Consider the following 63010-nt stretch of genomic DNA (forward strand, 5'->3'; position numbering starts at 1 on the left):
AGATCTAGAAATTGACAGAACACCCTATTTATTAGGTCCATGAAAGCTACAAGGGCATTAGTCAATCCGAAGGACATGACTAAGAATTCATAATGGCCATATCGGGTTTGAAAAACTGTTTTGGAAATGTCAGCCTCCCTAACCTTCAGCTGATGATAACCCAAATAAAGGTCTATCTTTGAAAAACACCTAACACCCTGAAGTTGGTCAAAGAGATCATAAATTCTAGAAAGAGGGTACTTATTTTTTACAGTGACCTTATTTAACTGACGATAGTCTATACACATATAGAGGGAACCGTCTTTGTTATGCACAAAGAGCACAGGTGCACCCCAGGTAGAAACACAAGGATGGATAAAGCCTTTATCAAGAAGATCTCCTAGTTGTTCTTTCAATTTTTTTAATTCAGCAGGAGCCATTCTATAAGAAGGAATAGAAATCAGAGGGGTGTCCGACAATAAATCAATACCAAAATCTATCTCCCTATCAGATGGTATCCCAGAGAGATCATCGCTAAAGACTTATAGGAATTCATTAACCACAGGGATGAACTGAAGAAAAGGACTTTCAATATTAGAATCTTTTACCCAAATAAGATGAAATAAAAAACCCTTAGATATAAGTTTGCGGGCTCTGAGGTAAGATATTAATTTCCCTCTAGGTGCTAAAGAATGTCCCTTCCATTCTATTACTGGTTCATTCGGAAAAGAGAAAGTAACCCTTCGGGTTCTACAATCTAGAGTGGCATAACACGAATGGAGTCAGTCCATTCCTAGAATAGCATCAAAATCAACCATATCGAGCTCTATGAGGTCTACTATGGTATCACAGCTACAAATAGACATAAAAAAAATTTTATATACTCTCCTAGCCACAACAGAATTACCTACAGGAGTGGAAACAACGATAGGTTCTACAATAACTTCGGGCTCAAACCCAAAATCGACTGCCATATATGGAGTCACATAAGATAAGGTAGATCCAAGATCAAGTAACACATATACATCATGAGAAAAGATTTGTAACATACCCATGACTACATCTGGTTAGGCCTCTACCTCTTGGTTATTTAACAAGGCATACAACCGATTTTGTCTGTTCCGAAAGCTAAAGTAGCATCTTTTGGAGGTGGTAATGGAGAGGAGGAATTAGTTTGGGATCTAGTACCTCCCATATTATCTCTAGCAGTGAGGCAGTCTTTCTTGAAATATCTTAATTTATCGTAATTATAACATACACACTCATCATAGATACACTTTCCCGGATGGTTCCTTCCGTAGTGTCTGCAACGAGGATATGACCTATATGACTGAGCCACACTCCCTTGCGATTGAGTGCCCTGCACTCTCGGTCCATGGCTAGGCTGGAAATTCTAAAACCTTTAGTCAGCTGGAGGTTTGGGAGCTAGGGCGCTGTCTGCAGGCTGAGCATCACTCCGGAACTTTTTCTTCTGCTACCTGTTACCCAAATTACCACTCTGCGATTGACTATGGTTTTGGTCTGCCGGTATGGCCCTCTTGGCCTGTCTGTCCTTCTTCCTTGATTCCAAAACCTTCTTCTTCTGCTCCTCTACCTATTGCACGAGAATAGACAGTCTGGAGAAGTCTATATCCTTGTTCAATATTTCCCCCTTTCACTCTAACACCAAGTTATCCGAAAGATCGAATGCAAACTTCCTCATACGGGCCCTCATGTTTCCTTTCAACCCAGGAGCATAACGGACTAGTTTATTAAATTTCATAGTATACTCCTTGATGCACATCTTCCCTTGCTTTAAGTTCTTGAACACTTCAGCCTTGGACTCCCTCAACTCCTGAAGAAAGAATCGATCCAGGAAGACTTCCACAAATTCGCCTCACACCGAAGGCTCTGCATTCTCACCCTTCAAATCTTCCCACTCATTGTACCACTGATTCTCTACCACCTTAAGTTGGTAAGATGCTAGTTCAACCCTTTATACTTCATCCACATGCATCACCCTACAAATCTTCTCCATCTCGTCCACAAACTCTTGTAGATCCTCCTCTACCTTTGTACCTATAAACTTAGGTGGGTTCAACCTCATAAAATGACTTACCCTAGTAGTCTCAAATGCACTAGATGCAGACCCCACATCCTTTGACCATTGAGTCTGTATAGCCACCAACTGTGCAAGCATATACATCGACTGTCTGAACTCAGCATTTCATAGCTCTCTCGAGAGTTTGGGTGTGGTTAGTCCCATAACGGGGAGCCTTAGGTACATGGGTGGGCTGGTCTGAACAGGAGGGACTCCCGGGAGCAGCAACAAATTCGAGAGTGAGAGCCCTATTATATGTCCTCATCCCATGGGTGGGACGGACCTTATCAGTTTGGGCGTTCTGATCATTAGAGCGATGAGGAAGCATGATGATTTTCTGAAATACAAGAGACCATTGATTAGGGGACATTTAGACTCTACAACACGAACTAAATCTTAAAGAACAAAGACATTCCTAAATGCCTAATAGCCTCCTATTTATAAGTATAGCGCGCTACACACCCATAAACAAAACTCTACTCGATGCGATTTCGCAGACACCCTGAGACCATGAACCGTGCTCTGATACCAAGTTTGCTACGATCCGAAATAAGCCCTGGCCGTGAAGAGCATTCCGAATAATGAAGGCCCGGATGCCCTTCTATATTTAGTGATCATACACTATACTCACATAATAAAGAAGATATATGTGGAATTATAATAAACGAAATCATGGTCATATTCAGAATTCTGTTTAACAATACATAAAGAAATTTATCAACATCTAGACCACATCTATTTTAGTCAGCGAAATCTCTACTATAAATAAAATAAATATACTGTCTGAAACTGGGACAAGGCCCCCAGTGGACCAAACCCAAATAAATAACAAGTATCTGGTAGAAATAAGTCTTTCAGAATAAAGAAGGCTCACCAACTGCACACTTCACTTCTGTCGGGATAATTCTACGGCTTAGTAGGACCACTAGACTAAGCCTTATACGCTGAAATATAGGGACTCAATACATTTGTACTGGTATGTGAAACAACTCAAAATAACATGTTTTATACAAAATAGATGAGAGCATTTCATAAAGACAATGATCATAATACGTAGGTAAAATACATAGGAATATTTTAGTAACTCCAAAACACTTCTTTGAAACCATGAAACACTCTTTATCTTAATCCTGAGATAGATGGTTCACCCTATATTTCTACGATCCCACGGGCTATATGGAATACGCCCTTAACTTGCCGGCCAAGCCTCCAATCCAAGTATTCCGCAAGGATTGGAGTCCTAATTTCTATTCTAGTATACCAGTTTCTCAAGGACAAGTATACATTGGCTTTAGCCAATTATATCACCTAAATCGGTAAATTCAGTTATTCCAGTGATGAGCCCTTACACTCAAACGCCTTCTTCGGGTAGCCATCTACCTCTCTTTAAACCCAATTTTAGTTCTTTAAAATCATTCATCATGCATTCAAAACATTCATCATTTATTTTGTTAAGGGCATACTATTACCGGGTATCATCATACCCTGGCTTGCAAGTCCATATCATATAAAATTCACAGTCCATCATATTCAAAGCATGCACATGACCACCCAAAATTTCATAACGTCACAATAGGGCCATCACTTTGAAATCTGAAGAAAATTTATGCATTTATCATCTCTTTGCAAGATTCAAAACATGTGAGGGTCATGTTAATTTAATCAATCACATGCAATTCTTTTATTTTTTACAACAAGAATGTAGTTATAGCAAGAAACTCCCTCTCATCATATATAAGTCGTGTCAAACACCATGATATTAAGAAAATCACTTTAAAAATCTTAAATACATGCATTCCAAATTATTCACAATGAAACCATAACTTTGGTTCGGAACAAGTGAGAGATTTCATACTCATACTCTCAGTCAAATCTAATAAAATATACGAAATTCATATATATATATATATATATATATATATATATATATATAGTTACAATTGAAATTTTAAGCAACCTAGTTCAAGACAACATGTATTTCAGTCAAAACAGTTCCATGATGCATAATCTTCGAAAATCATATCGTATACTTCATTATAAACCAAAACTTGGGGACCTTTAATCTTGATAAAATATTTAAACTTATGCCCAAGGTTATTAGAGTAGTGTCACATACCTTAGATTACTTAGGAGGAAGAGAGGAATCCGAATCACACTTAGTTCTTGGAATTCTTGGCTTGGAATGATGAACTCTTGATCTTAGAAGAAGGAACTAGGGTTTTGCCTTTGAGATAATAGAAGTATTTTCTGAAGAAATCAAGCCTCATGTTCTTAGATTATCATTTAATCTCATGTTTGGATGGATTAGGGTGAGGAAAAAGACTCAATTGCCCTTTAAAATGTGAATAAAATAATGTAGAGCTGGGCCCCCTTTTTGTCGCGACCCCCAGAAATGGGGAATGAGGCTTGCGTCGTGACGCTCAGAAATGGGGAATAGGCTCGTGTCGCGACTGCCAGAAATAGGGAATAGGTCTTGCGTCGCGGGCCTATTGCGAGACTTCACTGTTTTAGACCTCCAAACTCACCCTTACGCTAGTCCAAAAATTCTGAAACTTACCCGGGATATACCCTTGACACCCCCAATCATGAATCAACTTACAAATTAACTTTCCGAGGTCAGGAAGGTCGAAATTAAAATCCTCAAAGATTAGGAGCTCAAAAAGTTACTAAGTCCTTCCTACACTTAGGAAATTTTCAAGTTGCTAGCCTCTCATACATGCTTCTAGGTGATATTAAGTCGAGAAAGCTTACGTGGCATTACAGATAGTCACATAAATATTAAAGTATTTTAAACCACAAGTTACAAAAGTCTTCTTTTTTTTAAATACTGTATCAAATTAAAGAATGCAAATTTAATTGAGTCATCCCTACGTATTCCAAAAATACAAGTAGCAAGGTAAGAAAAGAGTGTCAATTACCATATTGGACGAGAAATTTGTAACAATAGCCTAGAGAAATTTGTCACCCTAGAATGCATTATGTTCTGTCAACACAACTATTGCAAGAAACAACACAATTGCAACTTTCATTGCCACTGAGAGACCATGAAAAAGGAGTTATATTATATTATCTTATTTTAGTTTATGTGAAAATAAGGTCCTCAAAGTCCACTATATATAGGAAACATTATAAAATAAAAAATTTTAGTTTGTATCAAGCTAAGATTTAGATAAGTTGTGTGAATTTGTTTCATGATAGAGAGTTCCTGTTCAATGAGTGAGATAGTCATCCTTGTCTAAGGAGTGTCATTTGAAATTGATTGAGTATGCTATTGGTGTTGCGTTAGTAAAATCTGAGACAATTAACTTGATTATGTATTTCCTTTTTGTAAAGATTATTCCAAAAATATGTGTTGTATTCGGAAGCCAGTTCAAATCGTTGTCAAAAGCATGATCTAATACAATACAATCAAGAAATCCACATTTTGTGCAGTCATAGATATTATCGGAAATAACTTCTTTAGTGCTTTAGTAGGAAGCACTAGAGTTTTATTTAATACAACACAATTACACACATAACATAGAAAATTACAACCACAAAAGCATTTAGTAGCTTTAGTACATAACATAGTGTCATAGACACATACTTAGTGGCCATAATTCGACTTATTTATATTGGAACTTGTTCTTAAGCTGCAGCTTTCTCTAGAGCATTGTCAAAGCAATACTTCTCACTGCAGTTTGTCATGCAACTTTCAAACTTCTCATTATCTGCAGAATTAAACAGAAAAATTACTAAACAACTTGTATAAGTAGAGAGATACTTATATAAATTGTCCAAATATCTATAAATTATTTGAAGTAAAGATTTCACCTTATAGCAATACAACAATATTGCACCTTAAGCATATGTGCTTGTGAAGCATTTTATTTTACTCAACGTCAAAAAACTAATTTTGTAACGAAAACCAACTCATGAACTATGCCTACACATGTTTAAGGTGTCTTATGTTAACGTTTATCTTCAAGCCACCAATTTTATTGAGTTTCATCTGACTATTGCAAAAAACACGAGTAGCGAGACAAGAGGAGTGTTAGTTACCATATTGGACGAGAAACTTGGAGCAATGACCAAAGGAACATCCAATATTACAAACATGGTTACGAGTTGCAACCTCAGTATCAACTGATTCATCTGTGTTCGTAATTAAAACGCAACCGGCAACGCACTTAGCTAGGCACCAGGCTTTTTTTCCGCACTTTAATACACACTTTGCCATGCATATTGGGTCAAGTGTTTCTTGGGCCATAGCATTATGCTCTGTCAACACAAGCATTGCAAGGAACAACACCATTACAACCTTCAATGCCATTGAAAGAGAGAGGAATAGTGAGTTAGATTATTCGGTATTCTTATTTTGGTTGATGTGAAAATAAGATCCTCAAAGTGCACTATTTATAGAGCAAACATATAGTGTAAAAGCAAAGTTTTTTAGATTGTACTTAGATCTAGATAAGATGTGATAATGCGTGTGATCGAGGATTTTTGTTCGACCAATGATAGAGTCATTCTTGTCCTTGAGGTGTCATTTAACACCCCTTCGTTAGAAAATTACACCATATAGATAGGTAAAACAATTACATTAATGTATATATGGAGGAGTGATGAGAATAAAAATTGAATGTAAAATCCCATCCTTCTGTAGTAACTCATTAAATGTTGTTTACTTCTTTTTTTTTTTTCCTAAACTCTCAACTCCAGACAAGTCAAAATCAAACAAAATATTTTTTCCTTAATATCCTTTTTGCTCTACTATTGTTTGCCTTCAAACTCAGAATGGCTTTTTGAAAATTTTAAACAAATATTATCTAACATCTTAATTTGTTTCTGGTACATTATTCCTATTATATAAACTCCAATATGTGGTAAATGAGATTAAAACAAACAAAAGTTTAGTGATCCATTCTTAATAAGTCAAAACAAATCAATATGAACGAATAATCTAGTATAATTCAATCATAAAATTCAATTTTTATTTATCACTTTCAATTTTAGTGGTCAATAGAATACATTTTTTAAATTTTAATTAAATATTATCTAACGCCTTAATTCGTGTATGATACATAAAAATAATATATCTCTAATATGTAGTAAATAAGATTAAAAATAAAATTTTAACAGTACACTCTCAACAAGTGATGACAAATCCTATATGAACAAATAATTTAATATAATTCAACCATAAAAATTCAAATTTCATATTTATCACTTTCAAGTTTACTGCCCCATTCTATGGGAAATATGTTAAACATGTTAATATTATTGAACAAGAATCGATAAAACTATAGCTTCTCAACTAGTTTTTTGTTGGCTTGATACTTAATATATTCTATTTTTTCTTATGTCTATTTTTAACAGTGTCATAGCCTTCCTTGTCTGAGGTTTCATTTGAGATCCTTTCGTTTAAAAACTACACCGTTAGATAGGTAAAACAATTACTTTTATGTATATATAGTGTTATATACTGAACTTTCTTGACTTTATCGTGTGTTTACTTGTTGATATTTTAACTTTGCCGTTGAAAATTCTGACGCGAATAAATAGGAAAGGTTCAACGAAAAGAATGATGAATCCAATGAAAACAAAATTTACATGAATCAGTATGGTCCACATTCTCAACAAGTAAAATAAAAACTCAAACATGTAGAAGAGTACATCAACTAGTGAAAAAAACATACTATCAAACATGTAGAAGAGTTCCACCTCAACAATAGAATTTCTAAATTTCTTTTACTTTGTTTTATTTTTGGTGGTCTAATATATTCTATCAAACGTGTGTTAAGTATGTGCAACAATCGAAGATGAATTTCATCTTTTATGTGTTTTGACCATCTTATTCTTCCTCATACGTAGTTGTTAGTACATGTTATTTGTGAGTTGTGGGGTTGGTCGACGCAGTACTCGATGCATTCGAGAGTATTTTCGGTGAGGTTGAAACTTTTAGAGGCTTTTAAAATCATGAGTTTGATTGCAGTCAATATTTCATATTTCGGGTGTCAGATGGTGACTTGGACAATTTATTAGATTCAAAATATCGATTTTGGATTAGTAACATAGTTAGTTTGGGTCCCGAGTCTTCATTTTGTATTTTGACCCTTTTGATAAAAACTAATTTATATAAGCCTAAAGGGGTCATGGGGCTGAACTATTGTAAACGGCCTCTTTTTATAAACCTGTTGGTCTATTGAGCCTGAAACATCAAAAATAGCGTAGTATCATATCTTTTTTATTTCTGTGGGGTCCCGAATAATTTTTAAGGGATCAATCGGGACAATTCTCAAAAACCATCAAACTGTTGGTGCATTTTTTCTAGTGTATCAGTCCCTACATAGCGGTCGTGGGCCTTAATTGTCTTCATCGCGATCGGGTGGTGGTGGTGCCACAATGAGCAAACAGTGGACTGGGTCGAGTTTGACCATCACGAGTGCCTCCTTTCGTGATCGCGATGAACAACTTAAATGCCTGTCAATGTTGATCCTCGTGATCGCATGGTGGGGATCGCGATCGCGAGATATTGTTCACCGAAAAGTAAAAAATATCAATATAGTTCAACCATAAAAAAAAAAATTCAAATTTTAGTTTATTAGTTTCAATTTTAGTGGTGCATAAAATAACATTTATTTTATTTTATTCAAATATTGTTTAACATCTCAATCGTGTATGATACATAATTTCTAATATATATCTCCAACATATGGCAGATAAAATTTTGGTGATCCACTCTAAACGGATAAATCAAATTCTACTTGAACAAATAATTCCAGTAGAATTCTACCAAAAATAAGTTAAATTTTGTCTTATTACTTCAATTTTAGTGGTCCATAGAATAATAATTATTTTAAAAATTCAATCAAATATTATCTAACACCCTAATTGATGTATGACACATAATTCCTAATATATATCTCCAATATTTAATAAAGAATTAATATATAAAAATATCATAAACTTGACATCAAATTATAACTTTGACCTTAAACTTTGATAGTGCACAAATAGGACCTTTAACTATTCAAAACCTGAACAAATATGACCTTCGATTTTGCAACCTCATGCGTGACTAGTCTCACTCGCGCCTAGTGGAAAGGTAATCCAGTCACACGGTGCCACACCGTTAAAAGGGCTGACTTGGAGAGAGGTCATATTTGTGCAGTTTTGAATAGTTAAAGGTCATATTTGTGCAGTTTTGAATAGTTAAAGGTCATAGTTAAAACTATAATTTTATTATTAGTATAGTTTCATCTTTAATTTAATATTTAAATAAATGATAATTAGATATATTATATAACTTAAATTCGTCCCCTGCTTTATAATATATATACATACCCGCTCAATTTTTTCATATGAGGCTGACCCGCCTAACTAATAAATCTTCAATATTTCTCTTTTTCCGTAATGACAAAAGAAATTAGATGTCATTTTCATCTTTGAGCCGAAAATAATGAAAAAATAATAGTGAAGAGTCATTTAAAGGTCATATTTGTGAAGTTTTGAATAGTTAAAGGTCATATTTATGTATTATGCCCTTGGATTTTAAGATGGACGCGCCCAGTTTTGCTTGTTGAACACGCGTTTTGCCATGTAGGATTGGAGGTCATATTTGTGCAGTTTTAAATAGTTAAAGGTTATATTTGTGCACTGTCAAAGTTTAAGGTCAAAGTTATAATTTAGTGTCAAGTTTAGGGTCATTTTTATGTATTAACTCTTTAACAAATAAGACTAAAAAATTAAATATTTAGTTGTCCACAAGTGAAAACAACCCCTATATGAACAAATAATTCAATATAATTCAATTATAAAAATTCAAATTTTATTTTTTCTGAATTTTTATCAATTATTATTTAACACCTTCATTCGTATGTGGTACATGATTCCAAATGTATATCTTCAATATATGTGGTAAATAAGATTAAAAAACAAAAGTTTAGTGGTCCACTCTCAAACACGTGAACACAAATCCTACATGCGTAAATAATCTAATATAATTCATTGAAAGAAATTCAAATTTCATTTATCATTTTTGATTTTAGTGGTCCATTCTATAAAAAATATGTTAAATGTGTCAATCTTATTAAAAAAATGTTGTGCACTTCATTTTTCTTACTCTCTCCGTCTCAAAAAAAATTACTTTGTTTGACTAGGCACGTAGTTTAAGAAAATAAAGAAAAATTTGAATCTTGTGGTCCTAAATTAAAGCTATATCAAATGTATCAAAATGTACTTTAATCTTGTGGTCTTAAACATGACATGTAAAAAGATGAATTAAAAGTATTGCCAAAAAATAAAAGCAAAGGATCATTTTTTTTTAAACAGACTAAAAAGAAAAGGAAAGTGGATCATTTTTTTTAATATACAAATCCTTATTGCTTTAATATTCTCTTTGATAATGGGAAGAAATTCTCCTACACAAGGTTTAAGCAAAGTTACATGTCACAAATTTTTGGATTTCTATACATGGTAAAATGACCAAGGTTGAAGGTCTTCATAGCTGGGTGAGTTATGGTTTCTTTGCTGTTTCCTTTCAGCTTCCAACATGATGGCAGTTGGTACCAGATTTGATCCTCGCAGAGACAAGAAAACTAGGTGATTTCTTCTGATCTGTCCTTGCCTTGGTGGACAGAGTTACCTGGTACTGTTGCTGGTGAGCGGTAGGAGGTGGAAGATATCTTGTGGAATGAGTCAAGTAGCACAAAATCTGGTTAGCATCCAGCCTATTATATTTGCAAAGCAATCACCTGCTCATGTGGCGCCACCCTTGTGCTTCAAACCAGAAATTACAGTAATTTTTTTTTGACAAGAACTGCAATATAGAAACTATTCCAGGTTGTTTGCTGGTAGAGGTGACTATTCAATTCTATCAAAAAAGATAGCCACTGTGATGTCACAAGTAGGGTCTGAAGAGGGTGAGGTGTATGCATACCTTACCCCTACTCTTCTATGTGGTAGAGAAGTTGTTTCCGATAAATATTCTATCAGGAAACACTGAACATGATTAAAGTGGCATCAGTCTGTAAGAATGATATTTCATTCAATTTCGGATGTTTTTTCTCGTTATATGTTACATATTATAGTGTCAAGATTGTTATCCGATAATGAAATTATGCTTTAGTATATATTGATTTTAATGCTTCATGGTTTACAATTCAGACGCCGAAACTCATTGCCCATGGATAAATAAAAATCGTTTCAACATCAAAAACAACAATACGCACCTGTAATGAGGTCATGAGTTCAAGCGTTGGAAACATCCTCTGACAGTAATGTAAGGAAAGACTGCGTACAATACGCACCTGTGGTAGCGCTCTTTCCCGAATGCTGCGCATAGCAAGAGTTTTAATACACCGAGATGCCCTTTTATCTACAAAATATTTAACCAAATATTATCTAACACCTTAATTGTTTTATGGTTCATAATTCCTAATATATATCTCCAATATATAGTAAATAAGACTAAAAAAATTAAACTTTCAGTTATCCACAAGTGAAAACAAACCCTATATGAACAAATAATCCAATATAATTCAATTATAAAAATTCGTATTTCATTTTTTTTAAATTTTAATCAAATATTATCTAATAGCTTCATTTGTATGCGGTACATGATTTCTAATATATATCTTCAATATATGTGGTAAATAAGATTAAAAAATAAAAGTTTAGTGGTCCACTCTCAACACGTGAACACAAATCCTATATATGCACAAATAATCTAATCTAATTCAACCATAAAAAATTAAATTTTATTTATCATTTTCAATTTTAGTGGTTCATTCAATGGAAAATATGTTAAACATGTCAGTATTATTGAACAATAATCCGTAGAAAATAATATCTATTTCACTTAAAGATACCCTATCTCAATTTATTGTTTTAAATAATTGTCACTACCTGAACCGAGGCCCTGATCGCGATGGACATCCCAAACCGTGAAGGCCAGAGAGCCCTTCTCTAACTGGCAATCATGAAAACAATTCATATACTGGTCATTCTTTTGCTTCAACTGAACAATACAAAAATGGGTTCATGAAACATTCAAAAACACCTGACACTAGTGTGTGAAATCTCGAAATAAAAGTTCAAATTCTTCTTATTTACTTGAGTCTTATGATTTATGGCATGAACGTTAAGGCCATGTTAATTACAAAACATTACGAAAACTGATTAATTTAGAAGTTTTGCCAAACTTTGAGTGCAATAAATCAAAGTGTCAAACGTGTGTGGAATCGAAGTAGTCAAAGCATCCTTATAAGTTTGTTGAAAGGAATTCCAATCCCTTAGTCTTAATATACACTGACATTTGTGATATGAGGTCAACACCATCACATGGTGGGAAAAAGTATTTCATAACTTTTATTGACGATTGTACTAGATATTGTTATGTCTACTTGATAAATAGTAAGGATGAAGCAATAGATGCGTTTAGGCAATATAAAACTGAAGTTGAAAATCAGTTAGACAAAAAGATCAAAATGATAAGAAGTGATAGGGGCAGAGAATATGAATCTCCGTTTGCGTAAATATGTGTAGAGAATGGAATCATCCATCAAACTAAGGCCCTATATTCACATCAATCTAATGGAATTGCGGAAAGAAAAAAACAAACTTTGAAGGAAATGATGAATGTCTTACTTATAAGTTCTGGTTTACCGCAAAACTTGTGGGGGGAGGCTATCCTTACGGCCAATCGTATACTCAATAGAGTTCTCCATAGTAAGACACAATCAATTCCTTATGAAAAGTGGAAAGGAAGAAAACCCAACTTGAAAATATTTCAAAGTGTGGGGGTGTCTAGCGAAGGTTCAAGTTCCTATACCTAAAAGGGTTAAGATAGGACCTAAAACGGTGGACTGTGTGTTCATAGGATATGCTAAAAGTAGTAAAGCATGTTGATTTTTGGTTCATAAATCCGAACATTAGGATATTAATGAAAATACGGTAATTGAATCAGACAATGCTGAATTCTTTGAAAACATTTACCCGTATAAAATTAGACATGAACAGTCTAGTGAAGGATCTAAACGACCTCGAGATGAACCAAGTGAGAATGTACATAATGAATAAAATCCAAGACGTATTACACGTCAAAGAACGTCAACTTCGTTTGGATCGGATTTTGTAACATTTCTCTTAGAAAATAAGCCTCAAATATTTAAAGAAGCGATATCATCATCAGACTTATCCTTTTAGAAAAAGGCAGTCAATAGTGATATTGATTCAATCTTAAGCAACCATATATGGGAATTGGTTGATCTTCCTCTCGAAAATAAACCTTTAGGTTCTAAATGGATCTTCAAACGAAAGATGAAAGCGGATGGTACTATTGACAAATACAAGGCATGACTTGTAGTAAAAGGCTTCAAACAAAAAGAAGGCCTTGATTACTTCGATACATACTCGCCAATAACAAGGATAACATCGATTCGAATGTTAATTGCCTTAGCTGCGGTATATGATCTTGAAATCCATCAAATGGATGTGAAAACCGCTTTCCTAAATAGAGAATTGGAGGAAGAAATTTACATGGAACAACCTGAGGGTTTTGTAGTTCCAGGGAAGGAGAATAAGGTGTGTAGACTTATTAAGTCATTGTATGGACTAAAGCAAGCACATAAGCAATGGCATTCAAAGTTTGATCAAACCATGTTGACAAGCGGATTCAAGATAAATGAATGTGACAAATGTGTATATATTAAAGACACACCAAATCACCAAGTAATTATTTGTTTATATGTGGATGATATGTTGATCATCTTTAGAGACATTTCTGACATAAATGCAACAAAACGAATGCTCGAGAGAAAGTTTGATATGAAAGACCTTGGAGTTACAGATGTAATCTTAGGTATAAGAATCCATCAAACTTCATAAGGGTTAGCATTGTTACAGTCTCATTATATCAAAAAAGTACTTGATAAGTTCAAGGATATGGAATTCGGTATTGCCAAGACTCCATTGGATGTGAACTTTGCACTTTAAAAGAATGAAGGTGAAAGTGACTCACAATTGGAGTACGCAAGAGTATTGGGATGTTTAATGTATATAATGAACTGTACACAGCCATACATAGCATGTACAATTAGTAAATTAAGTCGGTACACGAGTAATCCCAACAAAACTCATTGGATGGCAATAAAAAGAGTTTTGGGGTATCTTAAATACACTCAAAACTATGCTTTGCATTATAATAAATATCCTGCGGTACTTGAAGGATATAGTGATGAAAATTGGATCACCGGATTGAACGAATTAAAATCCACAAGTGGATATGTATTTACTATGGGTGGAGGAGCAGTTTCTTGGAAATCATCCCAACAGACTTGTATCGCTCGCTCTATAATGGAATCTGAATTTTTTGCATTAGATAAAGCCGGTGAAGAAGCAGAATGGATCCAGAATTTCTTGGAAGATATTCCGTATTGGCCCAAGCCATTGGCACCAGTATGTATACACTGTGATAGCCAAGCGGCAATAGGTAGGGCAGGGAGCATGATGTACAACGGTAAATCTCGTCACATACGACGAAGACACAATACCCTTAGGGAGCTTCTCTCTGGTGGAATTATCACTGTAGACTATGTAAATTCAAAGGATAATGTATCGGATCCACTTATAAAAGGCCTATCTAGAGAAGGAGTAGAAGGGACATCCAAGGGAATGGGTTTAAGGCCTAAGACAAGTCAGCATGGCGGTAACTCTACCTAGTAGACTGGAGATCCCAAGAACTAGGTTCAAGGAGATCAAATAAAGTTGTATCTGATAGGTTCAACATTGTCAAATACCCAACCCATTTTCATGATGTAGACAATGTTTAGTAAACAAGGATAAGACTTCAGGTGAAAAGTCTTTTAATGATTATCTAAATTTGGAAGATTTGACCAAATAGTTTAATCTACAGGATTGAATGTTTAGAAATCACCTAAATGAGGTTGAAGTGGAAGCCGCTTCAAGGAGAATGTTAATAAAGTCCTATTCTCTAAACTCTCATGAAAACCAGGACGTTGTCATGGCTGAAAAGAACAAAACAGTAAGAACCATAAACGTTAAAAGGTTGGTTGTGTGACATGTTTTATATAGGTGTACATTAAAGCTCGAAGGTTCAAAGATATCAAATCTACCGATTGACCGAGTGCATCCGATGCATGTTCACTACGGAAAGATCAAAGGAAAACCCACTTATCCAGATGCAATCAGTCTTTGCTTGATGATCACATACTTGTCTATAAAAGTTTTACGAAAAAATATTCATTCCCCATTCATGTGGGGGATTGTTGGGTTCATAGAAGTGTGAATAGAAAATGGAGAAAAAATGGTGGAGAAGAGGAGACACCAATTTGGAAAGTGTACTCCCAAAATTGAAAAGTTCACTAATTCTCCCACATTGGTGGGAGAAAGGAACTTTGTAGTATTTATAATGATGAATACTTAATCCACATGATAAGTGAGGCAAGAAATAAGAGATGCCTCGCGCCGTTGTCGTCGTCATCGTCGTCGCTCGCTCGGCTTCGGCTTCGGATTTGGATTTGGATTTGGAAAATGATCGATCAATGAGATCTATCTTTTTGGACAAACCTTATTGGACGAAATTTGATCAATACCTCATTTATATGCATGCAGTAATAGTAACAGATGCAATTTTTCAACAGAACTGATGCACTGTTTTGACTGAACTGATGCACTATTTCTGAACTGATGTACTATTTTTTTTCGACTGAACTGATGCATGCACTGAACTGATATACTATTTCTATTTCGAATGAACAGATGTGATTCTTCAATGAAGGCCATTTTATCCTCATAGGGTACAGTGAAGGGATTATTCCTTAAGGAAAGTCCGTGAATTCGGACGACTTGGCCTTATTCATTTCTGTTTCATCTATTTCTTAAAAATGAAATACACCTCTTGGAAAGGTCATTTTGATCTTGTGTTGAGATTATTTGATATACTTCATTATGTTCTTGTTTATATACTTTAACTTTAGTTGAAGTTGTTGTTTCTACTATACAAATTCTGCGTACCCGTAGAAGGAAGATAACAATTATTAACTCCGAATCTTGTGCCTTTGTGTTCATATTGTTCTTCACATATTGTTTCTATTTTGGTGTATAAATAAACCATTATATCTTGTATTTTTGTGTTGTTGTTGTTGGCCGAAACTAGTTCCAAAAGGGCTCATGGATTTCTTCTAATTTGTGGACTATTTTTGGATTGATTTTGGTGTTCCGTTGTTTGTCTGGTATCATTTGCTATAAGATTGAAGGATGTGTGTGTTCTCACACTACCAATCTTGAGCTCTCTTAGTTGAAAAAAAAACTGAAATTTCCAGAAAACAGTAATCTGTCCATTTGTGTGTTCTTGGCCAAAAATTGTGTCTTGTTGTGTCTTGGCCGATATTTGTGTCTTTTAAACTTAGATCTAAGAGTCCTTTTTGTGTGTTATATTTTTAGTAGTGTTATTTTCTTCATCCCTAACATAAAGGAGTCTAAATCTAAGTTTGAGCTTTAAAAGTTGATGTTGTTGTTGTGAATCCAAAGTGTGGCTGATTGTTGTTGGGATTGTTGTTGTTGGTTCAAGTTTTGAACGTGTATTGTGAGAATTGTGTTGTGGATTTTAAGCTTGAAAAGGTGGTGTTTGAACTTTAGAACTTCAAGACTTAAAGTTATTGTTCTTGGTGTTCTTCAACATATCTATATGTTGTTGAAGAAAAGGTGGTTGTTGATCTTATAAGTTGAAGGAAAAAGGTAAAGAATTGTTAGTCTTGAAAGACCCCCAACCACCAAAGACTTTATCAACCCTTTTCCAACAACTTTCCATGATACAAGGGTCCATGTTTTAAGGAGGAGCACAAGAAAGTCAAAGTCTTGAAACTTGAATTGAAAAAGAGCTCCAAAGACTTTTATTTCCCTCCTTAACCAATTCCAAATTACAATGGGACCAAGACTCAAAATTGAAATATAAAATTGAGAAACCGCAACCAATATGCGACTGCCAAATCATCATTTTTACTATTCATGTAACACTTTTGGCTCAAATTTTAGATTTCTTAGTTTTATTTTATTGTTTCTTTAGTTTCATTTATTGATTCCATTACTAACTTACAAGCTAGTACTAGATTGTAAGTTAGTTTTGAAACCGTTCTTCGTGTATACGTTCCTTTGTATTTCTTATTCTTTTGACTCGTTGTGATACTTGGTCCACCTCTTAATGCCTCACGGAGTACAAGTGATGTTACGACACATGTGAGATCAAAGTGTAAAAAATCTGAGAGATAAAACAATAGAGAGGGAGTGTGAGGATCATTCTTGTACAACTAACTTCTTTGTTGTTTTGTAGGTAACTTTTGGCCCTAATGGAGACCATTTTATACCTCCTTGATGCCTTGTCCCGAGACCTTGCTAGGTCAAATGTGGGTCTTGAAAACATTCACTCGGATGTGGTAACTATAAGTGAGAGGTTTGATCAAATGGAGAGACGAAGGAACTCTCATGCTTTTACTCCTGAAACTTTACCTACAAAAGCCAATCCTCTAAGTTCACCACAAAATGCCATAAGCCAAGCTACAAATTACCCACAAAACCAAGAACAAGGTAGACCCCTTCCCCCGCAAGTTGATCAAGTCCAACAAGAAGGACTTGTAAGCCAATTTCCTCCTATACAAGCTCCACAACCGAAGCTCCATATTACCAAAATAGTCCACTTTACCAAATCAATCCTCTCAATCAAAACTCCGTTTTACCAAAGCCTACACATCCAAGAAGAGGAACATGGTAGAGAAGGTCATGAAGGATATGGAGTCTACGATAATGCTTATATAATGGAGGTAGACTTGAGTCGGATAATATTGAAGCCAAAACTTAAGATGGAGAGGAAGCCGAGGTTCAAAATGAAGATGTTAGCCTCGAATTATGTTTGTGTTGCTCTCGGATCCATCTTGTTGGTGGACTATTTTTGGAGTCATTTTTGATACGTGCCAAGTTTTATTGAACTCTATGGTTCTTCATATTTTGCAGACTATTTTGAGTGATTGCTTATGAAGTGTCCAATTAAACGAGGTGAAACCGTGAATTTATGGGAAAATTTCTCTCAAAATGGAGAGGATGATATGAGTGTGATCACGTAGATAGACTCATGTGGGTGTGTATTGAAGTTTTTCAAGTGTGTGTGCAAGAGAAGTGTAATTAAGGGCACAAATACACACCAAAATAGTCCGCTACATACAATATAGGGGAGGCCCATTCTTGAAGGGCCATTTTGGTCATGTTAACTTCTAATTCTATTGTAATAGATAAGAAACATTTCTAGGGTTTCATTGGCAGATTTCGTATGTTGTAAGTCTTGTAAGACACAAGGAACATCAAGTCCTCTCTCCTTTGAGGCACCCAAACCCAAAATTGTACCTAGGTACATCAAAAGGGTGGATTCTCCTTTGTTGTTTGCTTTGCTTGGAAACATTGATGCTTGGGAGGTGGAATCCAAACTTTTATCATTGCAAGAGATCGGTTTATTATTGTGTGTAGTGTTAAGGGTCCAAGATTGTCCATTCTTGGGTTCTTAAGATTATACCTTCATGTGGTCTATCTATTTATCCTTTTACTTTTTTTGTAATTGTGTTTGGTGTTTGTGTTGTAACCTTGTGTTCTTGTTGTTATTGTTAACTCCGAATCTTGTGCCTTTATGTTTATCTTGTTCTTCACATATTCTTTCTATTTTGGTGTATAAATACACCATTATATCTTGTATTTTTGTGTTTTTGTTGTTGGCCAAAACTAGTTCCAAAAGGGCTCATGGATTTCTTCTAATTTGTGGACTATTTTTGGACTGATTTTGGTGTTTTGTTATTTGTCTGGTATCAAATACGATTGTCAACTAAGTTTGTGATTGTTAATCGACCCTTTGGTCAAAGATTCCCAAACTTTACTTTTTATTTGTTGTTGTTTTTTTGTGTAGGTTGAGTGTCTTATATGCCAAGTACGCGGAAATTAGGTCAACCATTATTACCTATTCATCCAGAATCGCAGCTCATTGGCAGAATGGACAAAATCCATAGAAAGCAAAACAATTCCATAAAGTAACAATTTTGTTGTCCGTCCCGATTCATTCTATTTTTTAGTCTGATTATGGCATGTGTCACACTCAGGACCCGAAAAGAATAGCTGCTCAGCAGGAGCAGGCTAGATTAGTAGCCTTGGCAGCCACGCAAGTAAACCAGTAGAATGCAGACAATGATGGTCGGGAAGTAAACCCAGATGATGAGGACCTGAAAGCTGATGATTTATTAAACCCAAGGCATAAAGATGATGTAGCCGCACCAGTGAACAAGAATATCAACATAAATCGCCAGGCTAGGATGAGACCTAAATGCCGAGCTGTCCAGTTTGATCTAGATAATGATGATGATGACTTGGATGGGGCTGGTGCTACAGGGGCTATTATTCCTCTGCCCTTAACACCCAGAGCCAAGTTTAATATCATGAGTACCATGATTCAGTTATTGCATCTTAAGGGACTTTTCGGTGGACTTTCAAGTGATGACCCGAATATGCATTTGATTAACTTTATCTCCATATGCAAATAGTTCGACAATCCATAAGTAGGACAATTTGGCTGCGACTATTCCGTTGTCTCTGTCTGGAGAAGCAACTTTATGGTTGAATAGGCTAACCCCCGATTCTATTACAAATTGGAGGATATTGAAAGATGCTTTCTTAGAAAGGTTTTTTCCGCCATCCAAGAGGGCACAGTTAAGAAATAAAATCAATAATTTTAGGCAGTTTCCAACTGAAGCTCTCCATGATACTTGAGAGACGTTAAAAAAGAAGCTCACACAGTGCCCGAATCATCAGATGACCAACATCCACCTAAAAGAGATATTATATAGGGCCTTGAATTCGGTGACTAAGCCAGTGGTGGATAATGCTGTGGGTGGGTCATTCATAGAACTCACTTTTCCTGAGGCGTCTGAGATGCTGGATCGTATGACAAAATAGAGTAGAGCTTGGCATACCAGGGATTCTGAGGTAGCAAACTCCACTGTATCTATTGGCATGACTGTAGAACAGAGAAAAAAAAAAGAGGAACGTGACCAACACATGGCTCACATGAAGACGCAAATGGACCTTCTTACTAAGTATTTATTATCATGAAAGACAGAGAAGGTTAAAGTTGTTGCATCACAGGGAAGAACTGACTTTGATTCGGAGGAGGATGCCAATTATTTGAACAATCAAGGGGATTTTCAAGGCAGTGGCCAAGGAATAAAGGTCGGAACTACTATGATAAATCTGCATACAAGGACCGAGACCAAGGAAATTGGAAAAACAAGAATGATAGAAGTGGGTTGTATGTGCCTCCTAGAAATCGTGAGGCTACTACAACTAGCTCTGGGAAGATATCCATGGAAGACATGATGGCTAAATTATTGAAGGATGTGGAAGCAACCAATACTGGAGTAGAAAAGATGCGATGAATCAATTGGCTGACTCACATTCTACTTCAATAAAATAGTTAGAGCAGCAAATGAACTAACTTTCTGCTTTGTTTTATCAGAGGAAGGCTGGCACTCTACTAAGTGACACAGTTTAAAATCCAAGAAAGGATGGTTCGTGCATGGCAATTACCTCTAGGAGTGGTAAAGTACTGGCAAGCCCATCTGTGGGTAAGCCTGTGGTTGATATTATGGCAGAGAATGGTGATGAAATAGATATAGATCATCTGGTAGAGTCTAAAAAACCGTATGAGCTTATTCATGATGTTGCATCCAACTGTCGGCAGGCTGATGAGTTGAAAAGAGAGGAAGACAAGGAAAAGAAAGTAGTGATGAGCACTCTCCCAAAACCACCACCTACCTTTCCTCAAAGATTGAAGAAGAAGGCTGAGGATATGAATTTTAGTAAATTCATGGTTATGTTGAAGCAGTTGACGGTAAATGTGCCTTTGGTTGAGGTACTTGAGCAAATGTTAGGGTATGCCAAATTTATAAAGGACCTTTTGACAAAGAAAAGAGAGGCGAGCTATGAACCAGCGGATAATCTCCATCACTGAGTGTTATTGCTACAAGGTCTTTAGTGCAAAAGAGGGCAGACCCAGGAGCGTTCACTATCCCTTGCACGGTAGGGTCTTTGAAATTTGCTAAGGACTTATGTGATCTGGGAGCTAGCATTAACCTGATGCCGTTATTTGTTTATAAAAATTTAGGTTTGGGAAACCCTACACCCACCAACATGGGACTTGTGATGGCTGATAGATCGGTAACACTACCTATTGGTATTTTGTATGATGTGCTGGTGAAGGTGGCTACCTTCATATTTTCTGCATATTTCATAATTCTAGATTGCGAGGTGGACTTTAAGGTGCCCATAATCTTGGGTCGACCTTTCCTCGTAATTAGATGTGTGTTGATTGATTTGCAAGCTAATGAGATCTTATTTAGGATGAATGATGAAGTGGTGCATTTTGATGTGTGCAAATCAATGAAACAGCATAAAGTGATGAGCGTGTTCTCAATCTTTGATGTATATTATAAGGAAGAGCAGGAAGTACCAATAGAGGAGCAGCTTGCTATTGAGCCGTTAGCCACAGTACTTATGAATTTTGATTGTGAAGATATTGAGGATTATGAAGAGACCATTTGTTCTTTGATAGGAATGGTATCATACTCTTATGCTCCTAAGAATCTCGATCTTGATCTTAAGAATCGATTAATACCACCGGCAAAGCCATCTGTCAAAGAGCCACCGGTGTTGGAATTGAAAGAATTACCCGGTCATTTGAGGTACGTGTTCCTGGGTAGTGGTAATTCACTACCCATCATATTGCTGTTGATCTGGGTAAGCAACAGGTGGAAGCTCTCATCTCTATTCTTAAGAGATATAAGAGAGTTATTGGTTGGACTATTGCAGATATCATTGGTATTCCTCCTGGCATATGTATGCACAAAATTCAGCTAGAGGAGGATTGTGTGCCTACTATTGAGCATCAATGTCGCCTGAACCCACTTATGCAAGAGGTGGTAAAGAAATAAATCATCAAGTGGTTAGATGCACGGCTGGTATATCCTATATCAGACAGTAAGTAGGTGAGTCCTGTGCAATGTGTGCCCAAGAAAGGGGGCATGACAGTGGTAGCCAATGAGAAGAACGAATTGATCCCACTCAGGCTTGTTACTAGGTGGAAGGTGTGTATGGATTACCGAAAGCTCAACTCGTGGACATTAAAGGATCACTTTTCAATGCCCTTCATGGATCAAATACTTGATCGATTGATAGGAAAAGGATGGTATTGCTTTTTGGATGGTTATTTTGGATATAACCAAATTTGTATTGCTCCAGAAGATCAGGAGAAGACCACTTTTACATGCCCGTATGGCACTTTTGCATTCAAGCAAATGTCGTTTGGGTTATGTAATGCACCTGCTACCTTCCAACGGTGCATGATGTCTATTTTCTCAGACATGGTTTAAGACACCTTGGAGGTATTTATGAATGATTTTTGGGTTGTAAGAGATTCATTTGAGTTGTGTTTGGCAAACTTGAGTATGGACTTGCAACGATATATGGAATTCAATCTTGTACTTAATTGGGAGAAATTCCACTTTATGGTTAAGGAGGGCATTGTTCTCGGGCATAAAATTTCAGCAAAATGAATTGAAGTTGATCGAGCCAAGGTTGAAGTTATTGAGAGACTACCACCTCCAATTTCTGTGAAGGGGGTTCATAGTTTTCTTGGCCATGCTGGTTTTTATCGGAGGTTAAACTTTTGGAGAAGGAAGCAAAGTTTTCCTTCAATGAAGATTGCTTGAAGGCATTTGAATGACTTAAAGGGAATCTGGTTGAAGCCCCTATCATTGTAGCATTGGATTGGTCCAAGCCGTTTGAGATCATGTGTGATGCAAGTGGTGTTGCCCTTGGAGATGCTTTGGGACAAAAGAGGGAAAAATTTTTTCATCCAATCTATTATGACGGCAAAGGTCTGAAAGGAGCTCAAAAGAACTACACTGTCACTGAACAGGAACTCCTTGTTATAGTGTATGCTTTTGAGAAATTTAGAGCTTATCTTCTGGGAACCAAGGTAATGGTGCACACTGAACATGCAGCCTTGAGATATTTGATGGCTAAAAAAGATGTGAAACCAAGGTCAATTAGATAGGTGTTACTACTCCAAGAATTTGACTTTGAAGTCAAAGATAGAAAGGGTTATGAAAACCAAGTGGCGGATTATCTGTCTAGGCTGGAAGGTGATCGAGCAACTAGAGATGAGATGGAGATCAATGATGCATTTCTAGATGAGGAGATCTTAGCTGCTGCTCTGGAAAAACTACCTTGGTACGCTGATTTTGAAAATTATATGGTGAGCGAGGTGATTCCAAAAAATTTTTCTTTTAATCAGAGAAATAAATTTCTTCATGATATGACACACTACTTCTGGGATGAGCCATATCTTTTTCGACGATGTGCTGATACTATAATAAGGAAATGTGTTCTAGAGGTGGATGTATTGAGCATATTAGAAGCATCATGGTTCCCCAGTCGGGGCTCACTATGCAGGTGATCAAACTGCAAGAAAGGTGTTGTAGAGTGGCTACTATTGGCCATCATTATTCAAGGACGCTCACGAGTTTGTGCTGAAATATGACCAATGTCAGAGGCAGGGGTCGATCTCCAAGAGGCATGAAATGCCTTTAACTAAGATTCTTGAAGTGGAATTGTTTGACGTCTAGGGCGTCGATTTCATGGGTTCTTTTGTAAGATCGTATGAAATAAAGAACATTTTAGTTGCAGTGGATTATGCATCCAAATGGGTCGAAGCTGTTGCCTTGTCTGATAATAAAGGGAAGAGAGTTGTGGCGTTTCTTAAAAAGAACATCTCCTCTCGCTTTGGAGTGCCACAAACTATTATAAGCGATGGAGGATCCCATTTTTGCAACAAAGTGTTCTGGGTGGATTTAGTGAAATATGGGGAAAAATAGCATAGAGTAGCAACTCCATATCACCCACAAACCAGTAGGCAAGTGGAGGTGTTGAATCGGGAGATTAAAACCATCCTAGCCAAAACAGTGAATGCTAATACGCAAGATTGGGCTCAAAAGCTAGATGACGCTTTGTGGGCGTATCGGACTACTTTTAAAACTCCAACTGGCATGTAACCATATCAGCTTGTCTATGGAAAAGCATGTCATTTATCGATTGAGCTGGAACACAAGGCTTTGTGGGCTCTAAAAAGGTTAAATCTTAATTGGAAGAAGGCAGCAGAGCTAAGATTAGGGTAACTGAATGAGATGGATGAATTCCATCTTGGGTCTTACGAAAGAGCGGACCTTTACAAAGAGAAGATGAAAAAGTATCACGATCAAAGACTTGAAAGTAGAGACTTCCGAAAAGGTGATTTGGTACTTTTGTTCAATTCCAGGCTCAAATTGTTGCCAGGTAAACTCAAGTCTAAGTGGTCAGGACTATTTAAAGTTAGTTAAGTCTACTCATCTGGAGTAGTCGAGCTTGAAAATAAAGACGGTAGCGTCTTCAAAGTGAACGGGCAATGAATCAAGCTTTATATCGGTCCAAAAGACTCGATAAGAAGTGTTTGAGATCTTTTATCTCGATGAAGACTGAGTAATTGAGATAACTGAGTTGTGCCGCGATGATAAATCAGGCACTAGTGGGAGGCAACCCTTAACGTATTGTTGTAACCATAGTTAGAGTCCATTTAATGTTTTTGTGCAATTTTGATGTGTTTGTGAAGTATGCAGGACCAAAAATACAGTAAAAAGGGAAAAGAGGGATACAAGTGAGCTACTAGAACAAGGTGACGGATGACTTGGCGGACCACCAGTCCCTTGACGGACCACCACTTTCACCCGTCAAGAAATAGCAAGAAAGTTCATTCACTGGATAAGCCACGACGGCCTAAGTGGCAGACCGTCACAAACCTGGTGGGCCATCATAAAAGCCGTCAAAATTAAGATCAGTGATCTATATTCTAGTAAGAAGTGACGATCAGACTGGTGGACCGTGACATTATTGGTGGACCGTCCCATTGACCGTCACACCGAAATAGAAACACCCAAACTCTGGTGATGAGTGATGTTCAAAGTGGTGGTCTGCCATACTTATGACGTACCGTCAATATCACCATCACTTTAACCCTAATTCAAAATCAGGTCGGGTTAAATTGGTACTCTTTATAAGTACTCCGTATTTGATCTAAAGTGAAATTTGAAGGATAAAATTGAGCGGGTACATTTATTGTAACCGTTCCATGACCTTTAGCTATTCCACTTACTTAAAATTCGAAGAACCTAAAGGGAGTTATCCCATCTAAGACTCCCTATCTCCTCTATTCTTACCTTATTTAAACTAGCTCACTTCTTCCCTCTCTTCATCATAAATAAAGAGCAATGCAAGAGCTAGAATCTATAAGTTAGCTTTGTCTCTGAAGTTTCAAGCACATAGCATACCTACAAAATCAAGGTATGTGCATACCCTTCTCTTCTGGTTATCCATATTAAGTGTAAGAGCATGATTTGTTTATCTTGGTTTGTTCCTATTGTGTTGAGTTTGAATGACTTGAGGTGGACTTCAATGTTCCAATTTGTGTGAAATTTGGGTAGCATAAGTTGTAAATTTTGAAGAATGTGCTTAAAATATGAGTTTAGTGTTGTGTTGATAGCTAGAAATTGATCTGATATGCAATTGCTCGACAAAAGGTTCAAACCCAAAACTGTGGCTGAAGACGAAGCTGCGATGGTTGAATTGGTGGACCGTCAACTTTTTGACGGACCACCAACTTGACCATCACAAGGTAAAATTACATAATGTGACTGTTTTTGAATTTTGAACTAATTCATGACTTCTTTTTCAGGTGTTATGGCCCCTAAAATTCCACAAACCAGAGGAGGAAGATCTCAACGAGGTAAGAATGCATCCGCACCGGCTTACAACACCAGATAAAATGAAAGAGAAGCTCCCATACTCTCCCAGTATGAGGAGAAGAGTGAGAGTACCTCTAGCAATACAAGTTCAAGCCCCGATAAGGCAACTGTTACTGAAACTCAACCATTGCCTATAGAGGGTAAAACTAAAACTGTTAACGTGGAGGATCAAATAGAAGTTCCTGATGCTGAACCTTAACCGGAGAGTGATAATGTTATCAGGTGGAAAGATTCACAGATTTGAGAGGCTATTAGGTGGCAGATAGAGGGAGCACAAAAAGAGTTCTATGAAGGGTTGACACCCACAACTCAAGGGATCAGAAGATCATTCATAGAAGAACATCGGATTATGACAACAGAGCTTCATGAATATCTCGAGTAAGAGCGTTGGTTCAACGAATATGGACTAGCATGGATGAGCAGACCACCAGGAGAGTACCAACCAAACTAGGTAAGGTAATTCTTCGTAAATTATCTGTGTTTGGTAAAAGCAAAATGCCCAAATGGGACTCCAATCCCAAATAGACCAAATAGAGAGTCTGTCCTGGTTCAAAGGGTCACCATTGATATCTTAGGTCAAATAATTAATAGGATGCTATTTGGGCCATGATATAAGGCTCCACCCGTTGTCCCAGATTTTGAGTATCGAATGAGAAATTCTTCAAGTCAGAGACGTTGGGCAGCTTCTTTATTGACTGATGATGGAAATCCTTCCTGGTTGACTAATTCCAAAGAGCGCATTGCAAAGTTCACTCTTAGCTTTAAAGCTAAGTTTTGGTGGGCTATTGTTTGGCTGAGGTTAATGCCAACAAAAGGAGATGGGAACCTGGATCATCACAGAGCAGTAGCAGTAGCTAGTTTGGTTTCACGGCTACCAATTAATTTTGGTCAGCTAATTACAGATGAGATGTTCGTACGGGCATATAAAGTGACCACTTTTGTACCCTTCCCATGCTTGATCCCTGAGTTATTTAAATGATCCGGTGTGCCACTGATTCGTGGGGTTGACAATGAAGTATGGAATACACATAGGTAGGACATTAAGAAGTCGAAAGATGAATCAAAGTTCGAAATTCATATGACCAAGCCTCCAGCATATTAGCCTCAGTATGCCCCAGATCCTGAGGCCACAGAAATGCCTGAAGGTATGCCTTTACCCATCACCATGTATGTATCACCTGATTATGTTCCCCAGGGTACGTCTACAGGGTCAGGTTCTACATAGTCTGCTGGTAGAGCAGAGTTTGTTGAATACAAGTTCAACCCAGAAAATTTTGTTAAGGTGGTGAAGAATCAAAATTGGTTTCAGAAACAGTTAGACAAGTGGGCTGGAGATTTCAAACCTTTTGTGGATGAAATTATAGCCGAAGCAGTCAGGACATTTCAAACTATTCAAGTTAGGATGGATAACATGGAAGCTCACATCAACAAAAGGCTAGATTCATTGTCTCTCCCTGATTTTGCCAAGCTCATGGCAGAGTTCGAGTAGGCAAAGGCTGACATAGCAGAGTTAAAAGGGAAGCAATCACAGCCGCCTGCATTTGACCTAACTTTAGCGATAAGTAATGATAATGAGGAAATTCTGGATCTGATGGGTAGACCCGTGAAGGACAAAGGTAAGCAGCAAATGGATGAAAAAGTAGCAAAGAAAGAAGAAAAAAGGAGGAAGAAAGAAGCAATGTCACCTAAGGAGTTAGACCAGCATAGCCTGAAAAGAGATACAAAGAAGTTAAAGAAAAAAGCTGAAAGGAAGCAAAGAGAAGCAGAAAATTAAGTGGCAGGAGTCTCTAATAGTGCTGCCCCAACAGGGGGAGTACAGGTTCAGTTCGGGAGACGATCCCTCAAATTGTGGAGGGTGAGGTTGTGAGTGCTCCTACCACCATAGGGGCCAACATTGCACCGGGTGAGGACGCAGGGACCTCACCCCACCTGACAGATCAGAGGAATAGGAGGCAAAGTGAATATCCCAATCCAACCATGTACAATAATTTATTGCTTTAAGGAAAATGCATATCTTTTTGTGTAGGGGTGGGTGTATTCACATCATGGTTGGATGTGGTTGTAAGGTGTTTTTATTATTGCTTTTCAAATTCTGCAGCTTGTGATGTAAATATCTGTGTTTAATGATTATCTATAAAATATTTCTGTTTCAGTACTTCGTTGTAAATATGGATAATGAATGATGTTGGCTTAAGACTATGAGCATGTGTATATAATTATTTACTTTATTCATGCAAACATGTGTACATAACCTTCAGTAAATTTGCATTTAGCATTATTCTGTAAGAGGTGCATGAATTATGTGATGAACATTCTAAGAGTTACATAAGAAGTTTAGCTCACTTGCCTGTAGGTGTAAGGATTTACCTTCAGTTCTTGCATAGTCTAATGCCTAGAACTTGCCTGAGTCATTGCTATGATCTTCTAGTGAATTCAATAAGATAGGATAACAGGCCTCCTTGTACTTTTAGCCCACTTAGCCTAATAAATGAGCTGATCTAGGCTACAGCGATGCCAAGGCAAGGAGAGTTAAGTCCTAATGAGTCACTTTATCCAAAAGCATATCCTTACCTAACCTGAAGCCTCATTACAAGCCTTGAAAAGCCATGTTTGATCCTAGCTATTTGACCTTGAGGAGATGTCATATGGCTAGGGCAAGCCTATGGGTATTTTGGACTATGCTTGTAACTTCTTTGATGAGTGTGAAATTTTAGATTGCGTCCACATCATGTGATGAGTGGTGGACTTCATTATTGTGAGGGCAACTGGAGTTTCACTGAGTTTTGCTGTTCTCTATGGGATGTAACATCCATGTTTGTGTGCTAAATTATGATCAATGATGGGTGTAGACCTTGATGTATTAAATTCATGTGAGTGAAATAATGAGTGAATAGTGGCATCAAAATGTTTCAGTGGTTGGTTGCAGGTCATTGTATTGTTCATGTTCGTAATTAGGTGCTGAGTTGCTTGAGGACAAATAATTATCTTAATTTGAGGGTGTTGATGTTCCCGTTTTTTACGGAATATTTAGCATCATCTTCTTGGGAAAATTGTATGTTTTCAAGAAACCAAAGTGGTATTTAATGAGTTTTATTTAGTGTTTTAGGGAAAAGAGTGAACCACAGAAGAAACTTGGAAAAAGTAGCAGAAAAGGAATTTGACGGTCAAAATGGTGGACCGTCAGTCTTGCGATGGATCACCAGGTGGATCGTCAGGCTTAACCAGAACATGGCCTCCCGAAGGACTCAGTGACGAACCAAATGGTGGACCGTCAGTCTTGCGACGGACCACCAGGTGTATCATCAGGCTTTATCCAGAAACCACTCTTCTGAAGGACTCAGTGACGGACCAAATGGTAGACCGTCAGACTTTTGACGGACCACTACTTTGGCTGTCGACTTGGACGCGGTTTTTCTGATTTTAAATTTTAAATTCCTTTATATCTGGGAACATATAAATACCAAATTTTAGGGTTAGTGGAGAAGCTTTTTATCTTTTACTAGTTTTTCATCTATAGAAACTTTCTGTAACCTAGTACTTTGGGGATTGAAGCATATCTTTGGGGAAGTTAATCATTCAATTCTTTATTGAAGATTTAAGAACTGATTCTTGAGATTTTTGTGAGTGAATTCTAAATCTATTTAAGAATAATACAAGAATTATTTCTTCTTCTTTTATGGAATTTTGTGGCTAAGTTCCCATAACTAAGGTTACGGGATCCTTAATGTGAAAATCATCTATGGGTTGTGAATAAAATTGAGTTCCATGAATAACTGATATTGTATAAACCTTTCTTCAATTGAATGGCTATTCTTGGTTGCAAACTTGAAAAGTGAGCCCAAGAACATCACTTGTCTAAAAGGAAAGTGTTTGTTGGGAAAAAGGAAGTTTTTACATGAATTCTAAGGACTTTATCCTTTGGATTAATGGAAAATGCCCTAACAGGATTAGCTTACATGAGAAAATGGTTGAAAGAACAATGTATCCTTTGAGTTTGAGAGAATTAGAGGATAATCTATCCACTTAGGTTGAGAAACTAATGGATAAAGAATAGGATTCAACCCTTCTTGCAATTGAATTTGCTAATTGGTACTCTTAAGTGATTCACAACCCTAGTTGTGCTAGCATTTTGGTAACCATAGCCCTAGTTTGTTTAATCTCATTAAATTACTAATTGCAAAGAGAATCATTCGTTGGAATACTCTTGTTACAATTAATTACTTTATAAGTTACAAATCAAAACCCCCCTTATTCAGGAACCTCTGATCAACAGTCCAGTAACGATTACAATACTGTGAGCACAGTATTCCCTGTGGGATTCGACACCCAACCTAGTTGGGTTCTATATCTGACAGCGATCGCTTACACTTTCTAACGAGAGTTGTAATTTGGGTGTATCATAATTCCACCCCCTTTTTTTATATTGTGCTTGCTCATCTAGTTAATAGTGTGGATTCAGTAGAAGCAGTTTAAAATTTTATAAGTGTGAGGTACTAAGGCAAATAATTTTGAAATAAAATAATAGTCCCAGGATAAACTTTTTAATGCATCATTTGGTTAGCAGTACTCGGGATAACTTATCCCATGACTAATAATAGTACTGGGATAAGTTATCCCACACATTTGGTGGTATAAGTTATCCCACCCTAGTTTATCCTTGGATAAAATTACAAAATGACAAAACTACCCCAAATCATTTGATTTTCACTTTCTCACAACTATAGGATTTTTGTTATTCTCCTACACGTATTATGTGAACTGATGCGAAACAGAGAAGTATATGCAGAAAGTAAAGGGGTAAAGATAGAGTCAATACACTGAATTTAATGGAACTATCTTGATTGTTATTCATAGTGTGTGAATGCTGATTTTATAGGCAGAAATACTTAACAAAATAAACCAAAAAACTGGAATGACTAACTAAAATAACTCCTAAAAAATAGAAAATAAATTCACGATAAACTACTCTCCTAAAGACTAGGACAAAGCTGGAAATAGGACTTTATTTGCTGACTTTATTTACTAACACTCTCCCTTAAACTGAAAACTCATAAGCTTCAGGTTAACATTAGCTAGTTGAACGCTTCCATTGTGCCAATACCCATCGATCTCCTCAGCTTTTGGAAAGGGAGAAACTTGAGAGGTTTAGTTAAAATGTCCGCCAACTGATCTTCACTTCGGCAATACTGAAGCTCTATTGTTCCTTCATTGTTGAGATCTCACAGGAAATAATACTTCACATCAATGTGCTTGTTCTTCTATGGTTCACACGATTCTTTGACAACTTGATTGTAGAGTTGTTGTCACAAAATATTATAGTAGCGCTTTCCATCTTGAATCGCAGCTCTTTAAGGATTCTCCTAAGTTAAATAATTTGAAAAGCACAAGCTGTAGCAGCTACAAATTCAGCTTCTGTACTTGATAATGTGACGACTATTTGCTTTTTGGAGGACCACGATACAAACCCTGTGCCTATCATAAAGAACTAACCTGAAGTGCTCTTTCTACTATCTTGATCTCCTGCATAATCGCTATCAGTAAAGCCAATCAAATTTGCCTTTTCTCCCTTCCTGTTGAAAATTCCAAAATCCTTCGATTCTTTCAAGTAACGACGAATTCTCTTTGTAGCTAAGAGATGCATTTCAGTTAGACACTCCATATATCTATTTACAAGACTAACAACATACATGATGTCTGATCTTGCAGCAGTTAGGTACATTAAACTACCCACAATTTGCTTGTAAAAAGTGTTATCCGTCTTCTTTCCGCTCCTAGCTTTGGTTAGTTTAAGCCAAACTCAACTGGAATGTTGGTTGGATTGCAATTCTGCATCTTAAACCTATTTAAAATTTCCCGCACGTACATCTTTTGGGAAACAAATATGCCATCATCAGATTGCACTACTTCTAAACCAAGAAAGTAATGCATCTTTCCAAGACCAGACATCTCGAATTCATCCATCATAGACCTCTTGAAATCAGAAAACATGCCTTTATTATTCCTCATGAAGATGAGATCATCGACATACAAACATGTAATAAGCATTTTCCCATACTCCCCAATTTTCACAAAAAGTGTAGGCTCATATGGACACTTTTGAAAACCCATTTTCTGAAAATAAGCCTCAATGCGACAATACCAAGCCTGTGGGGCTTGCTTAGTCAATAAAGAGCTTTCTTTAATCGATAAACTTTATGCTCACTTCCAATCTTAACATAACCAGGGGGTTGTTCGCTAAATACCTCTTCCTCCAAGTATCCGTGTAGAAAAGCTGACTTGACATACAATTGGAAGATTGGCCATGAATTTTGTGTTACCAAGGCAATTAGCAATCTAATGCCTTGAAATTGGAGCAAAACCTTTAGTATAATCCACACCATACTCTTGCTTGTATCCCTTAGCCACCAATCGTGCCTTATACCTGTCGATTTCGCCATTTTCTTTCAGTTTCGTCTTATAGATCCACTTGACACCAATAATTCTGTGCTTATCAGGAAGATCAATAAGCTACCAAGTATCATTCCTTTTAATAGCTTCAATTTCATCATCTATCGCCTTTCTCCATTTTTCTTCTCTAACAACACTCTAAAAAATAATCGGGTCACAGTCTGCAAATAATGTAAAATTGTTAACCGCATCATTATTTGCATTAATTCATGTTACCTCATAGTTCATCATCCACGCAGGATTTTTGCAAGCACGACGAAGAGACTGAGTTGTTGCATCAGTTTCTCCTAAAGCTGTTGGTAAAGTTTCAGCAGTTGGTGAACTTTCAGCAAGAGTTGGTAAAATTTCAGCAACCACGGGAGTTGAATTTTCTGCACTTTCGGGTATTGTATCTACTTCTTCGGCTCCTATATCAATATGATTGGAGTAGACTGTTGCATACTCCAATCCCAAGTGTTTTCTTCCTCAAAAATAACATCTCTACTGATTACAATCTTCTTCGTCAGTGGATTAAGCAATTTATATGCCTTTGATGCTTCACTAACACCAAGAAAGATACATTTTTTGCTTTTGTCACCAAGATTCTTCCACTCCTCGTCTGGAATATGCGCATAGGCAATGAAACCGAAAATTTAGAAGTGGAACACAGTTGGTTTTCTTCCACTCCAAGCCTCCTCTGGAGTCATATTTTGAACAACAAATGTTGGACTTCTATTTAACGCATGAATGCTCCAACTTACCGCTTCTAGCCAGAGAGTCTTTTCCATTTTTCCATTGTCCAGCAAACTCCGCACCATATTAAGAATGGTTCTATTCTTCCTCTCCGATACACCATTTTGTTGTAGTGTATAAGCAGCGAGCTTTCTTCGAATTCCACTAAATTCACAAAAAACTTCAAAGAGTTTTGAGCAATACTCGCCCCCACGATCAGTTCAAAGAGACTTTATGACCCTTCCAGTTTTATTTTCTACGTGAGCCTTGAAGTTTTTAAATGCGCCAAAAGCTTCTGATTTTTCCCGTAAAAAATACACCAAATTTTTTCGGGAATAGTCATCCGTAAAAGTAATGAAATACCTTTTACCTCCATTAGAAATTGGTTTAATTGGGCCACAGATATCTGAATGCACCTGCTCCAAAGTACCTTTCACTCTCCACGACTTCCCTTTTGGAAATTGAGAACGATGTTTTTTGCCAACAACACATTCTTCACAAACTTAGGAAGGGATGACGATTTCTGGAAGACCTATCACCATATTTTTCTGTTGAAGAGTTTTTAATCCACCAAATCCCAAGTGACCATATCTAAAATGACACATCCATGAGGAATTTTTTACTTCCGCCTTTAAACAAGAATGAATACTCTCAATATTCAAGGGAAATATCCTCTTTGAATTCATTTTCGCAACAACAATAGCTCCTATAGTAGGACTATAAATCTCACAAACATCTTTTTCGACGAAAATAGAATATCCTTTTTCTTGCAATTGTCCAACACTTAATAAGTTGCTTTTTAAAGAAGAACATAAAGCACATTTGATATTATTTCTTCAAAACCATTCTTGGCTTTAATTTTAATATCACCTTTTCCCATTGCATCCACAGTAAAGCAATCACCAAAACTAACTTTAGTACGAAAGCCTTCATTTAAAGAGGAAAAACAAGACTTACTCCCACTCATGTGATTACTGCAGCCTGTGTCTAGATACCAAATATATTGCATGAGTTTTTGTTCTGTGTCTATTGCCATCAACAGGGTCTCGATTTTGTTGCTTTCAATAAAATTTGACTTCTCGTCCTTGTCACTAGGCAGCCTAGTGTAGCACTCAGACTGATAATGACCAAATTTATGACATCGATAGCATTCGACTTTTGATTTGTTAAAATTCTTCCCCCCTACCTTTGGTATGATCATTGGCTCTAAAATTTTTGCCGCCATCTCTATTTCCTCTATCTCCTCTCCCTCTTCCTCTATCTCTACCTCTACCCCTTCCTCTAGAATTGGAAGGAACAAAAGTAGAAGCCTTCAAGGCCTGCTCCTCAGAAGTTTAAGTGTGATTCATCTTCTGTTCATGCACCAATAGGGAGCTTTGTAATTCATCCAGCGATAACTCATCTATATCTTTTGATTCCTCAATGGAGAAAACTACATAATCGTACTTCGACGTCAAAGAGCACAATATTTTCTCAACAATTATGACATCAGTCATCTTCTCGCCATGAAATTGCATTTTGTTGCTGATCTTCATTGTTCTAGCGCAATAACTTATGATGGACTCTCCTTCCTTTATCTGCAGAGTCTCGAAATCCCTTCTCAAGGCTTGAAGCTGTGCACGCTTCACTCTAGCAGTGCCTTGATATCTCTTTTTCATGGAGTCCCAAATATCCTTAGAAGTTTCTTTGTAAAGAATAGTTTCTAGGATGGGACGATCGATAGCCTGAAAGAGATAATTCTCCGCTTTCAAATCTTTTAGTTTTTTCGCTTCCAACTCTATTTTTTGAGCATTCCTTAAAATTTCGCCTACTGCCGGAGAATCGATGTCGTCCTCCACAATTGGCCAATACTCTTTTGACTCCAATGGTCATAGTGACCATCAAAGCGAGGAATTGTTGCTTGTACGAAGTTACTATCTGATGCCATGAGTGTTGCAGAATAGAGAAGAGAGGTTTAGCTGCTGCTGTATTTTTCTTCTTCACTGCAGGATCTCACGCTTTCTCTGATACCACTATGAACTGATGTGAAACAGAGAAGTATATGCAGAAAGTAAAGGGGTAAAGATAGAGTCAATACACTGAATTTAATGGAACTATCTTGACTGTTATTCGTAGTGTGTGAATGCTGATTTTATAGGCAGAAATACTTAACAAAATAAACCAAAAAACTGGAATGACTAACTAAAATAACTCCTAAAAAATAGTAAACAAATTCACGATAAACTACTCTCCTAAAGACTAGGACAAAGCTGGAAATAGGACTTTATTTGCTGACTTTATTTACTAACATATTACTCTTTATAAGTTGTACCCTTCAATCGGGATAAAATACTGCTCATGATCTATGATTTGAGGCTAAGAAGGCAAAATATGTTTCTTTCTGATAAATGAGGTTTGTTAAAGAAGGTGATGAATTGGCAACTTTTGTAGAATTTAATAACTATGTTCTTCACTACATCTTTTGGAGTTTCAGTGTGTATTGATGTGTGTGATAGTGATAAGTCCATGGAACCATCAAATATCAACATTAGAACAATATAATAAGTATTATTGAAGTGCAATATACAGTTTTAATAACCAGTAGAATTTTGATAAATACGTATAAAACTTATATATTGGCACATAACTGAACACATGGAAAATCATAGGAATACAAACATAAAAATAATTAAGTTAACTAAAGTGAGGGGTATTTTTTTAAGCAAATAATATATTTTTACAAACAATGCACAATTTATTATTTTTAGTACCAAAAACCAAACAACCACTAAAAAGTATTACAAGGATAACTTATCCCAGGACAACAAATCCCAGCATAACTAATTCCAACATAACTAATCCCAATATAACTAATTTCGGTATAACTTGTCTTCAAACCAAACGACTAATTTTTGGATAGAAGTTGCTCTTTGTCCCATTGATCAGTTATAATCCAAGTTTATTACTCCCTCGATTTCACTTTGTTTTGTTTGGTTTGACTTGGCTCCAAGTTTATTACTCAGTTTTACTTTGTTTTGTCTGGTTCGACTTGGCTCCGAGTTTAAGAGAGCAACGACTTGAGTCTTGTCATCTTAAACTAAAGATACAAGATACATAGAATGTACCAAAATGTTATTTAATCTTGTGATCCTAAACATGCTTGTGTGGAAAATTGAAATTAAAGAATTGCTTAAAAGGAAAAAATATTCTTTTTGAAACGAACTAAAAAACGAGTAAGATGAATAAATTAAAACTCGAGACTTATTGTTCAACAATCAATTCTTATTGTTCACTATGTCAGCAAGTTATCTTAGCAATCAAGTCTTATTGTTCTGAAGGGTATATTATTGTTGCTTTTTGTGCTTCAGTAGGGGACTAGAATATCTAGGTTCAAAAGTGATTTTCTGCATCAATGTGATATATATACTACAGCATATCCCTGGGGCTGAGAATTTTCTTCTGTTTCGTAACTATGGATCTGATTGTTACGAAATGGACGGAAAATTACACGGTATAAATAAGGTCAAATTTCGTTTATATGTATATATAGCAGATGTTGAATTTCCTTAGCCTCAACATTTTCGTCTACGTATAAAAGAAAAGACATATAATGACCATTTTTGGGGGATCAAATGTTTCTTTGTAGCTAAACAAGTAGATATCATACTAGCGTCCTTAACCAAGCAAGTAGCCTTAGAAGAGCACTGTCCAATAACCAACCAAGTAGCCTTAGAAGAGCGCTGTCCAACACATCTGCTTTTTTCTCAAACCCTTTGACAGAAAAAGGATATCTCAAGTCAAACAGAGAGTTACTTATATGTATTTCAAAAATAAGTCGGAACACCTTGACAACCCCTTAATAAGTTGTACGGAGGTGATATATTTTATGTGGTTAACTACTAACTTATCTATCTAATAGGCGCTTGTGAAGATGCACAAAATCTTTTCCAAATTTAAGTCAAAGTGTCTAATAGGAATACTTTAGCATGTGTTAGGTGGTGCTCAACGGAAACTTGTCATATATTGAGCGTAAATTAAATTTACCTAAGTCAGCAGCAAGGTATGGTAAGGAGTGTTCTCTTGCTGCTAATAGCTACTCCCTCTATCTGGACTTACGTAACATATTTTTCTTTTAGCTCGTACCAAAATATTTTCTTATTTTGAAACAATGTGGCAATAGAAGGAAACAAATAAATCATATCGTTGATGTTTTTAGTTGTACGCAATATAAATGTTGTATAATAAGGATTGAAAGTTTATTTGATTGATTTTTATACTTTGCATTTTTATATAGCCAAGTGATGGGGCTAGTGGACCCATTTCGCCCATGGGTTCAAGCAGATCATGTGATGATAGTGATCCTAATAACAGTGTTGATTTCGTTGCAAATTGTCTTGGATATTCAATTATGACGATGTAATTATGTGGTTGGAATAAATCTTAGAATATTGAAGATTTGTGTTTAAAGTTGATTTTGGAGTTTTAAGATACTAGTTAATGTTGAAAATTTGGAGTTTGAAGATGCTAATGTTGAAAATTTAATTTTGAAGTTTAATGTTCAAGGTACTTTTGATATGCTTGTCAATTATAATATTTAATTAGTCATGTTGTGTTAATGATATATGAATTGAACAAATATTGGATTGTAGGTTATGCCTAAAGGAACAAGTATTGAAAATTGATGGTCCATTAAATTAAAAAAAAAATTGCGGGGATTTTAAACCGCTGTAATTTTTAAATAAAAATTTATTCTAAAAAGAATTAAATTTAGAGTAACGGAGATCGACCGCCGCAAAATAATTGTCGTAAATTAATTATGTCGGTCAGCAAAAAAACTTCCACAAATTAATTATAACGGCTCATATTGTGGGGGGTTTTGGGAACCCCAGAATCAAAATTTGCGGGGTTTTAAAACATCCACAAACTTTGAAATTAAGCCCCGCAATTGGCCCGATTTTTGTAGTGAACAACTTAACATTAAAATTGACCTTCAACCCTTAATGAAATGATTGATAGTCACATAAATATTAAGGTATTTTAAATCACAAGTTACAAAAGTCTTTTTTTAAAAAAAAACACTGTGTCAAATTAAAGAAGAGATAATACCCAATTACCCCTGAACTATATCCAAAAAGGCTATGACACACCTCAACTTAAAGGGGTTCTATTACCTCAGAACTATTTAAAAGTGTAATTTTGGCACCCTTAGTGTGTACGTGGTACATACGTGGCACAACACATTGAAGTGTCCGTAGGCACACGTGTGTGCCACGTATGTGTCACATAGGCACTAAGAGTGTCAAAATTACACTTTAATTTAGTTTAGGGGAGGTAATAGGACCTTTAAGTTGAGGTGTGTCATAACCTTTTTGGATATAGTTCGAAGGTAATTGGGTATTTTCTCATTAAAGAATGAAAATTTAATTGAGTCATTCCTCCATATTCCAAAAACACAAGTAGCAAGGTAAGAAAAGAGTGTCAATTACCATATTGGATGAGAAATTTTATTGGACGAGAAATTTGTCACCTTAGCTTGCATTATGTTCTGTCAACACAAGTATTGCAAGATACATTGCCAATGAGAGAACATGAAAAAGGAGTCATATTATATGATCTTATTTTAGTTGATGTAAATAAGGTCCTCAAAGTCCACTATATATAGGGAAACATAATAAAATTAAAGATTTTTAGTTTGTATCAAACTAAGATTTAGATAAGTTGTGTAAATTTATGCCATGATAGATATATAGTTCCTGTTCAGTGGGTGATAGAGTCATCCTTGTCCAAGGAGTGTCAAGGAGTGTCATTTGAAATTGATTGAGTATGCTATTGGTGTTGTGTTGATAAAATCTGAGACAATTAACTTTATTATATTTTTCTTTTTTGTAAAGATTATTCCAAAAAATATGTGTTGTATTCGAAAGCCAGTTCAAGTCATTGTCAAAAGCATGATCTAATACAATACCCTAAAATATTTCTGATTTTTTTTTCCTTCATTAAAGAAAGTAGGACTTTTCGGAAAACATCATTAATCATCTTAGTAATAGAATGCCTTAATATTCCTAAACTTAATAGGTTTTATTTAGCACACCCACATTTTGTGCAGTCATAGATATTATTGGAAATAACTTCTTTAGTGCTTTAGTAGGAAGCACTAGAGTTTTATTTAATACAACACAATTACACACATAACATAGAAAATTACAACCACAAAAGCATTTAGTAGCTTTCATTTAGTACATAACATAGTGTCATAGACACATACTTAGTGGCCATAATTCTACTTTTTAATATTATTAGTTGTTCTTAAGCTGCAGCTTTCTCTAGAGCATTGCCAATGCAATAGTTCTCACTGCAGTTTGTCATGCAACTTCCAAACTTCTCATTATCTGCAAAATTAAACAGAAAAATTACTAAACAACTTGTATGAGTAGAGAGATACTTATATAAATTGTCCAAATATCTATAAATTATTTGAAGTAAAGATTGCACGTTATAGCAATACAATATTGCACCTTAAGCATATGTGCATGTGAAGCAGGATTGTTTTACTTAATGTCAAAAACCAAATTTTGTTACGAAAACCAACTCATGGAATATGCCTATACATGTTTAAGGTGTCTTATATTAACGTTTGTCTTCAAACCACCAATTTTATTGAGTTGAATCTGACTATCACAAGAACACAAGTAAAGAGACAAGATAAGGAGTTGTTAGTTACCATATTGAACGAGAAACTTGGAGCAATGGCCGATGGAACATCCAAGATTACAAACACGATTACGAGTTACAACTTTAGTATCAACTGATTCATCTGTGTTTGTAGTTGAAAAGCAACCGGCAAGGCCCAGAGTTGGGTAAGTTGGCCAAAAAGGCTCTTTTGAAAACTATTTAGTGGTTTATTAAAAAGTTGTGAAAAAATTGTCAAATACTCCATTTAATTCACATCACCACAAACTTATCCAACTCAACAAATTTACCCTCAAGTTTTTTAATACTACACTTTAACCCAATATTTTCAACTTAATAAATTCATCCCCAAGTTTCTAATAATACACTTCAACCCACTCCATCATCCACCATTATAAAATATCTAGGTTTCCAAAAATATAAAAAAAATCCAAAAGCTAAAAATAGAAAGTGGTTCTTTCCCTCCAAAAAAAGCTCTGATTTCGGAGTCCTTTCCGGCAATCAGCTCTAAATCAGTCCACAAACCTCATAAGCTCATCCATTGTATCCATTTTAACCCATTAGTTTGTTATCTTCTCAAACACACTTTCCACCATTGTTAAAAAGCTTTAAATCAGTCACCTCAGTTAAAAACTCTTTAGAAGTACATTACAATAATTGAGGCGACTCCAAGTTCATTTCTCTATTCCATAAACACAAACACCGTTGATTAGAAGCATTATTTGCAATTTCAAGTTTCTGTACGGATATCTGGGCAGTCATTGACCCGTCATCGTCATTCATCGATCGTGTATACATCCCGACATAGACCCTAAGCTTAATCTACCATTGACCAAAGGTTAATTCTAGGATGTCTGTTGCAGAATTTGTTCTGGTTTTAGGTGATTTCATGGGAGAATGGGTGAATACTCCCAGATGTTAGAAATGGAGATCTTTTACCAAGGTGACACTGCCCATTGTTGTTCGCCGCAACAGTTCATACGACGAATTGGTTGCAAGCGCAATGCAGAGCGAGGATCTAGATTGCGCGTCGAGCAACGTGGTGATTAGTTATCTAATGCATTCGAGGGAATAGGTGAATCCTACGATCATAAATAATGATGCACGTGTGTCCTTCTACATAATGAATGTTGATTCAGATGGCTTTAGGTCTATTTTAAGGATAAATGTAGTCGACAAGTCCTTTGAAGGACCGATGAATTCATCACCATCCTCATCTCGATGCCCAACAGTCGACGATGATTTTAATGATTACGAGAGCGATGGCGATCATCCCATAATATGGAAGATGACTGTGTGCATATGGAAGACATTTTATCGAACTCACAAGATGCGGAAGAAGACTATGAAATAGGATCACAACCAGTACATTCCTTCTCCGACGAAACCAATTTCTATCATGATCAAACATTTGTCGGCAAGAAACAGCTCAAAATGCTACTCGACAGAGCAGCGGTGAGGTAGTTTTTTTATTATCGTATGGAGAAGAGCTGAACCAAATTATTAAACGCGAAATGCGTATCTCCTGGTTGTGGTTGGTTGTTGCGGGCAAGGAAGTACGAAACCTCAGACAGATTTCACATATACAAGTATGTCGGGGTGCACACGTGTAGTGTTGAACACGCCACCCGCAAGCACAAGAAAATGTCATCCGAATTGATTGCTTCACTATGCCTAAATCATTTTCGGGATGGTAAGGGTTAAAGCATAAGTGAAATTCAAAGAATTGTGTTCAAGGAGTTGTATTGCCGCTCAAGCTACTGGATATGTTGGAAAGGTAGTGTAATTGCGAAGAACATCTTCCGCGGGTCACTGGAGCACAGATATGCTTGCTTGCTGGGTTTTTCCCACATGGTGGAGTTGTTGAATCCAGGGTCTTCCCACTCGATCATGGTAAACCAGATTGATGGGTCGTTCGTTTACTACTTCTTAGCATTCGAAGCTTGCATACGGGGATATGCCCACATGAGAAAGGTAATTGTCATCGATGTCACACATTTGTATGGAAAGTATAGGGGCGTGTTGCTGAGTGCAGTTGCATAGGACATTGAAAATCACATCTTTCCAATTGCATTTTGTGTCATCGATAAAGAGAACGATGCTTCTTGGACCTTCTTCTTTCAGAAGTTGAAGTCTATCATAGAAGATAAACCAGATCAATGTGTCATCTCCGACAGGCACATTAGCATCAGCAATGCCTTCTCCCATGTATACAGTCGTGCACATCATGGACTTTGCATGAGACACCTCGCTAAAAATCTCTGTGTAAATCAACACTGCGGAGAGCATCTTTATCTATTCTACACTACGGCAAAGGCGTACTCCTTTGATGAGTTTAGAGAGAATTTTGAGGAATTGAAGTATAGTTGGCCCGAGGCAGCACATGTCCTTGAAAATGTGCTTGGTTTTGAAAAATGGAGTAGAGCACACTTTCCGGGCAATAGGTACGATGTGATGACCACAAACATTGCCGAGTCGCTCAACTTGATTTTGATGGATGAACGAGAGTACCCCGTGTTGTACATATTCAATTCAATTGCTAAAAAATTTGGTGAAAAGTTTAGGGAGCGGTTTACCTATGTCGATGGTAAAAAGAACATATTTGTGCCTTGTGCGGAAAAGATCCTAAGGGATAACAAAAGTGCGAGCGATTCCTTATATGTGATAATCCAAACGGGGTTCTTGACCAGAATACGGTGTTCGGCAATAGCGTTACTACCAAGGTCAATCTGTTGGAGAGGAGTTGTTCTTGTTGGAAATTTGACTTGGTGAAAATGTCATACGAACATGCAATGGCAGCTTTGCGACCAAAGTATGCGATAGCGTAGGTTATGGAAACTTCATCTATGAGTACTCTTCGACAATTTAAAAGCTGCAAGTTACCTCCTCGAATACTCAAAAGCAATTAACGTTATCCCTCAAGAAGCCGAATGGAATGTGCCACAAGAATTGCTAGACACTAAAATTTCTCCACCTTCTTACGACCCCAAACTCGGAAGGAAGAAATTCAAACACACTAACGGCATCGATGAGACATTCAAGTCCAAAAGGAGGAATAGGTGTTCAATATGCAAGAAATCTGGGCACAAAAGAACCACGTGTAGCATGGCCAACAAATCATAGATAGGCTTTATTTTGCTTCAGTTGTAAAGTTGTTGTTTTGGGGTATAAATGTGTATTTCAGTATAATTTGACGCTCAGTTGTTATCAACTTAAGGCTTTGTCTACGATAGACTACATGCATTCTATGGTATATGTTTAACACGGTCTATTAAATAATATATATTGGTTATATGATTAATCATCAAACATGCTATGTAGGTATTTACACTGCCATATCTCTCTAATAGATACATTGAATCATTGTTTCCTGTTCCCAATTAATTAAAAGATGCAAACATGTCTGTTCTCAAGAAAAAACACTGGTATACACAAATTAAGCATTTTCTATTCCCACATGCATCGACTGACCATTGGTTGGATATATGAAAGGACGCCATCTATAGTTCTATAAGTACAGGCCCTATTTTTACGTAACCGTTCACTTCTCCCTAAACCCAAAACGTCAGAAACCCTCTTCTTCTTCCCCAAAACATCAAAAATCATGCCTGATCGCAGAATCCCCCTTCGCCCAATCAGACGAGTTCTCCCTCGTCACAATGATTTGCTTCTACTTTGAAATGATTTTGACAGACTATTCTACGACCTGGGAGAAGACTACCGTTACTTGGAGCGTGAGCTCTGACGAATTGCTCGTTTTGTCCAAACAATTCTGGAGTGTCTTGGAATGGACGGCAATGACTACATCACCCCCATCATCCCTATAATTTAGATTACTTTTTTATTTTATTTGTGTTGTTAAGTTTTTTTGGTTTGTTCATTGTTGAAGAAGCTTTCTCAGTAGGACTTTGTTGGAAGAAAGCTTCTTCCATTTTTCCCCTTTTGATGTAACTTTTATTCAGTAATGCAATGAACAAATTTAATGTAAGTTTCAGTTTCAGTTTAATGAACAAGTTTCAGTTTGAACATTATGTTTACCATGTTTGTTATGATCCTTTTTTTTATTTTGGAGGTTATTCTTCTGTACAGACACAACTTTCAAATATGTATGCCTCGTTCAATTCACAGTACTGTATTTGACTTGATTATTTTCAAGTTGCTATAAAAAGTGATATATAGTCTATCATGAATCATATACTCTGTCTTTCATCAACCTTGTATGGTAGTCGATCGAAGAGCATGTGAGTCAATGCGTCACCGATTAAATTAAAACAGACAATAAATATTTTGGGGCTGGTGGAACAAAATAATTAAATTAAAAATAATTTAAACAAACAATAACATATTTTGGGGTTGGCGGAATAAAATAATTAAAATAAAAATGATTTAAACAGACATTAACATATTTTGGGGCTGGTGGGACAAAATAATTAAATTAAAAATAATTTAAACAGATAATAACATATTTTGGGGATGGTGTAACAAAATAATTAAAATAAAAATGTTTTAAATAGATAATCTTGAGGGTTCATCGATTAGTCTAGTCTATAGACTGGTGGTGACACTTAATAGAACGTAGTAGATCATGGCTTAAGTCAGCCATCGATTAGACTAGTCTACCATAGATTTACACCTTTAGATGTACATCGATTGATATCATAAGTATGTGTAGACCACGTTGATTGATGTGCACTGCCATAGACCGTCACTTGAATGTAGTTAAAAAATAAATTAATTAATTAATTAAAAATACATGTAGTGTTGATTTTTGTACATATGAGTGAGTTAAACAAGACACACAATCATATTAGAGCTTGTACAAAGTGAATTAAGAAGTGTGTGGACGGATAGTTGTTGAATGTTCAATATGCTAAGAGTAATGTTTTTCAAAACACAAGTATGTATTAAGGATATACATTGTATTGAGGATAATGATTGTTCAACCACTATACATTCCACACACTATTTTGATTTAGGGGTGGTGATGGAAGGAGTATGTGGAATGTGTAGTCATCAAATACAATATATATCCTTAATACATACTTGTGCTTTGATAAACATTACTCGTAGCATATTGAACATTCAACCACTACCCATCCACACACTTCTTAATTCACTTTGTACAAGCTCTAATATGATTGTGTGTCTTGTTTACACTTACTCACATGTGTAGAAATCAACACTACATTTAATTTTAATTTATATATTCATTTTTTAACTACATCCAAGTGACGGTCTATGGCAGTGTACATCGATCAACGTGGTCTACGCATACTCATGATATCAATAGACGCACATCTAAAGGTGTAAGTCTATGGTAGACCAGTCCAATCGATGGACCCTCAAAGCACAAGTATATTTTTTACATGATTTTGACATGGGTCAACAACGATGGGAGTCTATAAGTGTCACCAACAGTTCAAGATTATTTATTTAAATCATTTTTAATTTAATTATTTTCTTCCACCAACCCCAAAACATATGATTATCTATATAAATTATTTTTAATCTAATTATTTTCTTCCACCAACCAAGTGATGGTCTATATATGAGAACATAGATCACCGTATTCTACGCATAATCAGAAGATCAATCGCTTCACTACTGAAGGTGTAAGTCTACGGTAGACTAGATAAATCGATAGCTGACATAAGTCATCATCTGTGACGGTCTATTAAGTGTCACCACCAGTTCAAAAAAAATTACTGCTCCAACGGTAATAAATCGCTACTTTTATAATCCTTCAGTGTCAACACTTCATTTTTACTTCATATATAAGGTCGGTCATCCCTCATTATTTTACTTCATTCGTTTTGTTTTGTTTTTAAGAATTCTACAATGTCTCAAGACTCTCAAACATCCAATTCTAAAAATTCACTAATTTTTCATTGTGGGAATGCAGCTGTTCTGAGGACGTAACGTACGAACTCAAATCCAGGTCGCAAATTTTATAATTGTGCAATTGCGAAGATGAGCTGTGTGTGTCTTTTTTATGAATTTAAGCTAGTCGTTATGTAATTATTATTTTTTCTAGGATAATGGTGCATGCTCATTTTTTAAATAGCTTGATGAGCTATCACCTCCAACCAGTCCATCAACGTTGAGTCTGGGACCCGAGACATCAAATTTTCAAGGCTTGGCAAAATTTAATCTACTACAAAGGCTCCAACAATGCGACGAAAATAAAAATTTTCTTATGACTTTGTTCAAAGAAGCCGAAGAACAGAGGGATCACTATAAAGTGTTGCTACATGATACCAAAATAGAGAGGGATCAATTAAAACAAAAATTAATTTTGGCCGAAAAAAAGGATAATGGCCTAAAAATGATGTTATGTGCTATAATGCTAGTATTCGTTCTTTGAAAAGTTGTAGCATGGATGTAGTGATATTGAATAAATAATAATACTTCTATTTTTCTATTATGTTAATACTATTTTTGATAGAATCATGGTCGATCAAACAACACGTCAGCTTAAAACCGACCAGCATGATAATGATAGACTACGCATTCAGTATACGAAAGATTAAGTATGCATTCTATGACATTAACCATACACTGTACCAACTATGACAACACCCTGCATATTCAAATGGTCATGCCACTAATTAGTTTGATAGAGACAGATTTAGTGCAGAATCATAACAACTACCATAAAATAAAATAATGTTTCTAATATCCTACCAACAGATCCTTAAACTTTCATACTTATCAAATAAAAAAATATTTGTCCGATCCTAACTACTGATCATTCAATAACAAATTGACATTATTAACATTTAAATATCTTTTTCCCTATCTTCCTCATCAACACAAATATTACTGTTGATTTCACCTACGATATCCATGACCACATCATTTTGGTAAACTTCAGCTTCTTTTTTCTCAGTAGCTACAGCTGCTTCTTCATGCTTACCTTCTTCTCCTTCTATTTCATTATCTGCAGTAGCTGGTGCTTCTTCGGCTGGTGCTTCTTCTTTTTTTTCTCAACATCTGCAGTTGCTTCTTTTTCAGCTTCTTCTGCTTCTGCAGCTGCTTCTTTTGAACTTTCTTCTTGGCACATATCTTCTTCCATTTCTTCTTCTTTTTCCTCTCCCGCCACAACAGAGGCCAACTCATCCATTTTGCTTCCTTTTTTTCCTTCTTCATTCCTCTCTGATTCACGGAGGTCCACATGCACTATATTATCATATTACAAAGTGTTACTAATATTTAAAGTTGAAAATTCATTAATAACATCAATTATTGAATGAAGTTACCTCGCTCGTGTTATCGCTTATCTTATTCCTTTTTCTTCAGTCTTTTCTCTCTAATATAGGCAGGAATATACAACACCGCTTCCTTGAGCGTAGCAACACGCTTATGAAGATCCCCAGGAGATGAGGTGCCCTTTACATCTTTGGAGGTGCTCGGAGTATCATCATCACCAACGCGTACTTCAATGGGTTTACCACCCAAATATCAGTCATCATCATTGTCCTCATTTGAAATAAGTACAGTCACCCCTTCTAACTCTTTCTTTAAGCCATCGAGGATGTTATTCTTTTCCTCGTCCGTATATGGCTCAAAGGAAATAATGTAATCCATCTTCATCTCACGAAGAGTAGGGATGATATACGGGTGCACGTTCTACAAAATATCGATTAACAATTACATAACATTCGATACAATAGTAGTAGTATTATTGCATAATAAAAATTAAGTTCATACCTCGGTAACTCTTTCTTTGTACTTGAATGGGTCGCCCTCGATTATCTGGTTACTTTTTATAGTGTGCCATTTGAGGATGCGATAAATGGGAAAGGGCTCATCCGTTGATTTTCCAGCAAATTTTTCAAGATGAGGAAAGGCCTCGTAGATCCAAACCTGTAAGCAGTACATCAGTGAAAAAAGAACTCAGAATCTATGACAGAGTATAAATAAACAAATAATCTATGATAAACTCACTAAAGGGTTTATGCTAGATACCATGAATGCCTAGGAAAATCCAAATAGAGCATAGGATACCTCCTGCTTCTCATCAAATACTTTTTTTACTTCTTCAGGTCACTTTTCTTCTTTAGATAGTCCAGGGTCAGTTGAAATGTCTCTTTCCCCCACGGATAATTCTCGAAGAAACTCAAAGAATTGACCATTCGAATCAATTTCACATCGACAACCTTCGTCGAATCTTTTACAAGCAACATGATGTGCAAGAACCACAGTAAACAACACTTAAACTTCTGGTCCTCGTTTAGCTTATTTCCTCTGATCAGGTGTAGCAAGTTGGCCACCGTAATGTTTTTATTTTTCGTCACCTTAAAGCAAAAATTCTCCCCCTTTGCTAACACGTTCTTTATTTTTTATTTATTGGGGTATGATGAGCAGTTCAGCCCCGTGATCAAACAAAACTCTTTCAAGAAAAAATAGGCAGGCTTGTTGTTAACGCAGAACCACATCTCGTGGTGCTTCTTATCATTCTTGATGTGTCGCAACAGCAAATAATGGACCAACTGCCCATTGAACTTGAGATGTTCTGGCAGGTTTCTCAGGTGTCCAAAATAGGATCGTTTGAATCTTTTCTTTAACTCTTGGTCGACAAGAACTTGCTGAAATTCTCGATAAGAAGACATTCTTGATCTGAACGATATCTTTGCCGAAAAAGTCCGACCTCGTCCATTATCGTTCGAAGGTCATACCTCTCCACGAAAATGAACCTTGAAAGAGATGGCACGGACAAGGGATCATTATCCCATCAGTACTGTTTCTTCCACTATCTTCGCTCTCTTCATTGTCATTACTCGCACTGTGCTTGGCAACATCTTCATCAAAATTGATATAGTCGCTTATCTCCTTTAACTTCGAATCTGATTTAGACACCGACTCTTTATTTTTATTCCTTTTTGAGACATTTCCAACTGCCTCAGTTTTTCTTTTTCTACTGCTACCAGCAGAATCAGAAGCGGTACTAGTTTTACATTTAGGAAGGATGTACTTTTTACCGATTTTCAGCACAATCTACACCTGCAGAACAAATCTTCCATTTTCATTTCATAGACCACGGGTCTACGGACACAAACAGGTCACTGTTTGAATCAAAATGCCAAAATAACTCTTCCACCATCAAACAGTTCACTACACACATTAATAACTGAACCAAAATCCAACATACAGTATGAAAAAACAATAATTTCTAAAAATCAAACTAGTGCACCTAATCAAACTAATTAGCTATTAATCTTTCAATTTCCACTATTTCAGCAACCATATTTTAAAAGAATTTCATACGTCTAAAAATTGATTTCAATCTAGGACATTTTGATTTCATAGACCATGGGTCGATGTCATAGACCACGGGTCTACGGACAGAAATAGGTCACCGTTCAAATCAAAATGTCAAAATAACTCTTCAAATAACGATTATCCCACCATTCAACACTTCTTTGCTAAAAAAAATCGAAACTAAACCAAAACTCCTTAATCAACCAAATTCGAAAAAAAATTTCAATTTACTACATCACTACGAATCGATTAGCAAAGAAACCCATTTAAATGGATCTAGAAATGATCGCAACTTGATTTTAACTAACCTTACGAACCAATAACGACCCCTTAGCAACTCGAGAAGAAGAAGAAACGAAAATGACAATTTTGAGATGACGGTTTCTTAAGCGGGAGTTGAGAGAATTGAAGAGGAGAGAGAGAGGAGGTTTTTTTTTGAGTATTGAAATAAGTGGAGGGTGTTAGTATATTATATTAAATTTCTAAAGTTATAAAAATGATGAAATGATCCCTTGGCCTACCTGTGGACCCCACTTTTTTAACTTTTTCCAACTTTTTATACGCTAACCCTAAAAATTAAATCAAAAATAATTGTAGTGGATAAATGACAAAATAGTTTTAGAAGTGGGTAGTATTGCTAATTTTTCCCCACAGAGTTAGGCACACCGGCCTTTTTAAGCACTTCGCTGCACAGAGTGCCGCACATAATGCCCTACGGTCGTCTTGGGCCATAGCATTATGTTCTGTCAACACAAGCATTGCAAGGAACATCACCATTACAACCTTCAATGCCATTGAGAGAGAGAGAAGAAGAATAGTGAGTTATATTGTATGATATTCTTATTTTGGTTGATGTGAAAATAAAGTCCTCAAAGTGCACAATTTATAGAGGAAACATATAGCATAAAATCAAAGTTTCTTAAATTGTATTTAGATCTAGATAAGGTGTGATAATGTGTGTGATGGAGGATTTTGGTACGACCAGAGTCATCCTTGTCCAAGTGGTGTCATTTAACCTCCCTTCGTTAGAAAACTACACCATATAGAAAGTTAAAAGAAGTACATTTATATATATATGAAGGAGTGATGAGAATGAAAATTGAACGAAAAATCTCAACCTTCTCTAGTAACTTATTAAATAATGTTTACTTCTTTTTTTTTTCCTAAAGTCTCAATTTCAAACAAGTCAAAATTAGACAAAATATTTTTTCTTTATTATCCTTTGGTTCTACTATATTTTGGCTTCAACTCAAAAGGTCTTTTTGAAATTTTAATCAAATATTATCTAACTTCTTAATTCGTGTATGATACATAATTCCAATTATATAAACTCCAATATCTCGTAAATAAGATTAAAACAAACAAAAGTTTAGTGATCCATTCTTAACAAGTGAAAACAAATCTACATGAATGAATACAGTATAATTCAATCATAAAATTCAGTTTTCATTTATCACTTACATTTTTAGTGGTTGTAGAATACTTTTTTTTTTAATTCCAATCAAATATCATCTAACGCCTTAATTCGTGTACGATACATAAAAACCAATATATCTCCAATATATGGTAAACAAGATTAAAAATAAAATTTTAGCGGTACACTCTCAACAAGTGAAAACAAATCCTATATTAACAAATAATTTAATATAACTCAACCATAAAAGTTCAAATTTCATATTTATCACTTTCAATTTTAGTGCCCATTCTATGGGAAATATGTTAAACGTGTTAATATTATTGAACAAGAATCCATACATCGATAACTTCTCAACTAGTTTTTTGTTGGCTTAATTTATCTTTTTTCGTATGTTGTCTTTCTATTTTTTCTTATGTCTACGTTTTTACTAAAACATTTTTGTTAGATGTTAAAATAAGATAAAGATAATTTCTCTGACCTCCCTATAATTTAGGTTCATAATACTAACATTCTTTGTATTATAATATTACATTTACCTTCTTTTTTTAATTATTTTTTAAAACGGTTTTGGATTGTATTGGACGGTGGCATAGACTTCCTTGTCGGGGGTGTCATTTGAGGTGCTTTCGTTAGAAAATAGCACTTTTAGATAGGTAAAACAATTACTCTAGGTATATATAGTGGCATATATTAATTTTTTTTGACTTTATATCATGTGTTTATTTTTTTATATTTTAACTTCGCTATTATATGTTGCTTGTGAGTTGTGGAGTTGGTTGATACGGTATCTGATGTGTTCGAGAGTGTTTTCGGTGAGTTTGAGACCTTTAAGGGCTTTTAGAGTCATGAGTTTAGTTGCAGTCAAAATTTCATGTTTCGAGCGTCGTATGGTGATTTGGATAGTTTCATTATATTCTGAATATCGATTTTAGGTTAGTAGCATAGTTAATTCGGAGTTCCAAGCCTTTATTTTGTATTTGAAGCTTTTGATGGAAACTAGTTAATTTAAGCCTAAGGGGGTCTCGAGGGGCTAAACTATTATAAGTGACCTCTTTTTGTAAATTTGATGGTTCCGTTGAGTTCGGAACATCAAAAGTGTCCTAGTTGCATATCTGGTTTATTTCTATAGTACCTGAATCGAATTCTGAGGGTTCAATCAGGACAATTTTCCAAAAACATCAAACTGTTGGTGCATTTTTTTTAGTGTATCAGGCCCTTCTTCACAATTGTATGTGAGCCTCAATAACTGTCTTCATCGTGATCACATGGTGGTGGTATCATGATTGCGATAAGTAAATCGATGGATCGGGTCGAGTTTAACCATCGCGGTCGTGAGACCCTCCTCTCGCGATCGCGAGGAACAACTTAAATGTTGATCTACGTCGACACCCATGATAGCATGGTGGGAACTGTGATCGCAAGGTACTGTTCACCTGAATAGTATAAAATCCTCTTTTTACGATTTTCACCATTTTGGGACTTGGGAGCTTCAGAAGTCATAATTTCAAAGGGTTTTTTTTACCATTCTTGCTTCGGTAACCTCTAAATTACTATTTTCCTAGTTTTGCATCTCAAATAGCTTTAAAAACTCGTTTTCTAGGGGTGTTATTTGAGACCTCTTCGTCAAAATTACACTGTATAAATAGATAAAATAATTATTTTTATGTGTATATCTTACTATATATTAAATTTCTTTAATTTCATCGTGTGCTTACTACTTTGTATTTTGACTTTCCCATTAATTATTTTGGCTCAACTCTAACAAATAAGAAAGGTGAAAGAAATTATACATGAAGTGTAAACAAAATTGATATGAATCAATGTTCATTTTCAACAAGTAAAAACAAATCAAATATGTGCAAGAATTCATCAGTGGTCCACTCTCAACAAGTAAAAAGCATATCAAGCGTGTAGAAGGGTTCACCTTTATCACAAAATTTTTAATTTATTTTTTACTTTATTTCATTTTCAGTGTTCTCATATATATTATGGAACATGTGTTAAATATGTGAGTATCTAACAAAAATATCCATTAATAAAAAGATTCAAGAAAGAATCTATTAAAGCTGTCGGAATGGATTAGCCCAATTTAATCAGTTCAAATTCTGTGGGTCAAGAAATTTGGTAGGCTACGGTGGACGGGTGAGCCCTTTATTTTAAAGTGCATTAAAATGGCCAACCCAACCCAACCCTTAAATAACCTATCTGAGAAAAATGATTTTCAATATAAATTCACTTATAGATATTGCCAATTTATGAACATTTATAATATATGATTATATGAAAGTACATAATTTTATGATAACTTGTTGCATATTCAGTACCAACACATTGTCAACCATATTTGAATTGGTTGATGAAGTTATCTAAATTAACATCTTCATCTACATTCATATGCAAAGTTAATTACTAAACATTATCAAATCACTACATAGAAGAAATTAGTATAGGGATCTGCAAATAACAAAAATACTTGGACGAGTATATAAGACACATTTAGGATTTGATGTTTATGGGTTATAAAGTGTCATGAGAAAATTGAAGGAAAGGTGTCTTTAAGTCTTGAATGAAGGATTGGTGATATTGACCAACAGATAGGGTCAAACATCATTATGAAACTTGATTAAGTTAATTGTGGACTTGATTAATATTTTCAAAACTTTCTAATCTTTTCAAAATTACAAATCAACCCAACCCACACCCCTCTTCAATCCAAATCAACCACTCTCTCTCTCCAGTTTCTCTCAACTCTCTCCCAACCAACAGTTCTGCAAAATTTCTCCCTTCAACCTCCGGCGACAAATAGTCGGGCGTGTTCCTTTTCGACTTTCAACCATCAATCGACGTGAAGACTTCTCCGACGACAACAACTTCGAGTTCTTCGTTGTCCCATTTTCCTTTTCACAGGTAAAAAATTATGAAGAAACAGAGGAACTTGAGCCAACTACTCTTCTAGTATTGAAATGTGGATTGAATAAAACCCTAATTTTTGTCATTTCTTCTTCTTGTTGTCGTACTGTTAATTCGAATTTGTTGTTGATCTTTTGTCACAGTTGATGTTCTTAGTGTGTGTGTGATGTGTTGGTGTTGCTGGGTTGATTTGTTGTTTGTCTTGGTAAAAATGGTATTGCAACAGATGAAACATTTGATGTAACAGATGAAACATATGATGCAACATATGAAAATCTGATGCAACTTATGAAAATTTGATGCAACAGGTGAATAATCTAACAGATCATTCATCTGTTGCGATAGAAGACTCTTCTGTTTGGAAGAAATCTAAATAATATTGATCCAACAGATAACTAATTAGTGATCTGTTTTTATTCTTTCCAACGGTTTACTCTTTATTTTGCAACAGATAGGACTGTTTTACTCTTTTCAACGGTTTAATCATCCGTTGCAACAGGTCGGTTATATGTTGCAACACATAACATACCTGGTACAACAAATTAGTGATTCATTTTTATTTTTTCCAATGGTTTACTCATCTGTTGCAACAGGTCTTATATGTTACAACAGATAAAATACCTGGTGCAACAGATTAGTGATCTGTTTTTATGGTTTCCAACAGATTACTCATCCGTTGCAACGGGTCAGTTATTTGTTGCGTTAGATAAAATATCAGGTGCAACAAATTAGTGTTATTTTTATGGTTCCCACGGATTACTCATCTGTTGCAACAGGTTGGTTATATGCTGTAACAGATAACATACCTGGCGCAACAGATTAGTTGTCTATTGGAACTGTTACATTAATGTTATGCACTAATCAATTATAATCTATGTTATGTTCCTGTTAATTTAAGATAACATGGCTCCCAAAAGAAAAAAATCGAATCAAGTCCAAGTAAAGGAACAAGTGCAGCAGCTCAGCTACATCCACCACTCTATGAGCTTGCTTTACAAGCATTATCTCAATCAGGAGCAGAAAATAATGAACACGGGGAGGAGAAATCTTTCAAAAGAGATTACCCAAATGCTAATAGCCCTTCCGCCAAAGAGTTGTTCAAAACCTACAACATTAATCGTTATCCTGTGAGAATACAGTGCGATGGTGCCACAGATTTAATAGGTGATCTCATGGTTAAGTCAGTCATGAAAAAATCTTTCGATGCCTTTAGAAAAATACTTCGAGAATAAAAATTGGATTCTTATTTCAGGGAAAGTTGCTTTGGGAAATATCTCGATTTGTTGGAGGATAATGCTCGTTTCTAGATGAAAATGGTATATGATCTTCTCAAGCGCAGCTTTATGTATGAAAACAAAGATAAGATGGATTAGGTGTGGATAAATTACTGTGGCATGCCTGTTTGATTTGGTTGGAAAGAGTTTGCCATAGTTACCAGACTAAAATGTTATCCTCCTTCTCCTTCTTAAGTTATACCTACTCTGACCCAAAAAAAGAACCCTGCACACCCAACAAAGGAAAAGGCAAATCAAGTAATTGCGATGACCTGGTGTCCATTGTTGGTCCAAGCTTCAAAAACAAAAATCAGATAGAAGCGTTGAAAGGTAAAGGACATTCAAAGAAGCACAAGCAATCATTGTGCTTGGTTTGGTTTGTACATAATGTTCTTTGGGTGAGAGACGTTAACAAAAACATAAGTCTCGGTTTAATAAATCTCTCCGAGGATCTTGAGGCATTTAACAGCTATCCTTGGGGTTATAAAAGCTTCAAAATGACTGTCGAATATTTGTTAACTACGTTAACGCCAAAAACAGTCAACTAATATGGCTTTCCATGTGCCTTCATGGTAAATATTTTTTTTACCATGATATGATTCATCATTTTTTTATTCAATAATGCTTTTGATTTATTGGCGTTATGTTATAGGCTTGGGCATTTGAAGTCATTCCTTATTTGAGACAACAAGTGAACTACCAGGAAGAAGTTTTCTGTCTAAGAATTCTGAGATGGTTGTAGGTCAAAACCGATAAAAATTCAAAATTTCTTGATCTTTTCAATCTCCCCAAGGAAGCAGTAAGTCCAATTCTAATCAAGTTTTTGTTTTAATTAATGATTAAATGATTTCATCATCATTCTTAATATATGTACCGATTTATTTTAGATTGTCTATCCGTGGCTTGTTCCAACCAATCGAGAGTTGAAGATGCCATTTTTTCTTACTTTACGGTCTGTACAAACTTTATCGGACCCTAAGGTCGTTGATGGAATAAAAATAGAATTGTCTGGAGCCACAGCCATCACAAGAAAAATAATTTTGAAGGGTGGGGCTAATGATGCTCCTCTTACAGTTTTTGAAACAACAAGCCATTATGATTATGATCATAATGGTTGTACAGATTTTTCTCCAGATTTTGCCGCATATAGCGAATGTTCTTCATGAAAATGTCAAGACTGCAATATGAAACACGATGGAGTGATTAATGCTATTAATGCACTAATTACTTCTGTAAAGAAAATGGCATCTAAGAGGGGTGTCATTCTATTAAAGAGGATTTCATATCCAGACATTCTACTAGAGATCAAGGCGGCAAAGAGGAGAAGGAAAGACACTTCCAAGGCATCATCAATCATCAAAAAAAGCAAGATTGCAATGCCTCTGTCTTAGTATTGCATCGATGTTCAGTGTGCAAGGGCCACAGAAGAGCAGCATGAGCTGATGCAGGTAAATGTATATCATCTGTTCCAAAAAACAAACATGCACATATTTGTTTCAATAGATGATACATCTGCTGAAAATTATCAAACAGATATATACATTTGTTGCAATAGTTGTCTAACCTGTTGTATCAGATTCATTATCTATTTCAACAAATGAGTCTTATGTTGCAACAGATGGGTCATCTGTTCAAAATTATTGTACTGCTTTGATTTACCTGTTCGAATTTATCCCAACAGATAATCCATTTAATGCAACATAAGACTCATCTATTGCAACTTGCAACAGATGAGTCTGCTCTGATTTACTTGTTCAAATTTATCCTAACAAATAATCCATCTGATGCAACATAAGACTCATCTGTTGCAACAGATGGAAAATCTGTTGTATATATCTACTTAGCATTAACAATTATGGCTTTTCAGGTGGATGTCACAGCTACTGCCGAAGAGCATAATATCACAGTTGATAATCCATCAACTACTTCCAAAGATGAAGAAAAAATGGAGTCTGTCAGTTTAGGAGAATGAAAGAAGTACCTGTTTAAAGGGTTCAATATCTTGGACGAGGCTCTAGAAAAACTAACATAGTTGATCAACGACCATTCAGAATGGATTACCGATGGACTGTTAAAGCATCACCTGACATTAACCCATATAAATCATCATGTAAAAAATAAAATGACGAGCGCTACAAAATGAATGAATCGAGTCTTGGTTTTGATATGTTCAACTTTGTTGTTGCACATCCCGTAATGAAGAATTGGTTCTATTTGATGTCACAGCCCCAAACTTGCTGGAATGATGAGGTTTAAATGCCTTACATATTACTATTAATTAATACTTTATTTAATTGCATCTACATATTGCTTTTTTCATCACGTAATCTAAAATATTTGATAATATGTGCAGCACATCGATGTCATTTTTACTACCTCCGAAAGAAGGCCAAGTTGCAAACACAAGAACAATACAGATACACAACAGGCAATTATTTGTACAAAATTTACTTCAATAATGTCTATGATAGGTATTGTCAACAGCAGCCAGAAGTTTCCCAAAATGAGGAATGCTTAATCAAAATCATCAAAGGTTTTAGCATTCCGGCTGGATTACCTTCGCAATTAGTCGATGAAGTGTACAAGCCAATCAATTGTGGTGATGAATTCCATTGGGTGTTGGTTGTCGTCATTCTAAAAGAGAGGTGCATCCGAGTTTATGACTCGATGTTGCAAAGGAGATGTTTAGACTAAAAGGTTTGTACTGATTGGTCGACGATTGAAGCATACCAGGATAAAATGGCTAATCTATTTGATGTACAATATTTTGACGGAATTGCTCAACAAATCATTGGTAACCTGTAAGTTTAAGTGTCATGATTTAGTTTCATTTCACAAATTTCACAACGTTTGCATGAACTGCAAGATATGGATTATCTATTTTTTATAATGCAGGGATTGCGGTCCTTTTGTTGCCGCCTATACCGAGTATTTGAGCGATGTATTACAAGTACCAAATGATAGACTTGATGCCGGATTACTCCGCAAAAGATATGCTTCTCTTTTATGGAAATACAAAGAAGCGAAAGCTCAAAAGCCGTACGCAACCGACGTTAAAGATCCACAACGACCAAAGCCAAATCCCGTAGCATCGGATGAAGAAAAACTTGTCCATATTAATTAGATATGTATAGCTTGAGTCCGTCAATGTAATAACCTATCCTCCATGGTTTCACTTTTTGACTCATTTGTAGAGTAGATCGTTTGTACCCATAATGATTTTTTTTACATTTCATTTATTTGTTGAGTTATTTCATGCAATTTCCGAAGGCTTCAATTTATTTTATTCTGTCTATGAATATAATTAATCCTTAGTTTGGAACATATTAATTTAAATGGAGTACTAGATTCAAATATCATAATAAATAATACATCTGTTGCAATAGACGACATATCTTATCAGATAGATTTAGATAAATGTTGCAACATGAGATGCAACACGTAGGTCATCTGAGGGAAATTATATAACAGGTCTTCCTACCTTTTTTATTTGCTCCAACAGATTACCGATCAGTTGCAACAGATAAGTTATATGTTGCAACAGATCGTATATCTGTTGCGATAGATAGACTGGGAACATCTGCATAATACAACAGATGACCAACCTATTCCAACAAATAATCAATCTATCACAACAGGTACTATATCTGTTACGACAGATATAAAATCTGTTGCATTATAAAAATTCAACTTGGCCAGACATAAAAATTTTTGCCACTACATGTAAAGTGAATTGGCTTGAAATAAAAATTTATTATCGTGTTCGTCTCTATCTTTGTACATGTTATACACGGAATATATGACTCATGCTCCTTTAGGTTCTTTAAATTCCGGCTGAGGTGTGAAAGCATGGGGAGCGAACAGGATTAGATACCCTGGAAAGCCGAGAAAACAAACAAATAGGAAGAGCACTATGCAAGCTTATAGAAACTGCTCGCTGTGCCCGGGTCAAGGAGATTCGATTTGCTTGGTTAGGTTCTTTGCTTGCACTCGAGTCGAGGCGCTGCAAGCGAGCAAAGAAGCACTTCGGGCTTACGACAGTCTGACTTTTGAACGACTACAATTTAGTTAGTACCCCATATACCCAGACCCATAGCATCATTTCCACAACGGTGTCGCACATACTGGTCATTTGTGTGCCGGTCAGCAAATACTTTATGTATGCAAGCGAGTACGGTCCGCATGCTACACCGGTTGTATTTCTTGGGAGATGAATGTTCTTATTTCGACCTTCAAAAGCCCATGATTCCTTCGCCAAGACTTCAGCCGGCAAATGATCCTTCAGCTTACTCTGCGTCAACAACTTGGGCAATAACTTGAAGAGTGGCTTCATGTGGGTTAAAAACGTCTTCTCGCTGAAGACAGGTAAGTTGCAGTCATAAACCTTAATCTTTCCCTCGTATAGTAGTATCTCAACAGTGAGAAAATATGTGAAATCCACGCTCATGACTGCAAGGATTCTCTTTGCCTTGGCCCAGCTCTTGCCATGTGGATATGGCCTCTTCCCTCTAACAAATTTAATCGTTTCTTCATCCCATTGGAACGTAGAAACTAATTGATCAAATCTCGGGCCACCAGAATCGGCTATCTTACAAAGTTTAGCGTACCTATCCTTGAAATTATTGTAGAAGTTGAGGTCCATTATCCTATCGTAGCATCATAAGTATCCGGGTACACTAATTGTCTGCCCCTCATGAGGCAGAGAATTTCATCAACATATTGTGGTATAAGAAGACAATTTTTAAATAAATTGGTAATTGTAAGGAATAAAAATATAGTCGAAAGAATCCGATGCAGAGAGTTTCCTGAATCAGTTCACAGATTACCCAGCCAACGCAACTTATGCAACAGAGGTGTATTATGTGGCAACAGAATACCAAGTTTTTGCAACAGATTACACATCTGCTGCGTAGATTCTTATTCATGGAGTATTCTTTTTGAACCTTCATCTTGATGAATTCTTCCAGTTCCTTTTTCTTCTCCTTGCCAAGCATCGCGAATATATCCACCTTCTTCGGCGGCCCCAGAACTTCAACAACTATTGGAGCGGGGGGAGTTGCAATTTTCGCTGATTTCAGAATGGAGAGAATTTGTCCAATTATTCCTATCTTCCTCCTAACCTCCACTGTAGGAGTGCATGGCTCCCTTACTTTGTTGGATAGTATGACACCCCTCCTAGATTTCAACTCCTCGGCAGCTTCAGCAATAGCCTCTAGCTTTTCAAGGAGTTTATCCTCTCTGTCCTTGCACACTTTGTATGTGCAATGAGAATATGAGGGTGGGGAGGGCTGAGAGGGACCATTGTAAGGGTGGGAGGGACCGGTGTAGGGGTGAGAGGGAGGACCTGTGCAGGGGATGTTTTCAAACATATTTATTTTTTGCTGAGCACCAACATGCTCATAATCACGACTGGCAGCAGAAACAGAAGCAGGATGGCTTCCACTATCACAAACAACTCCACCAGCAACACCCCCAGAAGAAGCACCAGGATCTATTGCAGTTTAAGGTTGGTCGTGAAGAGCTTCAACATTAGGCTGACCTTGCCTAACTGCTCTTCTTATGGATGTTGCTTCATCCAATTCCTTCTTTATTAACTCCACTGTTGGGTCTTATTTTGTACCAACAAAACCTAGAGTAAGAAAAGAAGTCATCCCCAGCTCATCAATGGTAGGCACGATCCAAGGATGCACAACCTATAAAAAAGATAGGAGGAATTTAAATCATAAAATAAGAATTTGCAGTCAGTTGGGTTACATGGTTACATGGGGCTCGGGTTATGTTAACACATCCAACTTATGCAACAGACGATCTAACTACCGCAACAGCTGATCTGTATGTTGAAATAGATTGATAGTATGTTGCATCAAATTACATATCTGTTGCATAATTTGCAGTAGATGGGTAATCTATTGAGTAGGGTTCAGAGACCAGAGCAATATATGGCTAATCTATTGTGAAATATGAATCGTTTATCGTAACAAATTACCCATCTGTTGCACCAGATGTAATTGACGGGCAATCTGTTGCAACAAACGACCCATCTATCGCAACAGATAGAACATCTATTTCAATATTTCTCTTTGAGGCAAATTATTTTAGTTGAAAGAAGACGTACTGCATCATCCGGAAGGTCAAAGAGATCAGTCTTGTTAATATTTTTTTTGTTGCTCTCTACTGCAGCTAACCACCTAAGGATCCTTGGATAAGAAACCTTATTTGGGTAATCCTTGAAATGCTTTCGGGGGGGGGGGGGGGAATGGCTTCACATGCCCAAGCCTAAAAATTATAAACAGGAAGCAAGAAAAAAAAAATAAAGTCACAAGTATATTCAATATAAATTAATGAATGAGTAAAAATAGTGATCAATTTTACTATGAAAGCCCAAGGAAAGCCCTATAATGTGGTCGTCTTTGGCTTTAGCTCTTTCAGTAAATATTTGACAGTCAAGTAGTAGTTGTCGTATCCCCAGGGATAATCGTTGAATTTCTCAAAATCATCAGCAAGCACCAACAAATCATGTTCTATGACTTTCCTGACGTCTCTTTCCAATAAAACGGAATGGACAAACCAAACTAATCATAATTTCTCCCTATAGTGCTTTGGTATGTCTTTATTCTTGAGATCTGCCATCAAATCCTCCACTTTGTAGCTAGTTCCAACAATGCCCAACAACCCATCTTTTTTTACCTTGCATTTGTTGGACCCTTTATGGGGTGTTTTCTTGATGGGAGGTTCTTCTGGACAATCGCATCTCAAGCCCGTCACAATGGCAAACTCTTTCAATCCAAAACAAATCAGCATGCCACAGTAGTTGATCCAGACTTCGTCTATCTTTTTTCTGCCTCCTTCGGACCTCCATCATCCCCGCATACTTGATCCTGTGCTTGAGAAGGCCATATACCATGATCATTGGGAAACAAAGAGGGCGAGGCCCATACAGCTCAAGAAAGTGTGCAAAGCAGCTCTTCTTAAAAGTCCATCTATATTTTCCTTCTTCATAATACTCCTAAGTTCGTCAAAAGGTTTCCCCAACTGACATTTAAGTACAAGATAACCAAATATTGCTTTAGGGCTATTCATCGGTATCACAACTCGAAACTTGTCAATACTAATGGTTTTGATAGAATCATGCTGGAATTTTAATATTATTTCACTCCTCATTGGTGAGGAGGAGTTATCACTTTCCTCAGCTTCATTTTGCCTTGACTGAGATTGTTCTGAAAGTTCCTCCGAATCTATCTATACTTTAGCCCTTTTTATTTAATGGTCAAAAGTTGATCCACTTTCTCAAACTTTCAGTTTATTTTCTTTTGAGAGACATTTTTTAACTACAAACAAAAGAAAAACAAAAAATACATTGCATTTGATGTCTGCATAATTTTTTTAAAAAAGGTGAGACAAATTTAAATAAATTATTCTTACCACATAACCAAAAAAAATACTCCAACAGACAACCCATCAGTTGGATCAGATGGGGAACCCGAATCTGTTTGAAGATATATTTAATATCTCCCAACGGATATTTCACCTGTTGTAACAGGTGGAAAAATTTTAATAAATTATTCTACGCCACATTACAAGAAAATACTCCAACGGATAACCCATCAGTTGGAACAGATGGGGAATCTGTTTGAAGACCTATTTAATATCTCCCAACAGATCTTCCACCCGTTGCAACAGATGGACCACCACCACCACTACCACAACCATTGCCACCACCAATGTAACCAATACCACCACCAATGCCACCAATACCAACACCAAGACCACCGACACCACCACCAAAAAACACAAGTACCAACACCACCAACAACAGCCACCAACAACACTACAAACACCATCCAACAATACCACGACAGTCAATAAAACACTGAGAGAAAAATTAGGATTTTCTCGGGTGCTTCCTACTTTTTTAGCATCAAAACTCAAAATTGTTAACCCATTCTCGACGATAATATAACTAAAAGTCTTCTTTTTATCATTAACTAAAAAGCCCTATATTTTAGAATAAAGAACAAATGTAGAACTCTTCTCAAACTTTATTACCTACAAAGACAGAGAAAACGATGGATACAAGCGGGAATGAAGTTGGAAAAAACAACTATATGTAGTCGTAAATGAGAAGAAAATCGACCTGTTTTAAAAGGTCGAGCAATATGTTGAGTAGTTATTGTTTGTATTATTGAGAGAGAGAGGAGACCCCTGAGAGAGAGAGAGAGAGAGAGAGAGAGAAGAGTGAGAACTTAAGATTTAAAATGAAAAGTTTTTCGCGCAAATGGATGATTTATATGGGTTGATTTGTAATTTTGGAAAAGAATGACAAGTTTTGAAATTGCTAATT

General features: G+C 36.1%; 1 protein-coding gene, 1 long non-coding RNA gene and 1 pseudogene across 2 annotated transcripts; all 3 read right to left on the minus strand.

Moving 5' to 3' along the window:
• Positions 1 to 5500: 5500 nt before the first annotated feature.
• LOC107845879 (protein TAP1) lies at positions 5501 to 6677 on the minus strand. Its single transcript, XM_016690376.2, has 2 exons — positions 6101 to 6677; positions 5501 to 5769 (listed from the first exon to the last, which is right to left on the minus strand). The coding sequence occupies exons 1-2, from the start codon at positions 6369 to 6371 to the stop codon at positions 5687 to 5689; spliced, it is 354 nt and encodes a 117-aa protein (XP_016545862.1). The 5' UTR covers positions 6372 to 6677; the 3' UTR covers positions 5501 to 5686.
• A 27118-nt stretch (positions 6678 to 33795) lies between these two features.
• On the minus strand, positions 33796 to 34992 carry LOC124891631 (annotated as a pseudogene).
• Positions 34993 to 39232: 4240 nt separating this feature from the next.
• LOC124891632 lies at positions 39233 to 39962 on the minus strand. The gene is made up of 2 exons (XR_007049773.1): positions 39839 to 39962; positions 39233 to 39506 (listed from the first exon to the last, which is right to left on the minus strand). It is a non-coding gene; the product is annotated as an uncharacterized LOC124891632 (long non-coding RNA).
• Between the last annotated feature and the right edge of the window lie 23048 nt (positions 39963 to 63010).

Source organism: Capsicum annuum, unplaced genomic scaffold, assembly GCF_002878395.1.
Source record: "Capsicum annuum cultivar UCD-10X-F1 unplaced genomic scaffold, UCD10Xv1.1 ctg3903, whole genome shotgun sequence".
Taxonomy (NCBI): domain Eukaryota; kingdom Viridiplantae; phylum Streptophyta; class Magnoliopsida; order Solanales; family Solanaceae; genus Capsicum; species Capsicum annuum.

Coding starts and splice junctions, on each gene's coding strand:
- LOC107845879 (XM_016690376.2), bottom strand. CDS start 6,371: ATGGCATTGAAGGTTGTAATGGTGTTGTTCCTTGCAATGCTTGTGTTG. Junction 5,770..6,100: donor CAAGTTTCTCGTCCAATATG/GTAACTAACACT, acceptor TTAATTCTGCAG/ATAATGAGAAGTTTGAAAGT.